The sequence below is a fragment of the Candoia aspera genome, chromosome 4, assembly GCF_035149785.1.
Source record: "Candoia aspera isolate rCanAsp1 chromosome 4, rCanAsp1.hap2, whole genome shotgun sequence".
In the NCBI taxonomy this organism is placed as follows: domain Eukaryota; kingdom Metazoa; phylum Chordata; class Lepidosauria; order Squamata; family Boidae; genus Candoia; species Candoia aspera.
Window position 1 is genome coordinate 90,597,920 of NC_086156.1, and position 71,813 is coordinate 90,669,732.

The 71,813-nt window shown below is 39.4% G+C and overlaps 9 protein-coding genes across 9 annotated transcripts; 6 read left to right on the forward strand and 3 right to left on the reverse strand.

Annotated features, from left to right (window-relative positions):
• Nucleotides 1–44: 44 nt before the first annotated feature.
• Nucleotides 45–1,659, forward strand: LOC134496553 (olfactory receptor 6M1-like). The gene is made up of 2 exons (XM_063302275.1): nucleotides 45–967; nucleotides 1,587–1,659. Exons 1-2 carry the CDS (start codon nucleotides 45–47, stop codon nucleotides 1,657–1,659), a joined length of 996 nt encoding a protein of 331 aa, XP_063158345.1.
• Nucleotides 1,660–6,278: 4,619 nt separating this feature from the next.
• LOC134496554 (olfactory receptor 2G3-like) lies at nucleotides 6,279–7,217 on the forward strand. The gene has a single exon (XM_063302276.1). The coding sequence runs from the start codon at nucleotides 6,279–6,281 to the stop codon at nucleotides 7,215–7,217; it is 939 nt and encodes a 312-aa protein (XP_063158346.1).
• A 5,294-nt stretch (nucleotides 7,218–12,511) lies between these two features.
• LOC134496555 (olfactory receptor 6M1-like) lies at nucleotides 12,512–13,456 on the forward strand. Its single transcript, XM_063302277.1, has one exon. The coding sequence runs from the start codon at nucleotides 12,512–12,514 to the stop codon at nucleotides 13,454–13,456; it is 945 nt and encodes a 314-aa protein (XP_063158347.1).
• Nucleotides 13,457–22,369: 8,913 nt separating this feature from the next.
• LOC134496556 (olfactory receptor 4D9-like) lies at nucleotides 22,370–23,317 on the forward strand. The gene has a single exon (XM_063302278.1). It carries the CDS (start codon nucleotides 22,370–22,372, stop codon nucleotides 23,315–23,317), a length of 948 nt encoding a protein of 315 aa, XP_063158348.1.
• Nucleotides 23,318–30,739: 7,422 nt separating this feature from the next.
• Nucleotides 30,740–31,690, forward strand: LOC134496557 (olfactory receptor 4D9-like). The gene has a single exon (XM_063302279.1). The coding sequence runs from the start codon at nucleotides 30,740–30,742 to the stop codon at nucleotides 31,688–31,690; it is 951 nt and encodes a 316-aa protein (XP_063158349.1).
• Nucleotides 31,691–36,843: 5,153 nt separating this feature from the next.
• LOC134496558 (olfactory receptor 14I1-like) lies at nucleotides 36,844–37,776 on the reverse strand. The gene has a single exon (XM_063302281.1). It carries the CDS (start codon nucleotides 37,774–37,776, stop codon nucleotides 36,844–36,846), a length of 933 nt encoding a protein of 310 aa, XP_063158351.1.
• A 6,526-nt stretch (nucleotides 37,777–44,302) lies between these two features.
• LOC134496559 (olfactory receptor 14A16-like) lies at nucleotides 44,303–45,289 on the reverse strand. Its single transcript, XM_063302282.1, has one exon. The coding sequence runs from the start codon at nucleotides 45,287–45,289 to the stop codon at nucleotides 44,303–44,305; it is 987 nt and encodes a 328-aa protein (XP_063158352.1).
• Nucleotides 45,290–55,322: 10,033 nt separating this feature from the next.
• Nucleotides 55,323–56,243, reverse strand: LOC134496560 (olfactory receptor 4D9-like). The gene has a single exon (XM_063302283.1). It carries the CDS (start codon nucleotides 56,241–56,243, stop codon nucleotides 55,323–55,325), a length of 921 nt encoding a protein of 306 aa, XP_063158353.1.
• Nucleotides 56,244–64,679: 8,436 nt separating this feature from the next.
• Nucleotides 64,680–65,660, forward strand: LOC134496561 (olfactory receptor 6M1-like). Its single transcript, XM_063302284.1, has one exon. The coding sequence runs from the start codon at nucleotides 64,680–64,682 to the stop codon at nucleotides 65,658–65,660; it is 981 nt and encodes a 326-aa protein (XP_063158354.1).
• The last annotated feature ends 6,153 nt before the right edge of the window (nucleotides 65,661–71,813 follow it).

Sequence of the window (71,813 nt, forward strand, 5' to 3'; positions counted from 1 at the left end):
CTGTTTCAAAATTTTCAATCTTTGTTTTCTTCAGATATTGCACCATGGAAACACAAAATGAGACCACTGCCACAGAAATTATTTTGCTTGGATTTGTCTTTGAACCAATTTTGGGAATCATTGTCTTTCTGGTTTTCCTCATTATTTATCTAGTGACAGTGCTTGGAAATGCACTCATAATTGTACTGATTTGCATTGATCGCCATCTCCAAACCCCAATGTATTTCTTCCTGAGCAATCTGTCTGCCATTGAGATATTCATGACGACATCTGTGGTGCCTAAAATGTTGGCCAATCTTCTGTCTGAAAGGAAAACTATTTCCTTTGCTGGCTGCTTCACTCAATTATATTTCTATTTTTTCATGGGTTCTACAGAGTTCATCCTCTTTGCTGCCATGTCCTTTGACCGCTACGTGGCCATCTGCTATCCCCTTAGGTACCCCATCCTGATGACTGGGAAAGTTTGTGTTCAGATGATGATTGGATCTTGGATCGCTGGGTTCTTCTCAGTGTTCTTGTCTACTGTGTTAAAAGCCAGGCTAACTTACTGTAGACATAATGTCATTAATCACTTTTTCTGCGACAGTGCCCCCTTATTGCATCTTGCCTGCCAGGATATAACCCTTATTGAGCTGGTGGACTTCCTTGTATCTTTGATCGTACTGCTTGGCTCTTTCTCATTCACTGCTACATCTTACATCTACATAATTAGCACCATTGTCAAGATTCCATCTGCAGAGGGCAGGAAGAAGGCCTTTGGTACCTGTGCCTCACATTTCACCGCGGTCTCCATGGGCTATGGAATCTCCATTTTTGTTTATGTCAGACCATCTCAGAGTGACAGTATGAGCATAAACAAAGTATTGGCCATTTTCTCTGGCATTCTGACCCCCTTCTTGAACCCTTTCATCTTTAGTCTAAGGAATGAGCAGATGAAAGAGGTGTTGAGAGATGTTCTAAAGAAAATGTCTTTCAAAATAAAATAAAGCCAAGTCATTACTGGGAGATTCATGGTATAAATGACATGGTTTAATATTATGACAGACACTGAGTTTATTGCACATGTGGCAGAGGCGTGAGTGTTATCAGTTATAGCCCTAGGCAGTAGAATATACCACTTGGAAGCCCTGTTCTCTCACATTGAATATTTTCAGTAGCAAGAAAAGTCCTTTTCTTTTCCTGAACCTTCTAATTCATGACTAAGCAGCCCTGTCTGGAAAACTAAATGCTCCATCTCAACACTTCTCATAAAAGCATGAGTTTGGGATCACTTGATTTAGCTTTCTACTTCAAAGCGTAACTGAACTGAAGTACCATTTTTGAGCTCTGCACAGCTCTTTCACATACTTAGTCCACACCTAAGCCTTTTAATTCATGACTTACCAGCCCTGACTGGAAAATCAAATGCTCAATTTTGGCACCTCAAATCAAAGTATCAGCATGGGCTGACTCAATTTGGCTTGCAGCTTTGTGTGAAAAGGAAATCCTATACATCTGCAGAAGTTTGTTTTGACAGCTGGATTCACGCACAGTTGCTGCTTAGAATTTCAGTGGGAAAGTGTTTCTATATGCACATTGTTTCGAAGGATTACTTTGATCAAAGCTTCATTGTCTCAAAGCACCTATTTGAAACTCCACATAGCCCTTTTACAAATGTAGTTCACTTTTTCAATAAAAATTGTACCTTGATTAAATCCCATGGAAGTTGATAGAGATGATATTTATTCATGTTAAGTGGCTTTCTGAAATGAACTTGAGTCTAAGTTATACAGCAAAGCTTGTGTAGTACAGTTTCTACAGTACCGTTTTGCAGAAAAATCCAAAATATACATGGTATTCTAAACACCTTCTCTAAATGTAATAATTAGAGAAGAAAGAAAAACTGATTAACATGAAAATTACATAGAAGTTAATGTTGTGGAAAAAAAACTGACATATTTACCTTGCCTTGGTTTATACTATACAGATGTAATATACTGTACCAAATATATATTATTTGTATATATTCTCTGTGATGTTGTTATATTTGAATAAAATATATCTCCTTTAAATAAATTAATGCCAGATATGTCATCTAAAATAATCCTTTTTTTTTTCAGAAATAACTACTTGATATGATTTTATGCTGCACCTTTCAAATACTTGATCCTGATAGAAAGACATTTAATTTCTGAAGAACAACATACAGACTTCTTTTATCAAATATCATTTTCATTCCTTCTCTTTCTAATTTGTCAATATTCACATTAAAAAATTCTGCTTATTTTTGTACTAACATACTGTCCAAAATAAACTTGCTTTTATCTGGTACGTTTAGGATTGGAGGATTGTTTGAGAAGCTGCAAAATATTGAGTGTGATTAAGGACCCATATTTTCTACTTCAGGGACCATGACATATTCTCTACATCTGATAGCCCTCAATATTCACAGGAGCATCATGGAATTTCATGAGCAATGTTACTATTGAAAAATATAGTCATAAAGCAATTTATGTCAAAATGCACCACTACATTTTCACACACGTGTTTTCTGCTCTGTCCTGCTACCAGTCCTATTCAGAAAGGATCTCTGGTAGATGCTTGAAACAGGGTAGAATTTATTTTGGGCAGTGAAGCCTTGAAATCTTTTTAAAAAGAGAACCAATCTAGAATTAATTGTTATTCTTAATCCATATTTTCTTAATCCCACACTGAAAAAATATGATTGTGAATAGCTGAATATTTTGAACTTTTGAATATTTGTTTTTATTATTTATAGATTAATAGTGGAAAGGAAAGAAGGAAAGGAAAGGAAAATGAATTTGGTGCTTGGCTAGAAGCCTAGAGATCCTAGGTAGAGAAGCTGACTGGATGATTTTGGGTGGGCAACTTTCTCTTAACATGGGTCCCAGTTTGTTACTGTAAGGAAAATATGAGGAGGGAGCACCTATTTGAGTCGTATAAAAGTAAAGATCATAATAAAAATATATAGATATAGATATATAGACAAAAGTAAGATTCCATCTTTCTGTACTTTTCCCCACTTGGTAAGTTTTTGTATTTCTTGGCTGGATCATTTAGGTTTTAAATATTATCCATGAACTATTAATGGTTAGAAAAATATCCAGCTTAATTATTCAAAATCAGAAACTTTACAGGACTTTCAGGTGGTTTTTAGGGGAAAGATATAGGACTTGTATATTTGCTTTGCCCCCAAAGAAGACACAGTTTGCTTTTAATCTCCTAAACATAACCGCGCTTTGCAAATCCCATTTCTGTGACAGAATTACAGGAGCATATAATCTCTAGATGACCTTGATTTTTGTGTATACTTAATATATATACTTTATTTGCATTGTAATAATGTGTGGTTTGTTCTTTCATGTTGATCATTCCATTACCTAGAATTTGGGTAAAACTGCTGCTAATGAATTTAGTTTGGAGGTTCCTGATCAAGATTACGGACCACAATAGATTTACAGCTTAATCCATTTTGAAGGTCGGCGGTTCGAAACCGCGCAGCGGGGTGAGCTCCCGTTGTTAATCCCAGCTCCTGCTCACCTAGCAGTTCGAAAACATGCAAATGTGAGTAGATCAATAGGTACCGCTTCGGCGGGAAGGTAACGGCATTCCGAGTCGTCATGCTGGCCACATGACCCGGAAGTGTCTATGACAACGCCGGCTCCAAGGCTTAGAAACGGAGATGAGCACCGCCCCCTAGAGTCGGATTCGACTGGACTTTACGTCAAGGGAAACCTTTACCTTTACCTTTACCTAGATTACATAGTCCTTTAGCATGACATGTTCTTCACTATAATCTGGGTTTTAAGATTGTTTTCACAGTTTCCCCTGGACTCTACTTCTTCTGTTTCAGTCTTTTACAATACTATACATTGCTGGGGTGGGATGGGGAGAGAGAATGACACTGAAAGAAAAAGTTTTGCTGGGTCTAATTTGAGTCTGAGATAAAGTTAATTGGACACCTGAGGGTTTCTTACTATAATAATAAAGCTATCACATGCAAGAGTTTTTACTGACATCTTTTGAATTCATGTATTACTGATGTATTACTGATATGGGTGATATGTGGGTAGGTAGTATAATTTGATCCAGTTCCATTTATTTCCTTAGAAACAAGTACAAGCACTTAAATAATTTATGGCCTAGAAGAAGTCAGTCACATCCAAATGTATTGAATTTAATAGTCGATTTAAGGTTCATTGATTTTAGAAGATCTTAAGTATGATCAATAATCTGTGCTTTTCCTTTCTCTTCCTTCTCTCCATCATTTGCTTTTAAAATATACAAGTAACTGATCAGCTTAAAAGTATGAAATTAATTTATTAGTGAGAATGTCCCATAGTATATGACATTCATCAGTATAATATGTGAGAAGTTCTTTACTATAAGTTATACATAACTAATATATTAATGTATAGATTTACATATACTATACCTTGAATGAATACACATATTGGCAAAAGGGAGGAAAAGAGTGAGAGGAAGAAAAAAAAATCCTGATATATTTTACTTTTGACAGCTCACATATAGCTGATTTTTTGCAACTTCTCTCATTCTTTAATCTTAATTTTGAAACTGCATGGCAATACATCTGACTGATAAAATGGAATCTCTAAATACATGTGGCTGAACGGCAACTATAAGTATCCACAACCATCATAGTTACTTGTTCATTTCCTGTCTGTCTGCTTTTCCTCCAAAAATGGATAAACTGAGCAGCTAAGGGCAATAACAAAGGTAAATTAAAATCATGAAAAAATCCTGGAACTGTAGTTCAGCGACATCTGGAACAGTATTGGTTCCTCACCCCTGCTCTGTAAAATATCTGAAGCAGCTCTTTTTTTTCCCTTAAAAATAATATATAAGCTTAGGGTTTTTTTATTTTTATTTTATTAATCATAAATTGTGTCATGCTTTCATGAAAATGCATTAGAATCTATGCAATGGCATAGATTTTCAGTAGCTTTCTTTAACATTCAGAGACAAATAGAGATGAACAATCTGGTTCAACAGTCTATAAAAGGAGTAAATTAAGAAAGAATAAGGAATATTAAACTCTTGCTATGAGAGCCAGTTTGGTCTAGTGATTAAGGCACTGAGCTAGAAACTGGGAGACCGGGAGTTCTCATTCCACCTTGGGCACAAAGCCATCTGGGTGACCTGGGGCCAGTCATACCCGCTCAGCCCTAGGAAGGAGGCATTGGCAAACCACTTCTGAAAAACCTTGCCAAGAAAACTGCAGGGACTTCTTCAGGCAGTCTCCGAGAATTGAACACGATTGAACAGATTAAAACAACAACAACAACAACTTTTGCTATAGTTTTGCTATGGTGTGGTCTGGGAGTAGGAAAAGAAGCAGAGAATTAATAATATTAAGCAATAAGAGGACCAAAAGAAATTGCCAGGTATAATCTGTACAGACAAATGGGAAAAATATAGAAATTATTGAATATGATGCTGTTTTAACTAGATATTCTGCAATGATATTTTTGTAATTTTATTGTTAATGCTGTTTCTTGTTTGTAGAGGATTTTTGTTAAAATTGCTCTTCATGATCATGTTTGGAAAATTAGTTTTTTTATTACAAGGAAAGAAGGCTGCAATCCTACGTGCAGTTTCTAAGAAGAGAAGCCTCCAAATATAGTTAGGCTTATTTCCAAGTAATCATGCCAAGTAAAAATCAAAATATAATGCAGGATCAGACTGTAGGTAGGTAAATATGTTAAGGTAATAAGGTTCAGTCTCTGCTTTTATCTTTCTAAATTAACAAAGTTGCTGTTTTGGAACTCTGGAATTTCTTTGGAAATCAGTAGATCCCACTGAAATTCATGGGACGTGTTAGTTATGAATTAACAATGTAGTGGGAGCCATACCCAAATGAAATGAATACCCTGGCTACCTTCCTTCCTCTCTCCATTTTTACCTTTCTCTCCCTTTGCTGTTTCTCTTCATTATTTCAGCATTCTATGCTATGCTTCTATGCTATTACTTGCAGCATAGAAATCAAATCATGCCATTCCTGTAAATTAGAGTGCATACACTCAGCGTATCAAATCACTCTGTATGGCTCAAATGCAAATTCAACTGGTATAGCTGTGCACTGAAGGAAATATTTCCTTTAATCAATGCCTAGGATTTAGGTTTAGGATCCATAATGGTAGTGCCCACCCCACATCATACCAAATACTTTGTTTTTAGTGCTGACTTTTTTCTTTCTTTCTTTCTTTCTTTCTTGTTGTTTTCCAAGTTTCCTCAGTAACTGCATTCAGTGGGATACAATGAACCAAATGAATCAAACTGAAGTCTGGGAATTCGTTCTTTTAGGTTTTTCGGATCACCCCACATTGGAGCCTGTGCTTTTTGCCATCTTCCTCTTCATCTATCTCCTTGTCCTGCTTGGTAATATTGGCATCATTATCCTGGTTGCTTCAGATCCACATTTACAGACTCCCATGTACTTTTTCCTTCAAAATCTAGCATTTATTAACCTTTGCTATACCACTGCTGTGGTCCCCAAAATGTTGTCCAACATGATATTGACAAAGAAAACCATATCCTATCATATGTGCATGACACAAACATATCTCTCTGCCTTTCTTGGAGCAGCAGAATGTATTCTGCTGGCTGTGATGGCTTTTGATCGCTATACAGCAGTGTGTCACCCCCTGCGTTACACCATAATAATGAATCTCCAAACCTGTACTAGAATTGCAGCTGCTTCTTGGACCATTGGCTTTCTAGTTTCTGTTGTCCCACTCTACTTAAGCTTACCCCCACTTTGTGCACCTTATGTCACCAATCATGTCTTCTGTGAGTCTCCTGTCTTGCTACACATGATTTGCACTGATACGTCTTTAAATGAATTATTGATGTTAGTTGGGGGCTTGGGCACACTGATGCTGCCCTTTATCTTGATTCTGATTTCCTATGGCTATATTATTGGTGCAATAATGAAGATTCACACTACTAGTGGCAGATGCAAAGCTTTTTCAACATGCTCTTCTCACTTGACAGTGGTGATAATCTATTATGGGACAGGGATGTTCATGTATATGAGGCCAAAATCCTGTTATTCACCAGAGAATGATAAGCTAATTTCTATATTCTATTCTGTTATCAATCCAATGCTGAACCCTATAATATATAGTTTTAGGAATAAGGAAGTCAAAGAATCATTAAAGAGAGTGCATTGGACAAGTCTAACTTCTAACTTCTGAAGTTTTGGGGGCTGGATTTGTGTGTCCTTCCAAACCAGGGTTTCCCAAACTGTGAGGTGCAGACAGAGTCCAGGGGAAGTGTGAAGAACCTTTTAGTTGTACATTGGTACAATAAGTTCACCTTTCCCAAAGTTTTATTGTACTGCTTTCATTGTTCATTTCTGTTCAATTTGGTGTTTGGATTTTTAGGGGGATGTAATGGAAAAAAGTTTAGGAACCCCTGTTCTAAACTAATCAGAAAGTCAAATGGCAAATCAATTTTTATTCAGTCTTAGACCAGCAAATAAAACAGAAGATTCACATCTGATTAGAATAAAAGAAAAAAAAAAAACACTTAAATTCTAAAAACTCTAAGAAAAAGTACAAGAGATATTGATTTGAATCAGAAAGTCTATACTGAATATTATATTATAATTTTGCGATAGTCAGCAAAGAACTGTTTATTTGTAAAATACTTTGTAATTGTCTTCTCTGGACCCATAACATATTTTATAAGTGTTTCAACAGCTAAAGATGCATTTCTTCCATTACCTTGACTTTCCTTTTCAGACTGTATTATTAATCTATCCTGTAATAAACTATTGTTTTCATTTTAGATTAAAATTTTTATCAATCAACTTTTGGAAATATATGGTAGAAATCACTTCATTCTCCTTCTGAGTAGCCTTAGTCAGATTTTTTTTTTTCTGTTAAATCTTAATGATGTGGATTGCCATCAAAAGTTCTGACTCAGTTTGGCTGATGATTATCACAGTTCACAAGAGAGTGAGTGTGAATGAGAGGAAGCTCTTAAATTAAGGAAGCTCCTGAATGTTCATCTTGGTTGGCTTAATGTGGACCTATCTGTGAGCATGATGACGATCCTGGAACTGTTCAGGGATTACTGGGACAGGAGTGGATGTATCAAGCTGTTTCTGACCCATGTCAGTTTAATGTCTGTCCAGTCATACCTCTGTTCCTTAGCACTTCCAGGTTAATCTGCATATTATTTAAATACGATTTTTAAAATATTTTCCTCTAAAATGTGGGTTTTGTTCCAAATCTTATAAATTAATATAACCCTTTAATTGTTATCTCTGAATATGTTTCTGGTGTGATGGCAAAAACAGTTGCTATGTTGCTGGGTTTCTTGGCAAAAACAAACTAAGCCAGAATGATGACCCCCCCCCCCCAAAAAAAAAGCCAAACAAAAGCCAGATGACGTTCTTTCCTTATTTGCACTTCATGGCTGCTGATCCCTCACTTCTCAGATGTTATCAGTTAAAGACTAAGTAGATAGCAATACAATAAAGGTCAATCAACATTCTTCTGGTGTCCTGAGTTATGTGAAATTCCTGGACCTTTTCAGCTTCACTGTTTTGTTTCCCAGCTGGACATGTTCTTGATGTGTCATCATGTTGTTGTTTTGGCAGATAAAACATAAATTTTGAGATTTGCACACACATCCCTAGTTGGCATTTTTCTTCCCAAATATTTCATTATTACTCCAAGAACTAATTTCTACTCCAGAAAGCTAAAGGGGAAAATAAAAGGAATCATGAGAGAGATCTGGAAGCAGATTTGGTCAAGCTTAGAGTCAGCCAACTGAAATAAATGAGACTGCATGATATGTCACAGTAATGTTACTGTGCACATTATGCATGATATGTCACATTAATGTTACTGTGTCAATTAAAAGGATGGCTACATCTTGAAACAATTTCCTCCGTGTAAAATTAACTGGATATCTGTGATTTTCTGGTTAGTTTCTATCTGAATGAAAATGGGGCCACTCCTCTTACAGAGTACATGTAGTGCTGACACTATGGAATTTTGAGTTACTTAGAGGGATAAAGATAGTAATCAAATGGACAAAATGATTTCCCTTATTACCATTATTTTGTGGTGGTTGTAGCTTCAATTTTATCTTTACCTTCTCAAAATACCTCTTAATCTGGAAAATGTAACACGCGCCTACTTGAAATTTCATTCTAATCCTGATATGAAACATATGAATTAAGCTTTCAAAACCTTATTTGCCTCCAGTCTCACCTTCTTTGGCTTCTCAATCTTCACTCCCATAGATTATGGAAAAAGCTCAAAAACTAGTTTTCTTTTTGCTCGTTATTTAATCATTTAATTTATTTAATCATTTATTCATTTTCATACTATGCTTAAGTGTAAAGTTTTCAGTCTGATATGTAAATGTTAATCTATGATGTCTCTTAGGGTTGTGAAATGTCATTAGGTTTAATACAATGTTTCCTCTCCTTCTCTAAAATTTGGTAAGTATTCTTTATTCAGAAATATGAATCTATGTTAATATGTATTTTGTAAATTATGATAGACAAGTCATTCAACCATCAGACCATTTCTGCAAAGCTTCCTAGAAGTGAAATTATATTGTGTTCATACAATTCAGGGCTAAAGCAACCAGCACCTATACATAAACCAATGGATTAAGTTGTTTGAATGTTCATTGTGATCAATCACAGAACACATATTGTACTGGACTGCTAAAAGGCATTGGCACCTATGGGGATAAAATGTCTTCTTATGAAATCTAGGAAACCTATAGTATTGATGCAATGCCTACAGTATTTCCATATTTTTAGTTTCTTAAATTCCTGGCAGCAGTGTCCTAATTAATACTCAAAGGGTAATTTGTTATTTTTGGCAAATGCCCATGAGGCATATGAGAAACAATAATTACTGGTAGGCTACATCAGCAGTACTTTAAGGAAGTGTAGAACCTTCTTCTTATGGAACCTTAGATATAGTAAGAATATCACATGTAAATCTTCCTAGGCAGGCATTACTATAGAACCAGCATTAAAATGCTCCTTAATTACATGCAGCACTTGGCAAGAGTCCTTAAATAGTAACTATCTTCCTAACAGATTCAATATATTTCATATCAATAATAAGCATTTATCAGCTCTTTCTAAAAGAAGCCTCAAAATAAAGATCATGATGAGAATTGATAGACCTTTCATTTGTTTAATATCTTTAAGACTGAGATTAATTGATATGAGATTTCACTGAGATCTGCCAAAGATTTCAAAGATACATTTAAAAAAAAGAAGAAGAAGAAGATTTTCAGTGCTGGCTCCATTATTTTTCATTGCTGGATTATTGAAGGTAAGCATGAATAATTCCCACCATGCTGAAACATTCTGTCAGTCTATGTTCTTTATTAATTTTGTAATTTCAGTTCACCTTCTTATACATTGATGTTTCCTTTACAGGAAGTTAGCCAGTCACTCTTTCTCAGCCCAACTCACCACACAGGGTTGTTGTTGTGGGGAAAATAGGAGGAAGGAATATTAGGTACGTTCACCTCCTTGACTTATTTATAAAAATAATAAAGGTGGAATAGAAAATAAATAAATTAAAGAAAAAATAAAATAAAAATTCAGATATGTTCAGTTTAAATTGTTGTGTAAAAACATTTAGGATTCCATGTACCAGCCACTGTTCTGGGCAGCTTCATAAGTTGTTGCTCTATATAGGCACAATTAAAGAAGGGGGAAAAGTGATGTGTGTTCAGGTTTAGTATGTATTAAACTATAGTGTACATGCAGCGTTAAGCTGAAAAGTGTCTTGCAGTATCATCACTTCATTCAGCTTATTAACTTACTTGCCATTTGATAATTTCATATACCTAGTTAATAGCTATATAATATGCATACCACATCATATGCCAAACTAATTACACTGTGTATCTGGGGTACAGTACATATGGGTACATATGGGTCAGCCATGTAAACTTTCTCATTTCCTAGAATTTCATTTAATAGACAGGAATTTAATTGTACACAAAAAAGCAAATAAAGATGCATGCACATTGGGCTCCCTCTATTCTCATTACAAATAAAGTGAGTTTTTACAGTAGCAGAAGCTCCACTAAATTGTGGAGCTATGAGTCTCTGAGCCAATATTTATTTATTTGTTTGTTTTTTTATTTAATAAATTTATTCACTGCCCATCTCTCCCCAATGGGGGGACTCTGGGCAGCTTACAATAAAACAAGATTAAAATATAAAACCATTCAATTACAAAATACAATATAAATATAAATATAATAAAATCTACATGGCGAAGAGGTCTTAATCAGACTTGCAGTGTGGTAGTCCCTCCGGATCACATCATGGTGCGAGCCATCCCCAGTTGTAATTATTTGACTGCCCATTCCTAGCCTGCCTACAAAACCAAGTCTTTAATCTTTTTATTGATTTTGTTGATTTGCAGTCAGAGGCCAACATTTATGGATTCCTGTCTCAAAAGCAAAATTTCTAAATTATTATATCCTCTCTATTTCATTTTCCACTATGCCGTTTATGAATCTATAACCTGAAATGTCTATTTAAAATAAGCACAATCCATCTGGAATGTAAAGTTTATATGAATTATCCTTATTAAGGTATCAAATAAAACAGATCCAAAGAACTAGATATAAAGTAAACACAGAGCCAGAATCTAAAGACCTATGCAACTAGTTCTTTGGATCTGTGTTTTTTTACAACAAATACTCACTTTTCTATTATTTTTCATAGAAGAAACTGAGGGAGCTACATTGTATGAGATTTAGCCTTGAAGACTGATTTTCAGAAAAAAACGAGGGGGCAGGACAAGAAAAACAAAATGACTATCCACAATGTCTTCCAAAGTGTTTAATCTTGTATTTCAATCATTATTATGAGCTCTAATATATATATATATATATATATAATTTTCTCAATTTTTAAGCAATATTGGCTTCCTAGAAATTTTCATGTACAGTAGTTAGGTAGTAAGGCAAATGCCATCTAACAAGCTGGACCTCTGAAGAATATATAGGAAACACTTGTCATCCCACTGTGTCCACAACAAAAGCAATGCAGTAATTATTAGTTCCATCTATTTTCTCTCATTTCTTTTAGTTCCTTCAATTTGCCAAGTTTAGCAATTTGCTTCATCACCCATTGTATCACATACTCAAAAACCACAACACAAATAATACAATATGGGTTCAAGCTAGGGCTGCATTAGCATTCTTTTTCCTACAGCAGCTAGCCAGATATCCTCAAAAAGTATTCAAATAGGAGAAATGTCTCAAGTAATACACTGGTGTAATTAATCTGAATATGAAACCTTGTGAATAACTTTGGTTGATGCATCAATTGTCTATTAATCTACCCAATTCTTCATCTATATAGGTTTGCCAATTGTGGATCTGACTAATAGTGCCATTTCTCTCTCTCTCTCTCACTCCTTTTCCTCTCTCCCATTTTAATGCATTATTTGTTAAGGAATAGCATAAAATGCATCAAAATATGAACCTAGTGAATAAAACTATTGTATCTGAATTCATTCTCCTGGGATTTCACACCAGCCGTTCAGTTGAGATTGTCATCTTCATTGTTTTCTTCTTTGTATATGCATTAACTGTCACAGGAAATTTCACACTAATTATATTAGTAGTGGCTAATTACCATCTTCAAATGCCCATGTATTTTTTCTTGAGTAACCTCTCATTCCTCGAACTCATGATCACATCAACTGTAGTGCCTAAAATGCTAATAAATATGATCACAGGGAAGAAGACAATCTCCTTTGTGGGCTGTCTTGCCCAGTCATTCTTCTATTTTCTGATGGGATCAACTGAATTTTTCATATTGGCAGTCATGTCCTTTGACCGTTACCTTGCAGTTTGTTACCCACTGCGCTATGCATTGGTTATGAACAATAAGACTTGTTTCCAGTTTTTATTAGGGTCATGGGTTGGTGGTTTCTTGATTATTCTAATTCCAAGCATTGTGACAGCTGGATTACCATTCTGTGGCCCAAATATTGTTAATCATTTCTTCTGTGACAGTGCACCATTACTCAAGCTGGTCTGTAGTGACACATCACTAGCTGAAAAGATTGATTTTGGGACTTCTTGTATATTACTCTTGGGATCACTTTTCATAACAATTGTATCTTATATTTATATTACTATTGTTGTACTGAGAATACCTTCAGCACAAGGTCGTCAGAAAGCCTTCTCAACCTGTGTATCTCACATCACTGTGGTAACTCTATATTATGGGAGTTCTATATTTGTTTATGTCCGGCCCACCAAAGGAAATGTGCTTGATTTTAACAAAATGGGCACTGTGTTGAACACAATAGTGACTCCTATGTTAAATCCTTTCATATATAGTCTTAGGAATGAGAAAGTGAAGGTTGGTCTAAGAAGTGTCCTAAAGAAGAGTATAGTGATTTGTAAATATTGAAATGAAGAATTTAGGAACAATTTAGACAAGGTCAAGAAACAAAAAAGAAAAATTCAGTACATTACAGTAGCATATTAGAAGACTGAGAATGTGTCATGTTCACATTCTAATGTCTGGTTAACATTGTAACATTTCACATGTCATTCTCTGTTCCGTATCTCTTCACCCGGGGTTTTTCCATTCTGTTGCCCTCCCTTGTTTTGAGGGCTTGGAATGCATGTTTGGGTTTGCGCTCCTGTTCAAGGTTACTTTCCCAGGCGCATCTAACGGCATTCAGCACCTGGGAGGGGGAGCGTCCTGACGGGCGACTGGGCGGGACCTGCCCACAAGCAAGGCTTTTAAGTTTGTATTTGGCGCGCTTTTGCTCATTCTCAGCTTTCTCTGTATTTGCATACTATTCCTTTAATAAATCAGTTATCTTTAAGCCCGAGCTTGTGAGACTGAGTATTTGGGTTTAGGCAATCATTACATAAAGCTGAGAATCATTTTTTCCATTTTCCGCTGGCCCCATCCAATCCTTGGATAAGAGGGAACGCTAGCGATGACAGAACCTCAACTTCGCGTAAGTGAGGGAGGCGAAGAAGAGCGGGAGGTGGTCAAAAGCCGGCCAGCGCTAACCTCGAGAGCGCAAAGAGCAGCACGTCGGGAGTTGCGAGATACCCAATTGGACGAGCTGTTGACATCCATACAGGAGAGTCTCAGGAGTGAACAGAGATCTGTTATGGAAAGAACCACGGGGAGGGGGTCTCCCCAATTGGCCTGGGAGCACGAAGTCCCTCTGTCACCGAAGGTGGTGATAACCAACCAACCCCCGGAGGAGCCGGTCACTCCGGCCCGTATGAGGGCATTGGAAGATAAAATGGATTTAATAGTGACGATCCTCAAGGATCTACCCAGAGAGGATCAGCCCAGAGAGGCAGAGCCCACCCCGGAGGATTGGGAGGAAGAGCCGTCACAGTACCCCAGGCACAGCACCCTGTCCACCCGGGGGAGAAGTAAGACTCGATCAGCCCCTCAAAGGGGAGAGCGAGAGGCAAGACCTCCTAGGGATCGACCACTTGTGGGGGCTCGGCGCACGCTGTCATTCGCGGCACCGCCACAGCCAGCTGAGCCGGCAAGAACCTTCCCACCATTTGGAGTGAAGTTTGATGGGGATCCCGCAACGCTCTCCTTCTTTATTACGAATGCCAAGCATTATATGGAAGATTGGGGTCGGAACTTTCGGTCTGAACACGGCAAGGTCAATTTCATTGCCAACAAGCTGAGAGGAAGGGCAGCGGATTGGTATGTGCAACTATGCCAAGCTGAGGCAACCGAGTTAGAGGACTTCGATGAATTTTTGTGGGCACTTAAAGAGCATTTCGAAGACCCCCTAGCTCAAGAAACGGCTAAAAATGACCTGCGGAAACTTTACCAAGGGTCCCTCTCAGTTGCCAAATATGCGTTGGAGTTTAAAGCTTTGGCAGGAAAAGTGGAAGACTGGTCTGAGCCAACAATCATCGAATTGTTCAAGCAGGGGCTTGAACCCGAAATCCTTCGATGGGCTCTGGGCAGAGATGATCCCAAAACGCTATATGGGTGGATCCAGTTGGCGGGAAGCGCAGAAAATGCCCTACGAACCTATGCCCATACCAAAGAGCTTAGACAAACACGTCTCGCTAGAGGAGCGCGCGCATCTGGACTTGCCAGCCGCCCCAAACCGAAAACCTGGGAAGAAGAGAGGGAGCAACGGTTCTCCAAGGGTCAGTGCCTCCGATGTGGGAAAGAAGGGCATCGAGCCACGTCGTGCCCGAGACGCCGTCCAGAGGAACGACAGACGAAACCCGCGATAAAGACGCCTGCGCCTGCTCCACCGCGAAAACTGAAGGCAGCCCTCGCGGAACTGGACCCCCCCGACCTACCCTTCGGAGAAGAGGAGGAAGAGTTGCAATTCGAGCAGCCGGCGGGAAAAGCCTACCACCTGCCCTGAAGGGCGCCCTAGGGCAGGTGGAAGAAACCGGGCGTAACCATGATTCGGTGAGTGGAAACTTTCCCACACTGACTGTTAAACTTAAGCTGGGCTCACAAACCAAAACCGTGGAAGTGTGGGCCATGCTAGACTCGGGTTGCTCCCGTTCCCTAATGCACCCTGATGTCGTAGCGGCTCTGGAACTGCCCACGTTCCCTTTGCCAAGACCCATGATTTTCACCCAGTTGGATGGAACTATGGCGGGAGGGAAAGCAGTTAATCTTTCCACGGGACTGGTCGCCTTGCAGATGGGCTCCCATCAGGAAAAGCTGCCATTTGTGGTAGCTCCAGTGGGGGGTCCTCTGGTGATTTTGGGGATGCCTTGGTTTGTGCAACAAAACCCTTTCATCAACTGGCTGCATAGAACTGTGACGTTTGCGGATGGATTTTACAAAGTACCCGAAAAGGACCTATTGGAGGACATGGAGGGTGGAGGGGTAGCGTATACCACTGTACAAACGCTTCAACCTCTTGAGGGGCTACCCAATCAGTACCAAGATTTTGCTGAAGTATTTGGGGAAAAGGAAGCAGATCGCTTGCCACCCCACCGAAAAACGGACTGTGCCATTGAGTTTTTACCAAATGTAAAATTGCCTCACCCAAAAATATACCCCATGTCTCCCAAAGAGCTTACCACGCTAAGGGAGTTCATTGACAAAAATCTGGCTAGGGGTTTCATTGAGCCTGCTAATTCCCCGGTAGGAGCGCCTGTCCTATTCAGGCCAAAAAAGGATGGGTCATTAAGGCTTTGTACCGATTTCCGCGGGCTCAATGCGGTCTCAATATTAAATAAATATCCTTTGCCCCTGATCAAAGATATGTTATCACATCTGGCCAGAGGTAAAATCTTCTCAAAACTGGATTTGAGAGAAGCTTACTTTCGCATTCGCATAAGAGAGGGGGATGAGTGGAAAACAGCGTTCAACTGTCCTCTTGGGGCTTTCCAATATAAAGTTTTACCATTCGGTTTATCTGGGGCACCCGGGGTTTTTATGCAGTTAATCAATGAGGTCTTGCATGACCACCTATTTAAGGGGGTACTAGTCTATTTGGATGATGTATTGATTTATACAGAAACCATGTCAGAACATATCCACTTGGTGCGTCAGGTACTGGCTAAATTGGAAAAAGCAGAGTTGTACGCAAAACTGTCAAAATGTGCGTTTCATCAATCACAAATTGATTACCTAGGCTACCGAATTTCAGCTCAGGGCATTGAAATGGACCCTGCAAAAGTAGAAGCTATTGTAGCATGGGAGCCTCCGCGTACCAGGAGACAATTACAAAGTTTCCTTGGATTCTCTAATTTCTATCGGGCGTTCGCCCAAAATTTTGCAGAAATCGCCCTCCCCCTTACTGAACTATTAAAAACCAAAGGACAGGGGGATACGCGACGTTCAAAGAACCCAGGCGCGCTCCTAAAATGGACTCCAGCCTGTCAGCAAGCGTTTCAAACGCTCAAACAACTTTTTACCACAGAACCAATTTTACAGCATCCAAACCCCTCTCAACCCTTCGTGGTACAAGTCGATGCTTCTGATTTTTCCATAGGCGCAATTTTGTTACAATCTGACCAATCTGGCGCTTTAAAACCCTGTGCCTACCTCTCTCGCAAATTCACTGAAACAGAGAGACGTTGGCACGTTTGGGAAAAGGAGGCTTTTGCTGTAAAAACAGCTTTAGAGACGTGGCGACACCTATTGGAAGGTACTTCCAACCCTTTTGAAGTCTGGACTGACCATAAAAACCTGGAAGCTCTAAGCACCAGCCGAAAGCTCAGTCCAAAACAGCTGCGCTGGGCTGAGTTCTTCAGCCGCTTTGACTTCACGCTTAAATTTATACCAGGCAAGAAAAACTTTTTGGCTGATGCACTCTCGCGCAGACCCCAGGATGATGGCCCAGGGCCAACGGTCCAAGGCACCGTCTGGACCGACAAACAATTAAGTCTGGCAGCAGTGACTCGCAGCCAGACTCGAGCACACTCGACTCCGCCTCCGGCCGCTCCGCCTTCCAGCAGCTCACCTCCCTTGTCAATTCCCTCCGAATTGCAACAACAGTTGCTCTCCCACCTAAAAACGGATACTTGGTTGCAAGCCAACAGACACATGTTAACTTTCACCGATGGTCTTGCCTGGCGCAACGATCGTCTCTATGTACCCGCAGCTATGCGAAAAACCATACTCCAGCGCTGCCACGATGACAAGCTAGCTGGGCATTTCGGCTACGTGAAAACTTTGCACCTCGTTCGTCGGCAATTCTGGTGGCCAACTTTACTCAAAGACTTAAAAGAATATGTCACTGCGTGCCCTGTATGTGCAGCGATAAAGCGCAAACCGGGCAAACCCCAGGGTCTCCTTCAACCCGTAGCCACTCCGTCGGTTCCTTGGCAAGATATCTCCATGGATTTTATCGTTGATCTACCCCCTAGTCAACGCAAAACTGTCATTTGGGTCGTCAAAGACTTTTTCTCCAAACAAGCCCACTTTATCCCCTGCGCTTCTATCCCTACCGCGCAACAGCTGGCACGCCTCTTCCTCATCCACGTGTACCGTCTCCACGGTATCCCCGCCCGTTTGGTGAGTGACAGAGGCACACAATTTACGTCACAATTTTGGCGCGCATTTTTGAAACTTCTGGGTACGAAACAATCACTTTCTACTGCTTGGCATCCAGAAACGGACGGATCTACAGAGGCTGTTAATTCTACCTTAGAGCAATACCTCAGAGCTTTTGTTAACTACCAGCAAGACAACTGGGTCGATCTACTCCCATTTGCTGAGGTCGCTTACAACAATTCCATTCATCAAACCACTGGTCAAGTTCCTTTTAAAACAGTTTTTGGACGCGACTTTGTTCCCATTCCTGAACTTCCTCATCCTCAACCGCTCCCCGCCACCCTCGCTGGCTGGGCGGACTCTCTCAAAGACTCATGGTCTAATATTCTACTTGCCCTCCAACATGCCCAAGCTGCCTATAAACGCCATGCTGATGCAAAGCGTTCCCCAGAACCATCCTTTGCAGTCGGGGATAAAGTCTACTTATCAACTAAGTTTATCAAGTCCCCACAACCCTCTAAGAAACTTGGTCCTAAATTTGTCGGTCCTTTTTCAATTATTGCTCAGCTCAACCCTGTTACATTTAAACTCGATTTGCCTCACAACCTTAAACGTTTACATCCTGTTTTCCATTGCAGCTTACTCAAACCCTGCCTGTCATCGGACCGTTGGCACCCGCAACCCACTCCTCCACCTCCCCTTATGATCGACAACCAGCAACACTTCGAGGTGGCATCTATTCTCGATTCCAGACGCCAGCGCTCTACTCTACAATACCTCGTCCGCTGGAAACATTTCCCTCATCCTGAATGGGTTGCTGCTCCAGACGTGCATTCTCCTCGTCTCGTCGCCCAATTTCACTCTGCCTATCCTGACAAACCGGCTCCCTAATTTCTTTTGGAGGGGCAATATGTCATGTTCACATTCTAATGTCTGGTTAACATTGTAACATTTCACATGTCATTCTCTGTTCCGTATCTCTTCACCCGGGGTTTTTCCATTCTGTTGCCCTCCCTTGTTTTGAGGGCTTGGAATGCATGTTTGGGTTTGCGCTCCTGTTCAAGGTTACTTTCCCAGGCGCATCTAACGGCATTCAGCACCTGGGAGGGGGAGCGTCCTGACGGGCGACTGGGCGGGACCTGCCCACAAGCAAGGCTTTTAAGTTTGTATTTGGCGCGCTTTTGCTCATTCTCAGCTTTCTCTGTATTTGCATACTATTCCTTTAATAAATCAGTTATCTTTAAGCCCGAGCTTGTGAGACTGAGTATTTGGGTTTAGGCAATCATTACAGAATGGTCTATTTCACATGTACTTAATGACATGTGTTTGGAGGGCTAGCTTTTATTATTTATTTATTTATTCAGTCTATATTTTTACAAGACATGAGATCACACAGAACTGATATAACTCAGCAGGGATTATTCAATAGCATTTGACTCATTTTTCTGGCAAGCAGTGGCTGCCACTGCCATCTACTTACCACAAGTAGTTCTGATGCCAGCTGTACCCCATTCCTCACTTTGAAAAAAAAAACTCTGTTCTAAAAAGCTCTTCTGCCATTTTCTCAATAATGCAAAATGCCATAGATAGAAAATGATTGGTAGATAGTCCAGGATGGGTCTAAAGTCTCACATTGGAGAATCCTTCTGCAGAATAAAATATTGGGCAGCTGTTTTAGATAAACTCTGTCCTGTGTCATATGCCTTACTCTATAGATATATCTTTTTTAATGAAGTGACCTTGCTCTGTAGATAGATCTTTTTTAAATGAAGAACTGAACTTAAAACATGAGACAGCACAAGAATACCCAATAGTAGAGAGTCTTTGGAGCACAATGTCTGACTTGCGGAGTCCTTCTTCAGAGTTATTGTCAATCACTCTACCCTGCTGCTGCTGCCATGTTAACCAGGGAGTTGGAGGTAGGGTGGCTTTCTTATGCCAATACTTGATTTTATAAAGGCATATAAAAAACCTTTGTTGGATGATGCTAAAGGTCCATCTAGTCCAGCATTCAGTGCACATAGTGGCCAGTTGGAAAGCCCACAAGCCTTGACTAAAGGTCATCAGGCCCTTTCACCATCATTTAAGACCTGCTTCTATAATTCAGGAGATAGTAAACATCCATCAGTATCCATGAGATTGATAGCTTGATCTTCCATGGACCTGTCCAGTCCCCTTATAAACCATTCAGGTTGCCTGCCATTACCACAACAACTGGCATTGAATTCATTTAATTTTAACTAGGCACTCAGGTAGTTGTATATATTCAATGTATTCAGGTGGTTCTGAATATTAATTGTAGTCCACTGAATTTGTGATCTTCCTCTTTGACCTTCTTGAAAAAAATCTGAAAACTCATTAAAAATTGGTGCATTCAATATCTGAGAGTGTCACAAAAGAAGAAAATGTGTGATTCACATCTAAAAGTGCCTCTATAGAGATACTGTAGATATTTGTGTATCTATAATCTTTCCAGGAAAAACATCACGGTAAGATGAAGACTAAATTGGCTCCAACTTTTGACCATCAAGATGGAGATGCTTCGAGTAAAATGTTTCCTCTGCTCTATGAAAAGGATGCTTGAACACACATAGCTCATTAGAGCTGAAAAGAAAAGTTATCTAACCCTATCTATCAAATTTTATGGTGTATCTTTGTTGGCAATTGCTTGTAATCTGCCTTTGACTAAAACAAAGGCAAACAATAATAATAAACTGAATGATTCCCATCTTTCAAAACTCTTAAGACTCATGTCATATCTTAACACAGATTTATGATAGTATAATTTTGTAATGAGGTATTTTAGATTTCTAAAATGTTCTTCGTTTTGTGAGAGGAAAGAATGGAAAGAAATGCCACAAGAAAAGTGGGCTTGACTGACTGGAACACAGTGAACTCAGTAGTCCAGTGTCCTCTTTCGGGCAACTAAAACAACTTTAATGGATAGGAAACTTTCCTTCATGGGTACAAAACCTCCCTCATAAGCTTTAATTCTCTAATATTTAGCAAGGAGATTCCCCCCACCCATCCACACACACACGCTACTATTCAAATGAATTGCAGAAGCAGTCCTGGCAACCTTAATGCATCCCTGAGTTATGGAGGGGGGGGGAATAATTAATCAATCTCTACAAAATCTCCAGGCAGAATAACTCTGAAGATTCACTGACAATCAGTTGTTTTCTCTGACACTTGAGAATACTTGTGCATTATATTAAGGAAAGACAACCTTAATTATATGCATGTTTCTTAATAAGTTCCTTTGTGGCCTAACCTCCAGCTCTTCACATTTATGGCATCAAGCACTTGATTGTGTATTGTGGAGACCTATACTGTACATTCTAAGTGGAAGGGAAGGGAAGGGAAGGGAAGGGAAGGGAAGGGAAGGGAAGGGAAGGGAAGGGAAGGGAGGAAGGAAGGAAGGAAGGAAGGAAGGAAGGAAGGAAGGAAGGAAGGAAGGAAGGAAGGAAGGAAGGAAGGAAGGAAGGAAGGAAGGAAGGAAGGAAGGAAGGAAGGACCAGTGAAAAGGAATACAAGGATCCAGACTCTCAATATTTGGTTTCACAATGCTATTGGAAAACAGGTGTTCCTTTACTATTTGTATATACATTGAAGAGGACTATTGCTAACCTTGCCTTAAGAGGCAGCATAAGGAACTATGTGGTCAGCATAAAAGCATTAGCAGTATACTGGAATAAACAACAATTTGGGAAGAAGGCATTTAATTCAGCCAGAAAATGGGGATCTAGTAGGACCCAGAAACTGTGTCCCTGTTCTAATTTTCAAAGCATCATCTCAAAGAATCCTAGATCAATTAAAAATCAGATTATTTGTCCAACTTTCTTTGCTTGCATTGCAATCCTTTTAGTTTGTTATTATTAATGAAGTGATATTTTACAATGCAGTTGTAAAAAAAAAAGTCCTTAGAATTTTTACTGTCAGTATTGTTTCTACCCAATTTATTGCTGTCTGCAAATGGAATAGTCATTCACTACAATAAAGCAACTATACAGGATTTGAGAAGCATATTTATAAATCGATGACTTCAGTTCTTACTTTTTGTTTCATTATATGATATATCTTTATTGATGAGTTTATTTCATCATTATCAACATATAGATTTGAATGTAACATGTGATGTGCATTTCCAACTGGCTAATAAAAATGTGACTCTGCAGGGGATAGAACATTGAACTGAAAATGTTTAATGTGAGTATTAGCAAGCAAGCAAGCATAGAGATAGTGATATCATAGCAATCCCCCCCCCCCCAAATCTCCTTGGTGTCTTTAATAACATAGTAAATGCTCTTACAATTATTATTTTTCTTACAGCAGTATTGGAAAGACCAAATGGCTATGAAGAAGGTTAACACTACTGTGACTGAATTTGTTCTTTTGGGTTTTTCTCAGAGTACAAAGACACAGTCCATCCTCTTTTCCATCTTTCTGACTCTGTATGGCATAACCTGGCTTGGAAATCTTGCTATTATCTTGACTGTGATATCCACACACAGCCTTCACACACCCATGTACTTCTTCTTGGCGAATCTGGCTGTGATAGACATCAGTGACTGCACAGTTACAGCACTAAAAATGCTATGGGACCTCATCACTCATACAAATTCCATCTCTTACAACTGGTGTATTACCCAGGTATTCTTTTTTCATTGCACTGGAGGTGCTGTGGTTTTCTTCCTAGTTGTAATGGCTGTTGACAGATATGTAGCCATCTACAAACCATTGCAATATTTACTCATTATGAATCCAGGGGTTTGCACTGGTTTGGTGGCAGGAGCTTGGCTGGGTGGTTTTGCTCATTCCATTGTCCAGGTAGCCTTAATCATTCAGCTACCCTTTTGTGGCCCCAACATATTAGACAACTTTTACTGTGATGTTCCACAGGTCATCAAACTGGCTTGTACTGATACCTACATTATAGAGTTGTTGATGGCTTGTAATAGTGGGCTGCTACTCACACTGATTTTCTGCATCTTACTTGGGTCATATACCATCCTTCTGGTGAAGATTAGAATGCATGTCACTGAAGGAAAGCACAAAGCTCTCTCTACGTGTTTGGCACAAATCATAGTCATGAGCTTACATTTTATTCCAGCCATGCTCATTTATGACCGCCCTTTCCAAATATCTCCGGGAGACAAAATCATTTCTCTTTTGTATACTGCTATCACTCCGGTGCTAAACCCAATAATTTTTACCCTGAGAAATACAGAAATGAAAAAGAGTATCAGAAAATTGATTGGAAGAATGTCATCATCCAAAGCAATTCAATCAAAATAGAAACAGTACATCTATTACTATACATAGAGCTCTATTTAATAAACATAAAATATGGAGTCCAATAAAACAATAGACTATTCACTTTTCATGAATTCTTCCACATCAGAAACATGGAAATGACTAACTTATTAGGCAAGTTCAACAACTCAGATCACACATTTGCTTTGCTTCAAGAGGATGTAGCCCTGAGCAAGCCAAATGTACTGGCTGGTGTTTTTTTTTTTTTTTGGTAAGATATTGTTGCTCTTTATTTTTCGTCTATTTTCAAATTTTATTCATAAAATGTATTGCTCTTCAGAGATATTTTGTCACCATTATGACATAAATTGTGCAACTGTTTGATAAGCTTTACACAGTACCCATTGGATACCAACTAGCATAAAGTGGTACAAGCAAGGTACTGTATTTACTTGTGCTTGTTTTAGCCATGGGATTACCTATAGGATATCTTTGTTCAACTATCTCTCTAGCTGTCTCTGTCTCTATCTCTCTATCTCTCTATGTCTTCTTATATCTCATATCTCCTTTGGAGAATGAATGAATGAATGAATGAATGAATGAATGAATGAATGAGTATGTATGCATGTATGCATGCATGCATGTATGTATGTATGTAAGTTTGACAGAGATGTATGATTCTCATGCAGGTCAAGGACCATGTTTAGCCTTTGACTGAGATATTCAGACTCCACTTTCTAAATGTAAGACATTAGGTGTAGAGATAGCATGTATAAATCGGGACCAAATATTGTACACCTTACTTCATAAACAAGTATTTTAAAGACATTTATTCCTGAAAGAGGACATTATCAAATAATAACATGATCTTCATTAGTCATATTAACTACTATATTGACTGTTTGCACAACGGTTAAATTCAATAGAGCCCCTCCCTATTTCATGACTGCAATGAATTCCAGCAAAATGGTTGCTAAGTGAACACATGACTGAGAGAGATACTGTGAAGACCAGTGGTTGCTGCCATCTCACTTAGATAAAGTTCTCTCATGCAGATTTTTTAAATTTATTTATAGATTTATTAACCACCCATCTCCACCTCATGGGGGACTCTGGGCGGTTTACAATAAAATGCAGTTAAAATTTATTACCATTTCAATACAGCAACACAATAAAATAAGAATATTTATTTTTTGTCTATTTTCAAATTTTATTCATAAAATGTATTGTATTAGAATATAATAAAATCTAAGTGACAAGAGATTTTAATCAGTCAGTGAAAGCAACAGGTCCCTCACAATCACTTAGGGCACTAGCCATCCCCAGCTATAACTATTCCCCCTCCCATTCCAAGCCTGCTGACAAAACCAGGTCTTTAGTCTTTTTCGGAAGTCCTGGAGTGAGGCGGCCTGTCTGACCTCTGGGGTAAGGATGTTCCAAAGGGCAGGAGCTACAGCAGAGAAGGCACACTTCCAAGACCCTGCTAGATGGAATTCTTTATGGATGGGGTCCATAACATGCCCTCCCTGCATGACCAGGTGGGGCAGGTCGATGTAATAGGGATGAGATGGTCCCTCAGATATCCTGGTCCCATGCAATGTAGGGGTTTAAAGGTAAAAACCAACACTTTGAATTGGACCCAGAAGCAAACTGGGACCCAGTGCAGCTCACGCAACAACGGTGTTACGTGTGCAAATCTTGGAACACCCAAGTTTGTCCGCGTGGCTGCATTCTGAACCAGCTGAAGCTACTGGATACTCTTCAAGGGTAGCCCCATGTAGAGCACATTACAGTAGTCTATATGGGAGATGACCAGGGCATGAGTGACTGTTTGAAGGGTCTCTCGGTCCAGGAAAGGGCATAATTGGCACACAACATGGAGTTGAGTCAAGGCCCTCCTGGCCACGACTGCCACCTGCTCTTTGAGCAGGAGTTGTGAGTCCAAGAGGACCCCCAAGTTATGCACCGCATCTGTCTGGGGCAGTGCAACCCCATCCAGCACTAAAGATCCAGGATCCTCTGGACTGCAGTGCTACCACTTTCTCTACCACTTTCCCAAAAAAGGGGAGGCGGGAGACTGGGCGAAAGTTGTCCAATATGCTAGGGTCCAGTGATGGTTTCTTGAGGAGGGGGGACACCAGTGCCTCCTTGAAGGCTCCCTGAACTCCCTCTCTCAAGGACATTTTTACCATCGCTTGGACCCAACCACATTCCCCCCCCCCCCCGAGCTGTCTTCAATAGCCAGGAGGGGCATGGGTCTAATTGACAAGTGGTGGCACTTACAGTCGAGAGGATCCCTTCCACTTCCTTGGGCCCAACAGGCTCAAACTGTTCCCAGATAACAGAGTAGGAACATCCCCTGGCATCTCCCCAGACACTGCCTCATGCTCAGAGTCCAACTTGGAATGGATCTGAGCAATTTTATCCTGCAGATGCCCAGAAGATAGATCTCAGCCCTTTAGATAGATCTCTGTATGCTCTTTCCCCAAAAGGGAACAGGTAATCTTAAACAGGGCCGCTGGGTGGCATTCTGTGGATGCAATAAGAGCAGAGATATACTGATGTTTTGCCACTCTGACCACCACAAGGTAGGCCTTAATAGCGGCTCTAGCTTGTGTTGGGTCTGATTCAGTCTTTGTCTTCCTCCAGTGGCACTCTAGGCATCTCTTAATCCCCTTCAGAATCCTGAGCAACTCCGTCAACCATGGGGAGTATCAGGTCTGATGGGATGAGAGAGGCCACACAGGGGTGATCTGGTCCAAGGCTGTAGCCTCTTCCATATTCCAGGTTGCCACCAGGTCCTCCACTGGACCATGCAGCAGATCCTCAGGTATAACCCCCAGCTCTTTCTGAAACCCTGCTGGGTCCATTAGTCTCCAGGGACGGACCAATCGAATAGGAGGTGTGGAGGGGGGTGGCATAGGAGAATCTCAGGCTCACCAGAGCATGATCTGACCATGACAAAGGGGGGAGATGTACTTCTCCCATCAGATCACACTGCCATTGCTCCGAGAAGAAAACTAAGTCTGGGGTGAGGCCACTGTCCTGAGTTGTGTCTCGGATAATCTGAATCAGGTCCATGGCTGCCATAGTGGTCATGAACTCCCAAGCTGCCTCTGAGGCCTGCTCCATGGATGGCAGGTTGAAGTCCCCCAGAACTATAAGCCTGGGGAACTGCACTGCCAACCCCGAGATGGCATTCAGCAGCTCAGGCAGGGAGGTTGCTACGCAGCAAGGAGGCTGGTACACTAGCAACACCCCCAACTGTTCCCGAGAACCCAACTTGAAAAACAGGGTCTCACACCCAGCCACTTGTGGAGCATAGCCCCTGAACGCCACAAGGGATTTCTGGATGACAGCAGCCACCCCTCCTCCCCTGCCCTGAGGTCTCGGCTGGTGCCATACTTGAAACCCAGCAGGACACATCTCTGAAAGAGGAACACCTCCTTTCAGGCCCAGCCATGTTTCAGTAATGCATGCCAGGTCAGCCCCCTCCTCCATGATCAAGTCACTGATGAGGGGGGCCTTGTTGTTAATGGACCTGGCATTGCAGAGCAGTAGCCAAAGCCCAGGGCCTCCATGGGACTTCTGACCAGGGTCTGGGTTTGAACACGGAGGGCCAGAACATGCCACCAGTAATAAACACCGGGGCATCTTCCCTGACCCATCACCACATCAATCCTCAACCTCTCCCTACAGTCCCCAGAGTCTCATTGTCCATTAGCCCCCAGTCCTGGACTCTGAAGACTCCTGGTTAAAAATAAAGATTCCTCCATCCAAGCCTACACTCACTCCTACCCTCACATTCACTCAATCACAATGCGATGGTGGGCCCTTTGAACACACCAGCTCCCACTCTTGGCATTGTCAGGGTCTCACCATCGCCTACCCACTCATTCACTGTGCCCCCCCTTGGCTTCTCTCACTGGTCAGGAGGGGGCACACCAGCCACTACTCCTCACCCCCCTGTCTGTCACTCAGGGGGTGAGTGTGTCCATACAGTCTTTCTCGCCCAATAACCCGTACTCTCTCCCCACCTCTCACGCCTGGAGCGTGTACCCCATACTCCTGAAGGAATCTTCACAAGGCAAAAGATAACTGCTGGTAACTAAAAAAGGTTGGGGAAGGGGAGATGGCCAGAGATAAAACCCAGGGAATTCAGCTGTTAAAATTAGCATTCGTGCCCGCGGACCAGTTCTACAGAGCACTAGATACTCGCTAAGTCCAATTATCCTGCACTGTCGATGTAATTGCGCCCAATCTGTTGTCTGCATCCATGCCGCCGGCTTCCATTGTGCAGCTGATATCCTCCAGGTCCTCTTGCTGCCAGGTCTCATCACCGCTGGGTCCCGTCGCTGCCAGCCCTGTCTCCCCTGGGTCCCATCACTGCCGGGCCTCATCACTGCCGGGCCCCGTCACTGCCGACACAGTCTCCACCTGTTGAGTAGGAGTAGGTGCGTGACTTGGAGGCAGAAGGCAGAACCATACATCTAGGAGAATCCACAAGTCACATACCTATTCCTCCAGGGAGAGTACTATCCAACCAGAATCACCACCAGAACTAATAGGGAAGCAGATGGTTCCTGGATAAGTAGCAGCTCAAACCTCCAAGCATTGTTTCTTCCCATTCAATGCCTCATAATATCAAATCAAGGTTTCCACAGCATCTTTGGTCCAGTACAGGATGGAAGTATGCAGCTGAGTCTCACAAACATATTGAAGAGAGCTCAGATGTTCAGACACACCAGGCTGCAACAAATAAAGCTGAGCAGGAGAAAAAGAAGGCAAGTCACATGACCGGTTCTTCTCTACCATGCCACTTACCTGAGCATCATGGGAGCTCAAGATAAGAAGAAGAAAGTGGCCAGCAATGAACTCTGGGCAAGCTACACAGCCTGCAAGAGCTCTGCTTCTACCATATAGTCTGACCCCATTCTATTCTGTCTGAAGTCGATCAAACCTATTAGAAAAGGAAGAGAAAGGGAGCAGAAAGGGCAGTACTGTACTAGCTGCTGCTGCTGCTGTTGCTGCTTAAGAAACAACTGACTGGAAGTGGCAATAGAGGAAAAAGAGGAGGTAATGTAGTAGCAGCAGAAATGTCAGCTCCTGCCTTACTAGATCCTTCTGTTTTGTTTGTTTGTTTGTTTCCCCATGCTGCTCCTTCACTATCACCCAAAAGTGGCCCAGTGCCATCAGATTTGCAAAGAACGGGTTGAAGGAAAGTGTTGGAGTTCCTGTATGAGCCTCTCCTGTCTGTATAGACCTGAAGCAAGCTGTGCTTTCTCTTACCCCCTGTGTACAGTATATTCTTGTCCCTCTAGAGAGACATGTGGCTGTAATGGAGAAACCAATGTGCTATGAGGTTTATGCATAATTTTCTCACATGTTTCTGCAATTACAATAACCTGTAGAAAAACTACGTTGTGCAGATGCTTCTAGACTAGGCAGCAAGTTCCTGTAAAAGAAATGATGATGATGATGATGACGATGATGGAGATGATGAGGATGATGGGGATCTGGATATGAATAGAAGAATTTCAAGCGATGTGAGGGATGACAATCTGATCAAATCAAAATAATTCATGAAAAATGAGTTTCAGTTCATTTCTAACCTTTATACAATACTGAAATCAGATGATGCAAATACCTTTACTAGATGCCAACCATTGTCCTAATCAACATTTTAACCACATTGTGCCAGAGGAATCTCCTCTCGTGTGGTGAACTCATCTGGACATTAAGTTTTCAGGAGCAGCCCTGCTAAAGACCTCCCTGCTGTCAGGAGCCTGGTCATCAGCTCTGCATGACACCAAAATTGTGGAACACAGACTCTTGAATTCAGCAACTAACTAGGTTGGTGTCTCTCTTATGAACAGATGCCTATCCATCTGCCTATCTACCCAGGAGACAAAAATATGCTTGATATGCCTATATCAGTTCCAGTAGAGAAATGTCCTATTCACAAGATTCATAGTTGTTTTATGCAAGTCGTCGTACAGTCATGTATCGCATCTGTTCATAAGAGAGACACCAGCCTAGTTAGTGGTGGATTCAAGAGTCTGTGTGTGTCTGCCTATCTACCCAGCATACAATGAATTGGTACAATTACAGGAACAATGGATTCAAACATTGGAAGGGTCAGGCATATGGCGCAAGACCGAACAGCATTTCGTTCCGTTATACAGAGGGTCGCCATGAGTTATAAACAACTTGACAGCAACTATCAACAACAACAAGATCAACTCAGCATTTTAATGACCTCTGTTGTGTTTTGAGTCCCTAATTACTGAGTTAACGTGTTCATGTTTCCTTATAACCTCCTGATGATTGGCAGATGTAGGAATACAAATTACTCTGAGCGCAATTCCACAGCTCCCTTTGGATGTGAGTCCTTTGCCACTTTTTTAATGCTAGGATACACATAATTCTGATGTCAAACATTGTACATTTTGTCTGTTAACATTTCTAAGGTTTGAGAGGAAGTATGACTAAACGTGTGTTTATTCAAAGAAAATAAAGAAGGTATTGGTAAATCTCTGAGTAGTATAACCCTAACCTTAGCAATACATTTGCTTACTAAAATTGGAACAATGAGATTTTGTTTTCTTTTGCTAATTTTCAGTGTTCATTTCTACCTATTTATGAAGGTAAGACATGCTCAGTGAAATTTGATGCACAGGTTTTGAGTTGTCTGACACTGTTGTACTTAATATCAACAATTGTGTGCACAGTTGAAATGATATCTGTTCCTTTTAGATGAATAGAATACTTTCTAGATGAAGTGGTGTATTCATAATAAAAACTAATATACTGTGGAAGACATACCATGTTGAAAATAGAGCTGCTTCAATCATTCTCCTGTAGGTATGAAAAGGCTTCTCTTGAACTATTCCTTTCAGGGTCTTATTAAGTTCAAGACTGAATTCAGTTTAGGTAGTATCAGACATATATGATTTTTATCTTTATTATATTATTGAATAGGGTACATCATATCTAAGCTGTCTATTTCTCTTGTCTGTTTTTCACCCAAGTTACAGATTTGGAAAGTGGTATGCTACCCACAGACATTTTGATTGGAGTAGCCTGTAAGACCTGTAAATAAATATTTTTTAAAAAAATTAAAAAAAATGCATTAATATATACATGTAAATTATATTAAAGGTAGATGATTAGCTTCTAGAAGCTAATATTATACACCTTTTATGAGGCTTCTCTGGCAAAAAAAACCGATTTATTTTATTCTACAATTTAAAAGTATGATTTCTATACCCATGAAAAGTGCAAAGTAAGGAAAGTTGATAGCATTTGACTTGATTTCAAGGGGAAAAAAAGCTTTTAATGTATAATGTGTATTATAATGGACATTGTTGCGAATTGTTATAGGAAGAAGTCAGTGACATGACTTAAAATGTTTTTTTAATTATTCTAGGGGGAAAATTCTTAAACCTATTAACCAGATTTTAAATGGAGAACAACAAGACAGCAGTAGCAGAGTTTATTCTCCTAGGCTTCTCTCCTAATCCTAGAGTGCAGTCGCTTCTCTTTCTCCTTTTCTTTGCCATCTATAGCACAACTTGGCTTGGGAATCTCACCATTATAATCACGGTGTTCCTCACACCTGTGCTGCATACACCAATGTATTTCCTGCTTGCTAACTTGGCTGTTGTAGACATCAGTGAATCATCGGTCACATCACTCAAAATGTTGTGGGATCTCTTCTCCCACACTCATACGATCTCCTACAACTGGTGCATTACACAGATTTTCTTCATTCATTTAACAGGGGGCACAGTGGTCTTCTTACTTGTTGCAATGGCCGTTGACAGGTATATTGCAATTTGCAAGCCACTGCAATATTTAATTATCATGAAGAAAGGAATTTGCATAGGATTGGTCGGGGGAGCATGGCTGGGTGGCTTTGCTCACTCCATTATCCAGGTTGGAATCCTCCTTCAGCTCCCCTTCTGCAAATCCAACATTTTGGACAATTTCTACTGTGACATTCCTCAGCTCATCAAACTGGCATGTGCTGATACATACACAACTGAGCTTCTAATGGTTTGTAATAGTGGGCTTCTCCTGACCTTAATCTACTTCATTTTGCTTGTGTCATATACCAGCATCTTGGTAAAGATTCGGAGGCACATCACTGAAGGGAAACACAATGCCCTTTCCACCTGTGCTGCCCAGATCATAGTGATGAGTTTAAATTTTGTTCCAGGGATGTTCATTTATGACCGCCCCTTCAAGGTATTTCCAGCCGATAAGATTGCTTCCGTCCTCTATAGTCTTTTGACACCAATGCTGAATTCTGTGATCTTCACTCTTCGGAACAAGGAGATGAAACTCACCATTAAGAAGCTCATGAGAAAATGCTGTCTTTCTAAAAAGACAGAAGCATCACATTCTGTTTGAGAGACACATGCTGGATAATTCAAACATCAGTCCCCTACCCAGTGGCAGAGCTTTTTATATTGATAACATACAAGTAGAAGAATGTGAAATCTTGCTCACCATATTTTGCTATGCTTTTGGACAAATGTCTCACTTACTGTATTAGGCAAGTTCAACAACTCAGAACACACATTTGCTTTGCTTCTATAGGATGTAGCCCCGAGCAAGCCAAATGTATTGGCTCTATTTCTTCCTGTAAGACACTGTTTCTCTTTGTTTTCTTTCTTTTTTCAAATTCTATTGATAAAATGTATTGCTCTTCAGATTTTTTTTAATGTGTTTATCACCACTCTGACATAAATTGTGCAACTGATATGTAATATGATTACCCATTAGATACTGGCTAGCATAAACTGATAGAAGAAAGGCATTTCTTGTGCTTTTTTTAACCATGGGATTATCTACAGGCTACAGGTTTTGTTCTTTGGTTCTAGAAATTAGAATCACTTGCTCTTAACACTTCTATGTGCTTTTCAAACCCCCTAGTAATTTCTTTTTACAAGTAGGATTTGACTACCTGCCCAATCTGTTTTCAGTTCCTGCACAATACAATCAATCCTTAAGTACTGATATCAGTGATATCAATCAAGACTGCAGTTGGGTTGACTAATGACACCATGACATCATTCAATTGTGTAGAATCAAGGAGAACATGTTAGTCCATTTTATACAGTAAGGACAGGCTGACATTCTTAAGCTTCTAAGTGCCAACAGTGTTGAAGTCACAGTTACAGTTTTGGTTGAGCATGTTCAAATTCAATAATCCTTAAAAAAAATCTCTATGAAAGTATTCTACCTAATCAAGCAACAAGAGGTTTTTTCCATCATCCTTCGTTCAGTTTCTATTTTGCCTCTGTTTATAGCATGGCATAGGTACAGAAAGTCAAATCACAACTGGTGATTAGTGAAGTGTCTCTCTGTGTGTGTGTGTGTGTGTTTTAATCAGAACAGAAAGAGTGATGTCTGTCCATATTGTCTCAGGTCAACACATCTATACAGAATTATCCAAAAATACCATTGCTTTGCCCAGGTTGCAGTACATTCCATCTATATATAATATTCTAGGAGACTCCCCATTTATTCTATGAGGAAAATATCTATTAACAGCAGCTATAGGTAGAACTTTAGCTATTTCCAGGAACTCTTAGCTTTCTGTTTGCTCACAATTTTCCTTAGCCTTGAACCCTAAACTCACAAATAAGATGTGATTCTCAGAAGTATCAGGAAAGGGCAAATAAAACCACAGCACATACTGAATGAAAAATTGGATTCAGAAAATGCCTTAACCAGGATATACAGCATTTTCTCAGATAAGGCAGATGGGTAACTATTGGATAACTGAATCAGGAAGATAGATAAAAGAAAGAAAAGTAGGGACCTACCAAAAAGGAACAAGAGAGACAGAATGTGTGTGTGTGTGTGTGTGTGTGAGAGAGAGAGAGAGAGAGAGAGAAGGGGGGGTTGATTTATAGGGAAACAAGTGAACTAATGAATGAAGATTCAATAATTCATGTGCCAAAACAGAGTCACAGAGGGCAGAGGAGCAAGGAAATAAAGTCAGGTAAAGATGTTTGCACAAAGACCATAAAACACTCCAAGGTTCTGGACTGCACTGAGGATATGTCACATGAGCAAATAAATACAATAAAATAAAATAAAACAAAGCAAAACAAAACTTGGGGTTTCATATATATGAGTGTAACTATTTACTGCAAAAGAGAGAGAGAGAGAGAGAGAGAGAGAAACAGAAACAAACTAAAGAAAAGGAAATTACTGTAGGCAATATTGGTACCAAGTATTACTACTACCCTTGAACAGTTCTGGGAACAGTTGTATCAAACCTAGAACATATTCCCAGTACAAATTTATCCTCAAACCCTTTCTGAGCCCCCTGTAATTTTGACATGGGAAACTGTAGTGCAAGAATGAAATAAAGTTAGAGGAAAGAAGGAAGGAAGGAAGGAAGGAAGGAAGGAAGGAAGGAAGGAAGGAAGGAAGGAAGGAAGGAAGGAAGGAAGGAAGGAAGGAAGGAGGGGGCGAGGGAGGGAGGGAGGGAGGGAGGAGGGAGGGATTCCAATCTCTCCCTTTCCTGGCACTGCCAATATGTATGATCTTGCCCTACTCTCTGTATCTTCATTTCCCATGTAACCTTCAGTCCTTCTCCAACTCATTACATGTAATATCCAGTTTGTTATCCTATTTTACTCTCTGGGAGAAGTCTTACAATTTCAATGGTTTTAAAAAAATCAGATTTCTGGTAATAGCAAAAATACGAAATAATATATATAGGGAAATATATATTTCCCTAAAGGTAGCCTGAAGTGGAAAGGAGGGACTCCATTCCAACTTGACAAGAGCATATGAGAACCCCTTCTACTATCGAAACTCAGGCAAGAAAGGTCCTAAGCAGATACAAGATACCACTTGTATACTTGTCTTGTTTTGTTTTGTTTTCCTGAAAATACAGTAGCTTAAATCTTGAGACACTGGAATAATCAGTAATGACAGTATTCCAATTCATCATATCCTGCTGCAATGATATCTTGAGATAAAAGAACTGCTGTTAATAAGGAACAAGCTAGATTCTGGGATGAGGTGAAGCATGTCCTGGATGCAGCTATACTCCTCCAGAAAGAGCAGACTGTGGGTGGTGTTGACCCGAATCTGCAACTGGATTTAAATATGGTGGCTGTGGTGAGAAGTATATTTGTGCAGTTTCGACAAGTATGCCAACTGTGACCCTTTCCAAGCTGGTCACACCCAATGAGAGATATTTATGCCTCGGTTACAACTCAAGGAGCTACCTTTGGATAGTGCTTGGAGATTATTACTAGAATAAAAAGCAGTGGCTAGGCTACTGGCTGGTTCAAAGTACACAGATCATAGGATGCCTTTACTTAAAGAGTTACATGGCTACCAGCTGGCAGAATACCATTTGGCAGAGTATCAGTTGGTAAAATGTCAGGTGCTAGTGCTGATCCTTAAAGCTTAGGGTCTCGTCATCTATGGAACTTCCTCTCCAGCTATGAACCAGTAGGGGAAGCCCCTCTGAAGATACCTCTTGTCCTAACAGCCAGGAAACATGCTGAGACAAGGAACTGGTCTCTAATGTTTTATTGCTAGTACATAACAGGAATCCTAACAAACTGAAGAAGCGTGGGAAAAACCCAGACATATAACCCCCCAGGGTTAAGGCGGTCCCGATCTGTGTCTCTTTGAATGGCTGAACAATTCCTCAGTGCTACACATGCACTTGACAGTCTGGATGGGAGCCCCCTGCTCGCCATCCTTACTCATGACATTAGTGCTCTCAAGAGTCAAACACAGTTGATCAGAAGAACTGGAAATGTAGCTTCAAACCAAACTTTTATTGATGGTAAGTAAGCTGTGCTTAGATAAAAGACAACATAGATTTACGCAGGCTGGCAAAAAATATGTCACTCATTGTCTCATCTCTGATGATTTTTTGGATGATCAGAGTGGTATATCTGCATGTTTCTGTTTTCATGCAGCATGTAGAGAGTAGTGGACTATGGTTGTTTTTCTGCCTATTTAGTCCAGAGTAATGATATTTTGATTTTAAAGGATTTTAAAAGAGAAGGAACAAATGTTCAACTTTGCTTAACTCTTTTTTTTAAATGAATATTGACAAAAATATTGAATGTGGTCTATCTGCATGTTTCTGTTTTCATGCAGCATTACGACCATGTAGAGAATAGTGACCTCTGGTTGTTTTTCTGCCTATTTAATCCATAGTCTCTCCCACAATATTGACCTGAATACAATATAAAGGGTTTCTTGTACCTGAATTGAATGTTTTTCAGCCAAATGGACCAGTATAACACATGACCAAAAGTTAACTGGTTGGGTCTAAAACCAGTTTTCTCCTTGGCCAGAAGAAAAGTCCTGTGAAGATTATTCCAGGAAGCTAATAGATCAAATCTCTTTGATTCATTCAGATTTTAACTCCAGCTGGGCAGATCCTTTGCTTATCATATGGGAAGAGTTTGAGCCTGTCAATATATAAGACGTGGATCTCAAAGCATTTAGTTCTACCACCAGTATATTAGATCCTTGCTCCTGAAGGCTTCCTTGGAAGTGATAAATACTGTAGCTTGAGACAAGCAGTAACTAATTCATCCTTGGGTGAGGAGACTGTCTCTACATATTCAACACATTATTACTAATAACTCACATATTGAGGAATAATTATTGGTTTAATTAATATCTTAACCATAATGTGGAAACTGCTTAGACATCAAAGCAGTCTACAGATATTAATAAATAATACTAAAATGTCAAATATTAAAGCACTAATAAAAAGTAATGGTGAGCAGATAATTTTTAATAAGTTTCTTATTTGTCCAGCCAAGCATTTCCGATTAATTCGTAAGTCCACAAAAGTAATCATACAATTTTGTAAATATTTCTCATATGGAAACTGTAAATATAAATTGCAGCATTCAGCTTTTTTTTTTAAAAAAAAAAACTAAATTAGATTACTTTCAAATTCATTTCACCAATCCTTTCTCTTAATATATACAGTTTCATATTTCTTCATACATTTGGGTTTGAAATATGTAAAGTTTCATTCAGTCCAACATTTAGCATTGCTCAGTTCTACTTTCATATCTTTTAGTTAACTGTTACTATCAGAGTTGTTGTTCTGAAGATTATCTCTGAAGCTGAAACATCCAGCAAAAGACAGACCTTTCAGTCAAATTACGTTAACAGAGAGAACAGATTGGTTGAGTGGTTGTAGGATCTAGATTAGTGGCTGGGAGTCCATCAGTCATAGACCGGTGTCATCTTGGGAAGCCAGCTGTTTGACTGTGGGCCAGATGCTCTCATATAGCCCTAAAAAAAAGGTACTTGCGAACCACTTTTAAAAATGTTGCCACGAAAATTGTGCAGATTTGTTCTTGGTGTCACCTGGAGTCTGGGTCAGAACAAAAATCTTAATACAGATGGTCTCAATCACATAAATGAACAAACAACCTTTCTAAAGTAAGGTAATATGCATGAAAATGGGAAGTGGTTGCACAAGTTTTGTACCCTATGTCTGCTTTTTCTCTTTCCAGTTGATTTTTTTTTTTTTAAGGTAAATGAACAGTTCATACTTCTTTAAAATGAAATAATCTCAGACCAACAAATCTCGAAAGAACAGCTTTGATCTTCTTGTTTCTGATGCTATAGATTAATGGATTCATCATGGATGGATAAATGGAATACATAATTGTAGTTATGAAGTCAGGATGTGATGGAATGTCAGATATGGGCCTTAGGTAAGCAAAGCAAGCAGTAAACAAAAATAGGGAGAAGACAATAAGGTGTGGTAGACAAGTGGAAAAGGCTTTCTTCCTTCCTTGAACAGAAGGAATTCTCAGTACAGCAGAGAAGATCTGCACATAAGTAACAATAACAAGGACAAAACAACCAAATGCTAATGTAGAACTGGACATTACCATTCCAATTTCAGCTCCATATAAACCAGAGCAGGTAATCTTGAGTAAATATGGGACTTCACAGTAGAACTGATTGATAATATTAGAGCAGAAAGGAATAGTGAATGTTGCAGTAGTGTGTAATATAGCATTGAGAAAGCTTGCAGTCCAGCAACTGCCAACCACCTTGGTCCAGGCCTTCCTGTTCATTATCATTTCATATCGTAATGGATAACAAATGGCAATATATCGATCATACGCCATGACAATAAGGAGGGAAACATCACAGGCCAGAAAGAAGACAAAGAATAGAACCTGAGCAATACATCCAGAATAGGAAATATGCCTAATATTAGTAAGGAAACTTAAAACAGCTTTAGGGATAATGACTGAAACTGAACCAATGTCCTGCATGGCTAAATTCATCATGAAGAAGTACATGGGAGTGTGAAGGTGGTGGTCAAAGACAACAGCAGTGATGATGAGGAGGTTCCCAGTTACTGTCATTAAATAAAGTATCAGGAAAAAAGATAAGTAAATGATTTGTACCTCCCCAAGTTTTGAGAAATCCAAGAGAACAAAGACAGTTGTGTCATTATCCATTCTTAATTGTGCTGACCTTAAAGGAAAAAGCAACAGTTAATCTATTTCCTATTAAGGACAGTTTGGGGTGTTTTGAACAATAACCGATCAACCTTCACTGACCATTACATTAAATCTTGATCATCCAACATTCAGAGTAACCAAACTGCATCTTGAGCTGTCAATTATCTTACTTATTTTAATTTCAGTGTGGTAAGTTTTAGGCCTTACGGCATTATTCTCTATCTTGGACTTGGAGATATTTGAGAATGCATTTTAGAATTTAAGGTATTTCTTTGGTACTCATCCATAAAGCCTGAACAGATTCAAATATTTTGGTTTAATTGTTGATTTGATGAGAGTCAAATTGATTCAGATGAAAGCATCCAAATTCAATCAAGTCCCTTCAGTTTGAAGTCATGGAGATAATAGAGCCACTTGGAAAAGTCAAAGCTTATTAATCATTTAAATTGAATAAATGACTCAAGTCAATCTAGATAGTGACTTTGGCTTAGAAAGGGAATGAAGATGCCTTTGAAGAAAAAGTTCATACTGAATATTTACAATAAGGTTTTAAGGACATATTAAAAATGAAAATGAGGACATAAAAAGAAATAACTGGACATAGATTACGTGAAGATAAGGTAACCCTCGAAAACTTAGCTGATCCTTAGACTTTGACTTCAGTGGATTTCTCTCAGTCAAGACAGGGAAAGCTTCGGCTGAGCAAGTAAAGACTATTTGTACAGAAATGGGGTGGGGGCCTGTGTAGGGAAAATGATAGCGAAAGGTATTGTTGGTTGCTTGATCAATATAGGACATATTAATTCTAGTGCTGTTTACATTCACCTCTCCTCTTAAATAAAACTGCTTGAAGAATAATTCTTCTATAAGCTCCTGCCACTTATATTATAGTGTCCATAATCTTATAGGATAATCTGTGTTGTGTTGGGTTTGTAATTGCAAGGGAAAGAGAATAAAAGATTGTTGCGAACATTTAAAGGGAAAAAGGGAGCAGTAATGGGAAAATTCAAAATAAGGTGAGTGAATAACTCACCATCTTTATCCATCTTCTTCCATTTTTCTGCAGACATCAGCGAGCTTTTAAGTTGTGCAGCCAGCACTGATATTTCATCCAAGTACACAAGCTATTTCCCCAGATATTTTTTAAAAAAAATGTCTCCATTGGAAGAATAAAAAAGTCACTGTGAAGTTGTTTGTTTGTTTTAAACTCCTTAAATTATTAGTTTCTAAAGTCCTAGATTATTCTAATTGGGCTGGGGGTGGGGGGAAGTAATTTGCAGGCTGCATAATTGGAAAGGTTATATCAAAACTGATGAACACTAAAGATGACACTCAATTTTCATGTTATGGAAATCTAAAATGCCTCAACTCAGAGGAATCCGTCGCTATTCGTGCAGGATATTGTACAGTTGTCTTTAGAAATAAGGTGCCATGAATTCTTCCTCAACTAATGACAGAGGATGAGGACAGAAGGATTGTTCTGAGTTCATTGCTGTAAATGTAATCCCTAAGAATATTTCTCAGTCCTCTTCAAACAAATTTCTTGTATTATCCTTCAAATCCGGGGTTAGCAAACTTTTTTTTTTACTGAATAGAAGCTGTTTTTGAAAGGTGGGAGTCAGAATGGAAAAATTAATCATGCAAATTCAATTGGATTATGCTTTGTTTATAAGTGATTTGACAGATACACACACACACATATATACATATACATATACATTTTCCATCTTTTGCAAGAGGTTTGCAGTGTTGGTGCTCCCTGCTAGAAAATATCAGGAAATTGTGTTGCTGTTCCACCATTCTTGTGTAAAAATTGATTTTAGAGTGTGGTTTATAGATTCAAAGGAAGAAGAAACATATACCTAGTTCTCCAATCATGTTTGGAGATTGTGTGATTGATTATGTTTCATCAAGTCCGTTCGTATTTGCTCTTAGTAAAAATGCAGATAGATGTTTTCTAGGGTGATCGATCCATAACCTGCTCCTTCAGGTGTCAGATGTAATTGAGTCCATCCTTCCTCTTGCTGGTCATCCTCTTCTTCTGTTTCCTTCCACTTTCTCCAGCACTATAGAATTCTCCAGAAAGCCACGTCTTTGCATAATGTGTCCAAAATATGATAATCTGAGCCCAGTCATTTGTGCCTAAACTACAAACTCTCAGCTGATTTTTTTCAGTGATGCAATGTTTGTTTTTCTCCAGACTATGAGGTGGCCAGGCAGGGCTATAATCAAAAACCACTCTTTATTAATGCAACTATTTACAATTATAAGTCCATGTGATTAATGAAGTGGGCTGATTCTGATTAAGCCCATCTGGGCAACAGCGGGAGAACCAGCAAGGTTGCAGGCGAAGGCTGTGGCAGGACTGCTAGGCAGGATTCACTGACTGGAAATGTAGTGCCAGATGAATCTCGGACACGTGGCAAGGCTGGAACTGGGGATGAGTGTCTGAGGTCTGAAACACCGCTCGAACTGAGCTGACACATGGAGGCTAGGCAAGACCAAGCTGTGCTAGGCTTGGCACTGGAGGCAAGGATGAACTGAACTGGATATTCCAGGCTAGACTGGTCACTGGAAGCAACAATGTACTGGGCTGGAGACTCCTGACAAGGCTGAGAACTCAAAACAACACTGGGCTGGACTGGAGACCTCGGACTAGGCTTGGAACCTGGTGAATGACTGGGCTGTAGATTCTGGACTAGATTGAGAGCTGGTAACACAACTGGACTGGACTGCTGATCATGGGCAAGGCTGATGACCCGGAGCACAATAAGATGGGCCTGAAGTTCCTGGACAAGACTGGGCACTTAAAGCATGACTAGACTGGACCGGAGATCCTGGGCAAGGCTGGAGGCTGGAAGCATGATGAAACTGGACTGGAGATTCTGGATAGGTGTGAGAGCTAGTAGTACAATGAAACTTGACTGGAAATCCTGAACTAGGCTGAGAGTTTGGAGCAAGGCTGGGAACACACATAGAATGTGTGGAATGGTGGCAGCAAGGTCTGGGACTGGACATGAGGCTGAGGTTACCTTAATTGGCTGGGAAAGGATCCTCTGTGACAGCGTGTGCAGGATTCAGGTCCTCCATGATTGGAAAAGCAGGCACTGATTTCCCTCCAGCTACAGATGAGGTTTCCAAAATGGGTAAGGACTCTTCTGGTGAGGCCCGAGCTGAAAGGATTGGTTGTCTCTGGGAGCTTGCTCTTTGCACATCTGCCTTTTATGCCCATCCCTTCCATGCCTTTTCTCTCCAGCAGCCAATTGGCCTGCTTTCTGATTCATGTGTTTTTCTGCACACTTTTATTGTGTGCTGAATGGAGGATTCCAATCCTCCTCCAAAGCCTGGCCAATCAGCATCTGTAACTGCTTCCATGCTGCTGAGTCACTTCTGGGTTTTGCTTTCCCAGTTTCTGCCTGTTAAGTTTCTATTCCCCCTTCTGATTTCAGAAATAGTTTCATTTTCTGAGTCAGAAGCCAGCTGAAACCTAACTGTTTTCGTGGCTATCCATGGTATTCTCACATTTCTTCTCCAACACTAAAGTGGGAAAAAAAAATGTCAGTACTCCTTCTATCCTGCTCTTCCAAGTCCATACTTGTTACATGAAGTTCACAGGGAAAACCATTGCCTGCGCATTTCTGGTCTTTGCAGGCGTAGACACATCCCAGCATCTGAATTACTTTTTCAAGCCCTTCATTGCTACTTTACCAAGTACTAGTTTATGGTATATTTCTTGATTGCTGCTTCCTGCACTGTTGATAGCTTCTCCTTTTTAGGATCAACTATTTACCACTTCAGCATTTTCACGGTCAGTTCTAAACCTGGTTGCTGTGCATGTTGCCATTGATTTGGTACTATTTATATTTAAACATCATCTTTTCTTTTCTTTTCTGTTTTACTATACTCATTGACCTGCATTATTAGAGGTTGCAGATCATCTGCAGTTTTGGCTACCAGGGTAGTGACCTCAGCATAGTGCAGGTTATTGAAGATTCTTCCTACAGTTTTAAAGCCATACTTCTTTTCCATCTTCCCTCAACATATATTACAAAAAGAATTCTGTTACCTGTCAATTTTGAAAAAGGATTTTTTTTAATTAATAAAAAATGACAGAATATATTTCACTTTTTCATAGATTTTATAATAGTGTTAACAAAAGTGTGTTAAAATATGTGTAATTTGTTATATCATTAAATGAATATGTGGTATATTTAAGTGATTTACATCAATTTGGTATGTTAATTCTTGGGGGTTGTTTGCTTCTTTGTTATTTCTGTTCATTTTTATTCTGCATCTAAATAAGTAATTAATTTGTTGGATGTATGTATATAATTGCCTTTTTGAAATTCTCTTTTTGTATATGGATTTCTCTATATTTCTTTCTTTCTTTTTTAAATGAATAAAATGAGAGAGACAGAGAGGGTGAGAGTGGGAGAGAGAAGCAGGCAAGTTGAAGGCAATAAGTTCCTCTAACCAACCTGATCTTATTGTTATGCTTTTAATAAAGCCATATGGATTAGATTCTCACCTTGGCTTCATCTCCCTAGAATGACGTTTGGAAGACAAAGGTAAGGAACTTGTTAGATATTATTGTACCAGGTTTTCTCTATTTCCCTTTAAAAGTCTTTCAAAAATGACCCATTTGGTGATGTTTGAATGAGGCCTGAGATCATATTTACTTAGAAATGTGATGCACTAATATTATTGGGAAGACAAACTACCATTCATGCATCTCAAGTGCAGGGAAAGATGGCCTGATACTGCATTCACACATCACAAAATAAGTTGAATGATAGATTAAACTACCCCAGCAAGTTGTATACAAAGGTCTGTATGATCTCTTTACCCTTGTCTTTACCTCCCTTGGTGTTTCTCTGAATTAAAATGTCATCCTTCCGTTATTGCTAACACTAAGATTTGAAATCTTAGTTACAAGTTGTTTCCAAATTCTCATTTTAGTACCTGTACAAAATTTACTCAGAATATAAAATGGATGAGCAATCACCAAACATGATTACAAATCTAATGGAGAATAGCAGAAGATCATCTGGAGGGATTTAATGTGTCATTTCTATTAAAGACTTCAAACAAGTTGAGATGTCATTGAAAAACTCCATATATATATTAACTGTATTTTTTTGAACAAGCCAGAAATATGCCAAGCAAAATACTGCAGATAAGTAAACTAATTAAATCCTCTTCAAGCCAAATTTGATTTTTTTTCTTCTTTTTTTTAAAGAGACTGTTTTCATGGAAGAAGATAAACTTTTCTCATAAAGGGTGGGTTGGACAGGTGTATTTGATTCTTCAAAAAGTTGTAATTATGTTGATTCATAAACATACAAATTAACACCTCAATAACGAGGGATGGTGAACAGTTCATGTTTAATTAGTTTCTCATTTGTCCAGCCATAGGTTTAAGATTTATTAGGAACTCCGCATCAATATTCAGATCCTTTTTTAAACATCTCTCATATGGAATTCTCATATAAAAATTATAATATTTTTCCCCTAAGGCAAACAAAGGATTATTTACTGTCAAATACATTTAATCAACACTTTCTCATAATAAATACATTGTTTACAGATTTTCGATACTACATCTGTACTGTGTCAGGGTCAGTCTTGCTTTGCAATAAGGCACGGACTCACTTAATAGGTATTAAGGATTTCCGGTTTATTGGAATGGTAGCTGACAGAACGAAAAACGGGAACGAGGATGCGGTGGTGAAGTGTCTTTTTTATACCCCTCTTGCGGGGTTCCGTGCTCCCCCACCCTCCATTGTCCCCAATCTCCTTGATGGGTTCCTTGATGGCTGTGTGGGTGTTTTCCCGGTTGCTGTCCTTGCCTTCTTGGTTCAGGTGTGTCCTCCGGGGCTCCAGGAGTGGGTTATCGATGCTTATCTGGAGTCTTTCTATTCAGCTGCATATGAGTCCATGGGTGTGGGCGCTTTGGGTGATTAGTTTGAAGGTTGATTTAATCATCTCCTTCCTCTCTTTACAGATGATCATGATCCACGTTGTGAGGCTCTTTGTGCCTTGCAACGGGGTCATGGCATACTGTAAATGCAAAAGTTCCATTCAATTCAGTAGTCCATCTCCATTAATTCTAATGACATATCTGTTAGCTAGCTCCTTTTCACAGAGCTTCTCTTGTGATAATTATCTCTGAAGCTGAAACATCAGGCAAAATATATAAATTTATCCAAGGTATTGTAACGGAGAGAATCAGTGTGGTCTAGTGGTTAAGTCAAAGGAATTTGAGAAAAAGAGTCTTGGTCTTGCCCTACCCAGCTGGGTGTCTTTGCAGCAAACTTTTTCTTTCAGCCATTTCTAAAATGTTGGTAAGAAAATTGCACAGACATGTCCCTATAGTCTTCAAGAATCAAGAATCAGAGCTGGCTGAATACACCATAACAACCTCCATCTTAACACAGATGAGCCCAATCTCATAAAGGAATAAAATGAAATTTCCAAATTAATGTAATGGAAAGTTCGATATGATTACATAAGTATTGATACCCTATGTCTGCTTTTTTACTTTCCTGTTGAAATACAAAAATAGGAGGACACAGAGCTTATTCTCCTTCAAAAGCAATAACTTCTGACCAAAAAGTCGTGAAAGAGAAGTTTTGATGTCTTTGTTTCTCATGCCGTAGATTAATGGATTCAACACAGGCGGAATAATGGAATACAATATTGTTATAATGAAGTCAAAGTATGATGGACTGTCAGCTACAGGCTTTAGGTAACCAAAGCAACCAGTAAACGTGAATATGGAGAAGACAATGAGGTGTGGCAGGCAAGTAGAGAAGGCCTTTTCCCTTCCTTGGGCCGAAGGGATTCTCAGTATAGCAGAGAAGATGTGCACGTAAGTGAGAATGACAAAGGCAAAACAACCAAATGCTAATATAGCACTGAAGATTAGAACTCCAATTTCAGTTACATATAAATCAGAACAGGCCATCTTAAGTAGATATGGGATTTCACAGAAGAATTGGTTGATAACATTAGAGCAGAAAGGAGTAATAAAAGTGACAATAGTGTGTAATGAAGCATTGAGAAGGCTGGCAGTCCATACGCTACCCATCATTTTTATGCAAGCCTTCCTGTTCATTATCATTTCATACTGTAAAGGACTACAAATGGCAATATACCGATCATAGGCCATTACAGTAAGGAGGGGAATATCAGAACCCAGGAAAAAGACAAACAACAGGACTTGAGTAATACATTCAGAATGAGAAATAGTCCTTATATTCATAAGTGAATTAAAAATAGTTTTGGGAAGAAAGACTGAAACTGAACCAATGTCTTGCATGGCTAAATTCATCAGGAAGAAGTACATGGGGGTGTGAAGGTGGTGGTCAGAAACAACAGCAGAGATGATGACAAGGTTCCCTGTTACCGTCATTAAAAACAGGGTCAGTAGTAAAGCTATGTGCATGACCTGTATCTCCCTAATCTTTGAGAATTCCCAGAGAAGAAACTCAGATGTGTCATTATCCATTCTTAATAATGACACCCCTAGAAGAAAAAGGAAAAAGAAGTGTTATTTTTTTTTTTCTATTCAATACTGTTTGGAGTGATTTGGAGAGTACTGGATAAGCATTTAGTGAGCATTATATGAAAGTTGGTTCTTCACATTTATTAAAACATTCTGAACTCTTAGATGAGTCACCCCAATTTCTGCAAACCGAGCTCTGGAACCTCTTCTCTCTCTATTAGGCAGTCAAAGTCCAGTATGGGTTATCAGAAATAACAACATAAATGTTACAAATTATATCTGTTGCACACAATCTGAATCCCTCCTGTCCATTTAAATGAATCCCCCTATTTCCTTTCTTCAAATAATCAAAGTTCATCCCCACTTTAAAAACAATTAAATATTACCAGAAATAAACATCAACATCCAGTCCAAATCAAGAAGTTGTTAAATATCCCCCCAAAAAACAACCTTATTTTAACATTATTTTGACCCTGATCAAATAAACCAATGCTGCATTCTTTCTTTTTTCTACAAACTGTCTTTAAATTCATCAAAGAAAATTGTAGCATCTGCTTTCTTACACTCTTTTTGTCTCTTCTCTCAAAGTTCTTGTCATCATTTTTGTCAGGCCCGCTTTGTACTTCCATCATGGCAACTCCAGCAAATCACTCTTGTAAATCCAGTTTAAGGATGTAATCCAGATCACTCATCTGATCTGTTGTTTTAATATCTTTTTTTTTTCAATTTTTAAGTCATCATGTTTCATTTGGAAGCCCACCATTTACATCTCTTTCTTGTAAACTGCTATTTTTAATTCCACTTATAAGTCAGTTTCAGTTTTATTCAGTGGGGCTTGTTCAATAACACCTTCTGATTCTACTATTAAATAGATAGTATACATCTAGTTAAATAGATCACATCTTTCTTTTAAGGCAGCCATCTGGTGCCCTCTAGTGTCCAATCTTCAAAGTCATGTAACTGGTTTCAGAGTGTAACAAAAAGAATTTTCCCATGGGAAGGGATCCTTTCAATCAAATTCAAAGTCTTAAATCAAGTCGAACTGAGCCCTTAATCCATTTAAAACTTTCTAAAACCAACAATAATTGTCCTTTCGCTGTATATTCCAAAAAATACAAAATTTTGCATTTAGTTAAACTTTTGTTTTTTAAGGGATTGAAGGAATCTTGCCTGGTGATTTCACCAAAATTTGCCAGACTAAAGGTTCTCGATCCTTAAAGAAAGAGAAAAGGGGGGGGGGAAGGGTGATGAGCCGAGTTGAACTGAGACTCCATATAGGCAACATTAGTGGCTGTAAGCACAATGGAATTCCGCAGCAACCAGCTGAGTACAAGCGAAATGTAAAAACACAGTTCCTGCCATCTGCTCAAAAAAAGAACAGCAGTTTCAGAGTACATGTCAGTAATCTGACAATCTCTCTTGAGCTCCAGAGAGATTTCAGTAGCCCAAATCCTGCTTTCAGGCACCATTTGGGCCACAATGATTACTGCTTTTAGAACATCAGTTTGCCATTATGCCTCACCCACCCTCCCTTCCTTCTTCCATCTCTCTTTTGTTTTTTTTTCAAACTGTTTCTTCATCTTTAACTGGCAAAATTCAGGAAGGTATAATATGCTATTGTTATTTGTTGAAATGAATTCAATGTACCGTAATGCACAAATTGTTATATTCATAGAACAGGCTTTGGATTTTCACAGGAATAGCTCTATAGTGTTTGGTTAGCCCAACTCAGAATTACCAACTCTGCTCAATTCCTTTATTTGTTACAGAAACATTGTATTTGTGTCAGGATTAGTAACATATCATTATTTTGGATAACGTAGATGGAGATAACTTTTTTTTTCATTATTTTTTTAAGCCATTATTTTAAAGTTTTTTGATAAATCACCCACAATGAACTGCAAAATTTGAATTATAGCTTTTTTTTAATCCTTTGAATGATTTTCTCATTTCTAGCTTGCTCTACCTGAAATGAGGATTGTGAAGAATGTTTTCAAAGAAGATCATTAAACTGTATTTGACAACTTAATTTGAATTAAGAACTCTATCAATAAGGTCCCCTTGTTTAGAAAGTGTACAAAAATATATTCAAAGAGTCCATTTTAAATACTGACATAGCCCTAAGTTTCAAAGATATAGTAGAAGTGAAACTGAGGGCATATTTATGGTGATTAAAGGAAAATAACATGAAATTAAATTACATAAAGCCATAGTAAACCTTCATAGTGAGTCAAATCTGTCTTTAACCTGAAGAAGTCAAGTTTCTCTATAGGCAGCTAAGGCTTACAATCTATATTTTGTTAGACTTGTAGTTGAAAAGGAAAGGGAAGACTTATGACTCTTTATAGGAAGCAAGGGAGAGTTAATGGAGGGATAATTCAAACTAAAAAATCTGAATGACTCACCACCTTTATCCAAGTTTATTCACGCAGATTTCTCTATATTTTTTCTTACTGTCCTTCTATAACCATCAGTAAGTAATCATGCTGTGCTGCATTTCCAAGATACTTTATCTATTTTTTCTTGCCATTTCCCCAAAGATCTTTTTTATAAAACCTTTTCCCATTGCTAGTATAAAAAAGCTACTGTTGAATGGATTAAAAAAAAAATAGCAACAAAATGTCCTTAAATCATTTCCCAAGTGTCTTTATTATTATAACGAGGGGAAGAGAGGGGGGGAAAGAGGGAGAGAGAATTTGCAGAATCAATAATGAATAAACCATGATGAGCAGTAAATCTGACTTTATTATTTTTAGGTAACGAAAATCTAAGCTGTCTCAATTTTATAAGCTTTTATTTTTAGATTAAGGATACTGTGTTATCAATTCCTTCTATTATTTATTTAGGTTTTACTGGGTAGGAGGCTCAACTTCGAAACTCAGATGTATCATTATCCATTCTTATTAAGAAGAAAAAGGAAAAAGAATTGTTAAAAAATTTCCTATTCCATACTGTTTGGAGTGATTTGGAGAGTACCAGATAAGCATTTAGCGAACATTATATTAAAACTTGGTTCTCCACATTTATTAAAACATTCTGAACAATGCCATTCTGTAATTGTGTTTGCTAAAAGTTCAATATGATGACTCTTAGATTCCTCACCCCAATTTTGCAAACCCACCTCTAGAACTCATCTCTCTCTATTAAACAGCCAACATGCAGTAAGGGTTATCAGAAATAACAACATAAGGCAGCCATCTGGTGCCCTCTACTGTCCAATCTTCAAAGTTGTGTAACTGGTTTCAGAGTGTAACAAAAAGAATTTCCCCATGGGAAGGGATCCTTTCTATCAAATTCAAAGTCTTAAATCAAGTTCATCTCAGCCCTGAATCCATTTAAAACTTTCTAAAACCAACAGTAATCATCCTTCCGCTGTATATTCCAAAAAAATAAAAACTTTTGATTTTTTTGAATTAAAAAAAAAAGAATTGAAGGAATCTTGCCCGATGATTTCACCAAAATTTGCCAGTCTGAAGGTTCTTGATCTTTAAAGAAAAACAAAGGAGAAATTATTAAGTTTAAGTGATTAAGAGTTGAGCCCAGTCCAATTCAGAGTCCATATAGGCAAGATTAGTGCATGTAAGCACAATGGCATCCAGCAACACCAAGCTAATCAGAAGCTAAATTAAAAACACAGTTCCTGCCATCTGCTTGCAAAATGAACAGCAGATTCAGAGTACATGTGGGTAATCTGACAATCTCTCCAGAGAGATTTCAGTAGCCCAAATCCTTTCTTCAGGTGCTATTATGGCCGCAATGTGTTCCTCTCTTTTAGAAAATCAGTTCGCCATTATGGCTCACCCACCCTCCCTCCCTTCTTCCATCTCTCTTTGTCTTTTTTTCAAACTGTTTCTTCATCTTTAACTGGCACAATTCAGTCAGGTATAATATGCTATTGTTATTTGTTGAAATGAATTGATGTACCGTAATGCACATTTTTTTTGTATTCATAGAACAGATGTTGAATTTTTAAAGGAATAACTCTAGATTTATGTATTTGAGTTTTGTTAGCCCAACTCAGAATTGCCAACTCTGATCAACTCCTTCTCTATAGGCAGCTAACACTTATGTTATATTCTGTATTTTGTTGGAATTGTAATTAGAAAGGAAAGGGAAGACTTCTGACTGTTTATAGGAAGCAAGGGAAAGTTAATGGATGGATAATTCAAAATAAAAATCAGTGAATGACTCACCATCTTTATCCATGTTTATTCATGCAGATTCTTTTATTTTTTTCTTACTGTCCTATAGCGATCAGTAAGAGATTATGCTGTGCTGCATTTCCAAGATATTTTATCTATTTTTTCTTTCCATTTCCCCAAGGATTTTTTTTTAAAACCTGTCTCCATTGATAGTATAAAAATGTTACTGTGGAGTGGGTAAAAAAAAACAAAAAACTGTAGCAATAAAAAGTCCTTAAATCATTTCCCAAGTATCTTTGTTATTATAATGAGGAAGAGTAAGAGAGAGGGAGAAGAGAATTTGCAGGCTCAATAATGACAAAAATTGATGAGCAGTAAATCTGACTTTATCAGTGTTTAAATAATCAAAATCTAGGCTGTCACAATTGTATAATCTTTTATTTTTAGATTAAGGATAGTGTGTTATCAACTCCTTCTATCATTTATTTAGGTTTTATAGGCTATGAGGATCAACTTTAGCATAATTACTGTTACTGAATAGTCAGAAAATGTTGTTGCTATTCATGCAGCATATTGTACAGTTGTCCTTAGAAAATAATATGCTTTAGATTCTTCTTTTAATATTGAGATGATGGTGACATGCATGTCTTTATTATTATAATGTGGGGAGGTGGAGGAGACAGAGAGGGAGAGAGGACTAATAATGATATGAAGCTGTATTCTGAGTTCTTTGTCATATAAGTATTCCCTAAAAATACTTCTCAGCCCCTTTCAAACATGTTTGCTGTGTTTTATCTTGAAAATCAAAGATTGCCCAACATTTTATGGGTAGCAGCTGTTACCAGCCATCTTTTGGAGAGATGGCAATCACAATGGGAGGACTGAGCATGAAAATATAATGGGATCCTATTATGCTTGCAGGTGATAGAATATCTTGATCTGACTATCAGTCTGTCTACCTGTCTATCTCTTATGGTTCAAGAAATGCTCTGCGGCGTCTGTCTTCACGTTTCAAAATATCAAGAAATTGTGCTGCAAACCGAACATTTGTATGAAATTGTTATTTTATGTTAGGCCTAATTGACTTCAGTAGAGTAATTAACATAGGTTTAGTTTTCCCACAAATATTGATCTGTCTTCCAAACTGAATAAATGTGAAGGAAGCCTATTAGATCTGTATCAAAAATTTCAACAGATCTTAGACAATTTCTGACTTATTGAATTCCACTGCATTTATATAGTATAAAAATCAGTAAACAATACTTTCTTGGTGATGCTGTGAGAATAATGCTTCAAAAAAATGCTTTGGCTACATAATGAGAAGACAGGACACCCTAGAGAACAGGATGATGCTAGAGAAGGTGGAGGACAGAAGGAAGAGGGGCAGACCAAGGGCAAGATGGATAGATGATATTGTAGAGGTGATGGACTCATCCTTGGGGGAGCTGGGGGTGGTGATGACTGAAAGGATGCTCTGGTGTGGCCTGGTCCATGAAGTCACGAAGAGTCGGAAGTAAATGAATGAATAAATAACAAACAACATACATGGTTTTGCAATGTGCTAAAGTTGTTCTGTTCTGGGAAGAAGTACTTGAATATGTTACTTGATTTGAGATTTTTTCGTTAATCTTTACAGACATCCATATTATTTTGAAGTATGTATTTATTACAGGGAAACTGACAGCTGCCTCGAAGAAATAGATGCTCTGAGCTCTGCTTACCATAAAGAAACTATGACTTCAACATAGGAAATATACATTTATGATCCCAGTTACCTAATGAACTGATGACCTGATGTTACTTGAGAGTTGGCCACAGATGTATTTTACGGATGGACAGTTTCAATGAAATATGGTAATCCTTTATTGAAACTGAAGTTTAAAACATTATATACATATATAAAGTACATGTTCACACACACACACAGAAAAACACAGAAACTTATTTGCCTTTCTAATCGTTTTCTGTTTGATTCTACTTATTTAATTAATTAAAGAAAGGCATTTTAAAAAGTATTCAAGACTTTTTGGGGTAGTCTGCTTTCCTTCTTATTTAGATGCTATTTTCCTGCACTGTCTTCTGACTTCGTAATCTTCTCTACGTGTCTTTGATCATAAGAAGAAGATATAGCCAGGGAAAAGGGTACATATATAAGGAAGTAGTACTGATTGTTGCCTTAATTAACTTATTTTTAAAAGCAAAGTGTTAATAGATGGTTATTAAAATCTATTTTGATGGCTGACAATGAAGAAAGAGGTATATTTAAACCTCTAGACTTGGAGAGTTAAAGCCCCTAAAATGGCAGGTTGAAAATGGGTTGATTATTCCCACTGTAGCCAAAATACAAATCATGATAAATTGATAAATATTAAAATATTTACAGTTGTGTCTGTGGTGTGTGGGGTTTGTTTGTCTGTATGTAGTATATACATACAAACATGGATACATACATGCAAATCCTTTTACCTTTGAAGCAACTTTGAATAGGCAGCATTTTACTGGCTGGATTTTTTCTTTTGGAATATGCAAAGCATTGGGAATCACATATTCAAATAAATCCATATTTTTTGCCCCATTTTTTTTTTTTCCAGAAATGTGTGAAAATGACAATATTCTTTTTTTCCCTTCATCTCTAATAGAGTTTTATATATATTTAAAAATAATTAATTGACTGCTGTCTTTCCATCCTCTCCAAAAACCATCATACGTGTACATGTACATTATGAGTATACAAATAAACACACAAGGAGATGGAACCTTAGTATTGTCTTTAAAAAGTTCTAAAGGCTCCCAGTGTAGAAATCTGTACAGAAATCTGACAGTCTTCATTTGTATAATGAAGGGAAACTGAATCCAGTTCCACTGACATTTATTTTAAACTGTTGCATCTATCAGTTTCCCCATACAAATCAATGAGAAAAACTTTCAGATTTAACCAAAGCCATATTTCCAAGATAAAATACTTCATGCCTAATGTGAATTGAATCAAATGATTCTATTTGTTAAGTCCTAAAATGTTAATAGAACCAAACTTTTCCCTATTCTCTGTATATAGCAATATAATTACAGGCTAATTAGCAACCCCTAATGTTTAGTTTTTGAAATTCATTAACTGACACTATCTGTCTATATTTTCCATTCCTGTTCAGCATCTTTTCACATATCCTGAAAAAAAAGAAAAGAAATATACTGTATATTTTCTGAAGATAAGCTTTCCAAAGTTTAAGCCGGGAAAAAAACTGGTCTACCTGGGAAGCAGCATCTAGCCAATCTGGGGTTATACAAAAAACTACCATGACCATTTGACCATTTATACTTAGATGGTAGACCAAATATTAGCTTCTACAGAGCCTGTAACATCTTTTAAGTTAATTAAAAATATCAAAAATAACAGTAAAATCAAAATTTGAATATCTTGACATCAATTATATTTGTATAAATATCACTTTTGGTTCATTATGCTTCATTTTACTGCATTTGGAAACTACAAAGTTGGCAAAAAAAAATCAAGATAAATCTCTTATTTATTATGGGGCCCTATGGAGAGCCAATAAAGATAGATGTGCCCAGGGAATACAAAGGTCTTAAAACAGACCTGCATGAATTTACCTAGAATTACATGACTTACATGATACTTCCCATGTCAGAAGGGGAAATGAAAGAAGGTATCGACAAGCCACCTCTGAACATGTTGCCAAGAAAACTGTGGGGACTTGTCCCATACTCACCAGGAGACAGTGTTGGCTCAATGAACCATAGCACCCTCAGTCTTAGCAGAGATGAAATCAATATTATCAATGAATAAAATAAACCTTTTAACCTAAGGTGTCATGCGCTGCCTACCGCTGAGTGAAACACAGACACTGTTTAAGGAAAAGCAGGTTCAGGTTTATTTCAGCGTAGTGCTAGACGAGAAAAAAGCTGAGAGTGAAGGGAGCGCGCCGGTGCGGGGTTTAAATACCCCGCGCCGGTCAGCGCCCCCTCACTTTGGGTTGCGTCATCCCCCCTTAGTCCTGCATGCTTTCGTGCCGGTAGGTGAAGGGTTGCAGGGCCCCTGCTGGTGCCCCGGGCCTCGCCCATAATCTGTTTCTTCCTTCGGCCGGTGATTGCTGTCAGCTGGGCGATCTCCGTTGCGCTTTGCTGACAGCTTCAGGTGTGCCTCGTGATCCGCCCTGTCTTTGTCTTTCCTTCATCCTCTTTTGTGTCCTGATGGCTGGATCATCCGGCCGGGGTCATTCCCTTCTCCTCGGGGTCTGTGTCTGTTGTTGTGCATGCTTTGCTTATCTTAAGTCCCTTCCTCTGCTTCCTAGATATTGTCATGTGTGCCGTTGTGCTGATGTCTTCAGCTCAACGGCACTCATGACATAAGGTATGGTTCCTGCAAATGGGGGATGGTTAAATAAAATCTGCATCATATGTCTGTTTTCCTGTTCGCTGTTCAAATGCAAAAATAGGTTGCTACACAATTCATAAATCTTTAAAATGAAATGAACTCTGACCAAAAATTCTTGAAAGAGAAGTTTTGATGTCTTTTTTTCTCATGCCGTAGATTAATGGATTCGACATAGGTGGAAGAATGGAATACAATATTGTTATTATGAAGTCAATATTATGTGATGGACTGTCAGATATGGGCTTTAGGTAACCAAAGCAACCAGTAAACGTGAATATGGAGAAGACAGTGAGGTGTGGCAGGCAAGTAGAGAAGGCCTTTTTCCTTCCCTGGACCGAAGGGATTCTCAGTACAGCAGAGAAGACGTGCACATAAGTGACAATGACAAAGGCAAAGCATCCAAACCCTGCTCGCCATCCTTACCCATGACATCTTTTTATGAAGATGGTAGAAACACATCTCTTTTGTCCAGCATTTAAGTGTTAATTGTTTTATTTACTGGTTTTAATATGATTTGATTTCATTTTAATTAATTTGTTTTATTTTATTTTTGTAAGTAGCCTTGGGTATTAAATTAGGAAGTTGGAGTATAAGTTCCAGAGTATATAATGATATAAAATAGGAGGAATAACATTAACAATAGCTCATCTAATTTTCCATTTTTCCTGAAACAAACTGCTATAATGTGTTCTATATTGTGATGAGGTTTCAAACAATGCAAAAGCTTCTTCACAAACTAATGGAAAAGAGAGATGTTGCTTTTCAAGTGTGATCAGATTTGATTTGTCTGTGAGGCAACAGACTTCTTAGAATCTATAGCCTCTGCAAAAGACAATACAGGTCAACCGAAAGAGACAAGAGATCAAAAGAAGGAGACAAGATATAATGAAGCAAGTCGATTTGCCACTACAATGCCAAATGCTTTACCAAGGTCAATCTAAGCTGCCTGTCCTGACTCCCAGGAAACACTCTGAGACAAGGAACTGTTATCTAATGTTTATTGCTAATACATAACAGTAATCCTAACAAACTGAACAAGCATGGGAAAAACCCAGCCATATAAACCCCGCAGGTTAAGGCGGTCCCAATCTGTGCCTCTTGGAATGGCTCACCAATTCCTCAGTGCTACGCATGCGCTTAACAGTCTGGAAGGGAGCCCCCTGCTCGCCATCCTTACTCATGACACTGCCTTGTCCAAGCATAGATGATACAATACAGTGTAGTACAGTACAGTACAATACAATACGATACTTTAGTGGCCAAGTATGATCAAACATACAAGGAATTTGACTTTGGCGGAAGAGTTATCAACATAACTACACAACATAAAAATAAACAATAATAAAGCAACAATGTTATTTGCTAAAACCATACAATCAAGAAAGAAAAAAAATGAAGGATTTTACATGCATCCAATGTGTTATTATGATAGGCAATCAAAACCAACAATAAAATCTCATCCTATATTTAGATTATATGTTTGATCCTTTCTGAAGAAACTTCAGCATTTTCTCATTAACCTCCTAATAGCATTTTTCATCTCAGTATTTCTTAAGGTATAAATGATGGGATTCAGCATTGGGGAGACAACTGTGTAGAACAAGGAGACTGTCTTATCTATTTCACACTTCTTAAAAGGGCGAGCATAAATGAAAATACATGGGATGAAATGTAGGCTTACTACTGTGACCTGAGCTGCACACGTTGAAAGAGCTTTGTGCTGCCCTTCTGAGACATGAACTTGTATCTTGAACAAGATGACACTATATGAAATGAGTAAAGCAATGAATGCTACTGTAGTTAATAATCCATTGTTGAAGACCATAAGTAGCTCAACCCGGTAAATATCTGCACAGGCCAATTTGACCACCTGTGGAACATCACAGTAGAAATTGTCCAATAAATTGGGGCCACAGAATGGTAATTGAAGTATCAATATTACTTGGATTATAGAGTGAACAAGACCAAAGAGCCAAGCACCTACAATTAGTTCTAAGAGTTTTTTCCTGTTCATGATGACTATATATTGCAAAGGCTTGCTTATAGCTAGGAATCGATCAACTGCCATCGCTATCAGGAAAAAAACTACCATCCCACCAATGAAGTGGAAAAAGAATATCTGTGTCAAGCATCCATAGAAGGAGATGGTGCTTTGGTTGGAGAAAAGCACTTGAAGCAATTTAGGAGCAGTTACGGAAGATTCACTGATGTCCAGAAAAGCTAGAGTGGCTAACAAGAAATACATGGGGACATGAAGATGATGGTCTGATATTACTGTAATTATAATTAGCATATTCCCAAAACAAGCAGTCATGTAAACTAGTAGCAATACAATAAAGAGAAGGTATTTAAAGTTTGGATTTGGAGAGAATCCTACAAACACAAATTCTGTAACTCGAGCTGTGTTGTTTTCCACCTCCATTCAATAGTCTTGCAATAAATACCTGGGGAAGAGAAACATTAAAAATTAAAAGTTTGGCTCATTGCCATCATCTGCATATGAATTTTAATGTAAGTGTTATTTTAATTAGTAGATTTTTGTTCGCTGATTTTTTGAAGAAGAAATATCTAATCAGGAAGGTCCCTTTTTAATTCTTACTGGAAGATTGTGTGATCATCATCTAACACTCCTCAATTTATAGAGTAAATAGAGATTCCCCACAATAAATATATTATTGTTTGCAATACCAGCACTATATACTATGCCACTGTATCATATAATAATTCGAATTGATTTTAATCAAATTTTGAATGCAGTATGAAATCATAGTGCTCTACCACCCACATTACATTCTTGGATTCATAACAGTTTGCATGATTATTATTTGTAGTTAACTAGATATTTAGTGTTTTATTGCCCCTTCACAATTACAGTGTTCTTTGCTTTCTTCTAGGCATAAAACTTCTGTTTGACTAGATTATTTTCTGATATCTCATTCTATGGGATCTCAATTGAAAACATATTACGGATATTATTCCAATTTTACAGTATTGCTTTGTGATGAAGATTTAAATACATTCTTTAATTTGTCTTTTTGAAAGAGAATTTTAAAATTAGTAAATACAAATGGAAATGGAAGAGTTTTCATGTTAACAGAAACTCAGTCATATCACTCTAAGGAAGATCATCAAAGCATTAATCAAGGACAAATTATTTTTATTAAAAAATGTCATACAAATATTTTAAAAATATATAAGATCCTGACCAATAGAATCTGGTCTGTGCTAACTATGGCTAAACAAACATTATGATTCCAAATCAGAATGTTTATTACATTGTAGGAATGATATTGAAAATGAGGCATTTGAACATACTCTGACTGGGTTATGTCCACCAATAATAATAATAATAATAATAATAATAATAATAATAATAATAATAATAATAAATCCTCAGACACTGAAAATACACAGCACGAGCAATTAATTCAGCAACCAAACTTGTCAGAAAAAGAGTCTCTGCAAAGACTAAAGACTTACTCTTTACAAAGAATAAATTTAGTCTGTACAAAAGTCTGTGTTGTTCATCCCGAGAATATATTATTCTCTAGTAGTAAATTGCCTTTGTATGTAAATGCTTCATATGTCTACAGATGTATCTTCTTTGTCTGATCATCGGATCAAATAAAAGGATTTAAGGCTGATTTAACTAGGGTCTCTTGCTGCATCATACTGCAGTTTTAGGGGCATTTACCCTTTTCCTCAGATCTACGATGCATCTAAAAACAGAGTTTAGTTTAAAAAACTCTGAATCCCTTTGATTTCAATTGGTAAGCTTATAATTAATGCTGCTATCCAAACCAATGGAAATGCAGGATGCTTCACTCAGCTGGATTCTGCCTGCTATGTCTGAAGTAACCAGGAGGCCATTAAGTCCATGCATAAAAAACACTTTCAAAAAGTGCGTCGCGGGTACCTGATGAAACTCTGAGATTGAATCTCATGCAGTAGTTCAACAACTGAAAGCAGTCACATCCTTCTTGTGATCACACAAAATAATGACTTTTCTATGAGGAAACCCTGCCAATCCAGAGCTTCTTATTTAGTCTCTGGATCTGAGAGACTTTCAACAGATCATCATAATCTCTTGGGTCTCAGAGCAAGCAATAGTGCTTCTTCTTTGGCACTTCAGGAAAAAGAATCATGATACAGAAAAGCGATATAATGCCAGTTAGATGTTTTTGCTCTCTCTTGCGTAACCCAGTTGCCTATTCTATGAAGAACTCCCAAAATGTGTAACTCTGAAAAATGTGCTAATGGTTGCTCGTTGACAAGCTTGTTGCTAAAAAAAAAGCCTTAGAAGACCTTCATGCTTATTATGATTTTTGATAGACTGAGGTTGGTAGTCAACAGAGTGGATTCTAGTCCTCCGCTTTTTAACATCTATCTGATGCCTTTGCCGGAGATCATTTGGAGCTTCAGAGGGGGATGTCATCTCTAAGCTGTCGTGCTCAGCTCTCTTGTTCCCCATGATGTAACTCCAAGGTAGTAATCAATACCTTGCATCATCCCCATGATAATGGACTGGATGAGGGAGACAAAGCTGAAATTAAATTGCTATTAGATGGAAACACTTTTAGTAAGGAACAAGTTGGACTAAGACTTGGGGTGGAGTCTGGTTTTTAAGTGGATTGCACACCGGAAATAAGATGCTATGTTTAGGAGTACTTCTTGACCCCCAGTTGTCACTGAAATAAAAGGTAGTGGCAATAAAGAGGAATATGTTTGCACAACTTTGGAAAGTGCACCTGAGTTGATCAGATTTAGCAGTAATGATCTACCTCTTGGTTTTAATCCATGTTGACTGCTGCAACATGCTTTACATGGGACTAAGCTCAGGAAGTATACAGAAATGGCAATTGTAAGTATACAGACACTGAAAATGCAAAAGACATGGGTTAGTTGCTGACCAGTCCCAAGGTAGAGGGGTCATGTGACACTTGTTTTCAAAGATCCACACTAGCTGAACATTTCATACAAGCACAATTTAAAGTGTTGATGTTAATCTTCACAATATCTGGACTGCAAAAATCTAGAGAACCAGTAGATGGGATAAAGGAATTCTAGCTTTCTATATCTGCTTGTTGCCATCTAGTGATCATCTGGATTTTTGCAATGTAATCTGGTTGCCCTGCAGAAACAGCTAAAGATCTGACTACCTGAGGAACTGCCTCTCCTCACATCCTGCCCAGTTACTTAGATCAGTGGGAAGAGGCCTTTTGAAGATGTTCCAAATGTCAAAAACTCATTTTTCTCCTGGGTAGGTTGAAAACAATGCAATACTTTTAGCTCCTCTCTCCCACTCTTTGGAAAATGATATAATTTATTTTACCAAGCTTTTAATGTAATTTGATTCAGGTTGATTTTAATATCATGATTTTATTTGGTGTTCTTGTTTTTATTTTTATTGTTGTTGTTGTAAGCCACCATTGTGATTATTTCCTATATTCAGAAAGATAGTGAATACATAATAAAACATAAGTAAATACATACATTCAGTCTGCTAGAATACTGAGATTCCCCCTCCTCCCTTTTCTAGCAGTAGAATGGTTCTTTCAATTATTTGGGCATTAATATCACAACATTCAAAATCTAGGATATCCTGAGACACAGAACTCTTCAATAATTTATGGAATGGAATTTTATTCATTATTAATTAAGTTTCTAGGACACGCAACTCCAGTGATTCTGGCTGGTTTAACATATAAATCCAGTAAAACATCAATTGTGGGAATAACCACTAATTCTCCCTCACCCATGGAGGTAAAAACAGACAAAAGGACCCCCGATCACCTTAACCCAAAGCATGGGGGGGACGGGACACATGTTTTTCATTCTCTTTTAAAAACTGGTGAGGTAGGGGCCAAGTGGATCTCTGTAGGAATGCTCTTCCAGAGTGCAGGTGCCATGACAGGGAAGGACTACCTCCTTGATCCTACTAGTTAACTGTTTAATTGATGGGATCAGGAATAAGCCAACTCTGCCAGATCTTACAGGGCAGGCAAAAGCCAGGAGAGACAGAGAGTCTTTCCAATAAATAGGCCATATGTCATGTAGGGCTTTAAACATGACAACTAGCACCTTGAATTACATCTGGAAGCCAACTTGTAAGCAGTGCAGTTCATGGAGCATGAGTGTAACATAGGCATAGCAAAGCCCACCTGTCACTGCTTGTGGTGCTGTATTCTACAACATTTGTAGCTTCTGAATGGGTTTTAAGGCAGCCCCAAGTAGACTGCATTGCAATAGGCCATCATAAGGTGACCAAGGCATGAGTGACCATAAGAAGGGTCTTCTAGTCCAGAAAAAAAATTCTACTACACACAGGTTGAGTCTTTGTGAAGGCATTCCCTGCCACGGCTGCCATCTGCTCTTTAGGCAGAAGCTTTGAGTCCAGGAGGAAACCTGGATTTCACACTGGACCCAAACTGTGTAGTGTAATATTGCTTGAGGTCAGAGATGGATGATCTCTAGTTCCAGGAGACTCAAACACCCACTGCCACTCAGTCTTGGTAGGATTGAAACTGATTTCATTCTTCCCCATCCAGACTCTTACAGCTCCCATGCACTGGACTTGACTTTAACAGAATTGCTTGTCTGGCCAATAGATGAGATGTATAACTGCATATTATCAGCCTACTGATGATACCTGAGCCTGAACTGATAGATGACCTGAGATAATAACCTCATGTAGATGCTACATAGTTGGGATGAAAATGTTTGAGCCCTGAGGCACTTCAAAAATCAGGGACATCAGGCTTGATCTCTCAGCTCCTACCAACACCAACTACAACTGGGCATAGAGAAAGGAGAATTATGTAACACTGTGGCTCCCACTACTGCTCTTTGCATTTGGTGCAGTAGGATACCATGACTGATGGTATCAAAAGCTGCTCAGAATTTTTTTTTTCCCTTTTAAAAACTAGAATGGTTATTCTTCCCTGTCATACCCCATTCTAAGGCATGCATGCCTCACAATGTGAGCATGCCTTCCTGATGGAAGGGAGGGATAGGAAGTATGCATAGGCTTATCCCCTCAAGAACAATTGCACAGATGGCTCGCCCAAGCCGGGGCAGCCATCAACATAATCACAGGGCTCCAGGGCACACACCTGCACCGGACATGGAAAGAGGAAAATGGCGTTCGGCCGGTATCCGCCCTAATCGCCCATCAAGGCCATTGTCTCACCGGGATCGCCCATCAAAAGGGATGGGAACGGACGTACGGACAATGGAGGGCGGATAGGAGCAAGGCTGACACGCGTGTATATTAAGGGAATGAGCGCAACACGTGCTCATTCCTGTCTTTCTCTCGTGTTTGTATTCTTTCCCAATAAACCGGATTTCCTTAGCCTGCCTAAGTTTGAGTCCGCGTCTCGTTGGGGAAAAGCTACAGATCATATTCCCCTACCCCAGCTCTATGGTCATATACAAGTGTGATGTGTTATTCCAATGATGATGATGATGATGATGATTCCCATTATCTATTATTATTGTTGCTTTTATTATAATGTAAATACATCCTGTGTCCCAGGGACATCGAGTGGTTTAAAAAATATTTAAAAGATTAAAACAAGACTTTAAAAATGACAAGAGTCATAGGAAGGTGTCCCCCCCCCCCCCTGTGAAATATGTGGTAAGTAATGTCAGGATTGGTGCCAAAACATAGTTACAGAAAATCATGAGTGAGGTATCTCAGGAAACTCAGGTGGCTAGGAAAGAACTATGACATTTATAATACTAAACCACATGTTCAACTATGGAGTTATGGTCCTCCAAAAGGAATAGCATTGGACAAAATGAATGTACTTTTGTTCCCTCAAACATCTTAAATGAATGACCCAAAGAAGGACCCACAAATTTGATGCAGGATTCTCTTTAAGTTATTTTTGAGGCAGCTTTAAAATGTTAAATAATTGATATGATCATAGGAGAAATTCAGTAAAGGTTCACATGCACTAACAGCCAAAAGTGCTATAGCCTTATAGTGGTGAATGTAGCATTTGCACAATCCTAAATAATCTAGTATGAAATAAAATAAACATTAGGAGCATCAGAAACTCATCAGAAGATTGGGATTTTATGGGAGATGTAGTACAGTTTTATTATTATTATTATTATTATTATTATTATTATTATTATTATTATTATTATTATTATTATTATTATTATGTCTTTAAAAAGTATTTGTATTGGGCAGCAACTTCATCCCCAACTCTTAAAGCCAATGAATCCATGTTCTATTTCTATGCTATTGCATGTACTTCAAGATCTTGATTTGACTTGGGATGAATATTGGCAGAAGTGACCTAATCTATTCTTGGGGGAATCATTCAGTTAAAGACTTTTCCAGTATATTTTTAGCTAATAGATGTGAGCTCAATGTCACATTAGGTTAGCAGTTTTGTAACCATTCTAATAAGTATTTCAAAACTTTCCAAAGGCATTCCAAAATTCTCTCTCTTAGACACACAGATACAGATGGATGCATAAACATTTATCTTTCTCTCTGTTCTGTTCAGAGGGGACACATGAAGGCAAGTACAATGAAAGAAGTTTGAAAAACAGGAATTTATGACATACTATGATAATCTTATTTGAGGCTGATAAATGAATGTTTGCATCTCTCCTTCCAATTTCTGCAACTGACATAAAGGGGACAACATGGAAGAATGTGAGATCATCATATTAACATCATTGATAATGTGAGTTTATTGTTACTTTAACTTCTTTTAGTTAAAAAAAAAGATGAGGGAGGGAAGAGGAAAATATTTTCTTTTTCTTTTTTGTTCTTAATTCCCTCTCCCCCCTTTCCTTTCCTTTACCTGTTTGATCTGTTGATGCTTAATTGATCTTCTGTTAAGTTTTTAGTCAGTACTGTTTTAGCTTTTAGATATTGTTCATGAATTTCACTAGTAGTTATGGAAATAAAGTAGGACTGAGGATTTGTATTACTTTCATGAACACACAGGTAAATATTGATCTTCAAATTTTACACATAACAAATCCAAAACAGCACAATTCGAAGAACTATTAATTCCTCTATAAATTTTCATTAAAACATTATGAAACAGTATATCTTCCTTGAGAAACATTGAAATATGCTGTTTCTGGACATCCAGGGAATAGTTAAATATATATTAAAGCTGTATTTAAGCTTTATTTCATCATAGAAAAACAGAATAATGTTAGCTGATATATGTTGACATTGTTAAGATTTATATTTGCACTATTCAAAAAATGTCAACTTAGCAAAGCACATTAAATATATGCCTATGTGTGTGCATGTTGTATGAGAAAAATAGAGAGAGAGAGAGAGATTTTGTGTGATACTGTCAATTTAAAAAAAAAATGTGTCTCAGTCTCTTTTAACTTAAACTTTCCCACACAATGCCACTGTATCACAGATCAGCAAACCACTTTTTTAGTATTAATATTTAATATTAAGTTAATCCAGCCAATGATTGGTTACTTTATAGTTCAGTGAATTATGTAAACCAGAAAACTGGGTTTATTGACAATACTATTATTATTTTAACAATAGATAAATCTATTTAGTAGGAAGAACCATTACACTTTTCTCACAAAATACTCAGTACTTTGCAATGTATAACCAATATATAATCCAAACCACTTTGAATCTGAATATAAGATAATGTGGAATGCAAATGCATATATTCAAATGCTAAAGATATATGTATGTGAAAATGCATACAATTATTTATATTAAGTTTTTCTGCTAATTTGTATACAATACTATTGTATTTAATTTATACACAGAAAAATGAAATATGGGGGGAAATGAAGTTAACACAATTGCTTTCATTTCTCTCCACTCCCAACCCCATCTTAACTTTGTTCTCTCTGATCTCTGCATCAGGTTGAGATTTCAACAAAATAAATAAAGGACCCAAAATTTGTATACATTTTTGTATACATTTTTCATGCACAATTCTGTATACAATTTTGGATCATAGAATTTTTTTCCCCCCTACAAGCAGGTTGTTTTCTTAATTTTGATTTTTTGTCACGAGTGTTCATGCTTTTCTGCACATTTTCCCCTTATATACAGAATTTCATCCACCAATTTTATAAGCAGTTTTGAGAACTGAAATATAGTAAGAGAAGGATTGATTGATTGATTGATTGATTGATTGATGGTGCCTTCAAGTCAGTGTTGACTCCTGGTGACTTCCTGGACTAGTCCCTGCAATTTTCTTGGCAAGATTTCAGAAGTGGCTTGCCATTGCCTTCTTCCTAAGGCTGAGAGAGAGAGAGTGACTGGCCCAAGGTCACCTAGTTGGCTTTTTGCCTAAGGCATGACTAGAACTCAGTCTCATGAGTTCTAGCCTGGTGCCTTAACCACTACACCAAACTGGCTTTATTTATATTTGCCAAATAATTTATTTTTGCCAAATAAATATGGGATATTTATTAAATATATCCCATATTTATTTGGCAAATATAAAACAATTGACTTCTTATCAAAATGTTTATCAAACAAAGATTTTCTATTTTTTTTTAAAAAAATCATTAAAAAGAGAATGTCAGCCGATGCAACTTTCCTCTTTTCTATCAGGCACCCCTAATCAATGGAGACACAGTGCTCATCAGATGGAGAAAGAAAAGAGGGTGTGACCTATGTTCAGACGGATGCCTAAGGAAGTCTAATGTAGATGTTCATAAAGGTAAGTATTAGTTTATTTAAATAAATTTAGTCTGTGATGCATGTATTTTATTACCTAGCAATATACATCTGTGGTTCCTTGATTCATAGTGAATATGTCTGCTTGATGTTATCTAGAAGTTTCACAGTTGAAGAATCCATTCATGGTTGAGTTGAACAGCTGACAGTATAATGAAGAACCAGACAACTGTGACAGAATTCATCCTTCTTGGATTCTCTGCAACTAAGAGACTGGAACCCCTGATCTTCTCTTCTTTTTGCATTACCTATACTATTGCTCTGCTGGGCAACCTTGTTATTATTACATTGGTGTGGTGTGATCACAGCCTTCATAGCCCAATGTACATCTTTATTGCCAATTTATCTTTTTTAGAGACTCTTTACACCACCACAGTTATTCCCAAAATGCTAGTCAACCTCATGAATCATAGAAAATCAATTTCTTCTCAAAATTGCATTTTGCAAGCTTACTTCTACTTCTCTGCAGGTTCCACAGAGTTCTTCCTTTTGGCTGTCATGTCATTTGATCGTTTTATTGCTATTTGCAATCCACTGAGGTATACAGCTATTATGAACCCAACATTTTGCATCAAACTCTTAGCTGCCTCTTGGATGTGGGGATACTTTGTTGTGATCCCACCAGCTGTCTTGGTAGGCCAGCTACCATTCTGTGGCCCTAATATCATCAACCATTTCTTCTGTGATGTTGATCCCCTACTCAAGTTGGCCTGCTCTGATACAAGAAATATTGAGATGATTAGTTTTGTTGACTCAGCCTTGCTCCTTTTAGGATCATTACTGATAACAGGGATCTCCTACATTTTTATCATTGCAACAGTAGTTCAGATCCCCTCAGCCAAAGGGCGACAGAAAGCATTTTCAACGTGTGCTTCACATCTAATTGTGGTGACTCTCTTCTATGGAAGTTCTATTTTCATCTATGTTCAGCCACGAAAAAGCCACTCATTGGACCTCAACAAAGCGGCCAGCATTCTGAATACAGTGATAACCCCACTACTGAACCCTTTCATTTATAGCCTGAGAAACAAGAAAGTTAAAGAAGCCTTGGCACAGTTTATCAGGAAGAAAATGTCCCTGCTAATTAGTCTAAGAGTTCTAAAAAAGGAGAATGGGTCTTTGCACTGCATGTAATGACAATTGAAAATAAATGAAAGCCATTGAGAGTGTTCACACAGTAGAGAGTTGGTTTCAAAGATTACCTATGATGTCCTATTGCATTTAAGGTTGCAATTCTATAAAATTTATCTAGAAGCAGATTCCATTTAATTCAGAAGTGCCTATTTCTGCATAAGTCTTCAGTGTCCCAGAATACAGTTAACTTTCATATTTTTATCTCTAAGAATGGAGATCAGAGGAAAAGTGACACTGAAAATCCTTCCCACCCTCCCATGGGATCCTAGAAGTTCTGATCACTACATGAGAGTTCTGATATCAGAGGAGCCCAAAGGGATCCTGCCCAATCTTCCTGTCTCAGCTATGCCTTGACTACAGGAAGAAACTAACATCATTCCTGGAGTTTGTATAAAATATTCCTTCTTCAGTGTGTATATGAAGAAAAAAAAATGCTTTTATTTGTTAATACTGAATTGAACGGTAGCATTACTCTGTATGTAGTAGTCTTGGTTAAGCCCATTGTTTTCAGTGACTGTACTGCATGATTACGTGTATATCCATTTTTATGTGATTGAAAAATTATGTTTCAAATAAAATTCTAGAAATTTAGGCCATTCACACATATACACATATGTAATAAAGGTTTATTTGTCATATAGACATAATATTTGATTTGTAGACCTAGACCTAGACCTAGACCTAGACCTAGACCTAGACCTAGACCTAGACCTAGACCTAGACCTAGACCTAGACAGGCTTCTGGTGAGAACACGGCAAACAGCTGTGCCCACAAACTCTGCAGTCAGAACTTGCATCATGGCAGTTTTTTTCAGGCTCAGGCTGGTTTCTCTTGAAGCCCAGGAGCATTTTTCCAGATCAAGGAAAACACTCAGAATTGACCCATTTGTCCTCCAGATGGTGAGTTGCAGCCAGGAGATTGTAAACTTCATTTGTGATCATCGGGTAAGACTTCACTGAGAAGTTGGGACGTCACCATTTCCAAGCCACGCTGCAGTCTTAAAGGGACATTAGGTCCCGCCACCCCATTTCTAAAGCACCAAATTTATTTATTTTTTTAAAGTATTTGTACCCTAAGAGAGGTTTTCTACATTAAGGAGAAACTATTTCTCTTGGTGCTTATTGTTACTTTTCTGATTTTTTTTTTCATGAAAAATTATTTTTATGCTTTGGATTTTGCTTTCCATCCAATACTAAGGAGGGTTGAGAGTATCTTATCATCTCCATTACTATTTTGTACTAATTTTGAAGATTTTAGAGTTTTTCCTACATGTTGAATCTGCCATTATGAAAGTTACGTTCCTGCCACTACTTTCTCTGGGGAACTGACTGTTATCTTAACTCAGTTGGGAAATTTTCCATTAACTTTTACTTTTGCCAGTGAAGTACCTGGGGGGGGGGGCATAATTTACTGCATGAGACATGGATCCTTAACCATCCTCTTTGACTTGCATCAAGGTATTAAAGCAGATATTAAGCTGATTTTTTTCTAAATACTGCCAAGTTATTATGCAAGACATTCAGAGCATTGTGGAAAATATCTAGCCTAGAATGTGCCATCTGGTTGAGGATACTGTGGATGAAATTGAAGAATTTAACACCACTGGAAATGTCTCTTCTAAGAGGGAGATTGGGGCTTGTGTTGAAATGGCAGATGAAATTGACAATGCTGATTTGAAGAAGTTTAATGGAGAAATTGAGTTGCAAGACATGAATGAATTTGACTTTCTGATGGAATGCTATGGAAAGGAAGGGGTTATTATGTGTGGGAGGTGTTTTTGAAGAGAAGTCTGTGTTTGTGAGGCGAGCAGTTGGGCTGCTTGATTTCTTTAAGAAAAGAGCTCTGTGCTTATTATGGGGATATGTAAATGTTTAGGTCTATTTTGAAGTGTGTTAAGGGGCTAAAGATATTTATCTGGATGGTCTTTTGGCTTTTGATCATTTTACTTATTGTTAATGTTTGGTTTTAATATTATTAAGGTTTTCTAAAAATATTAATTCATGTTTCTTTCTTGTATTAGTAATTATAATGGCAGACAATGTACATGTTTTTTTTTTCTTCTTCTGATCTTTATTATAGTAGATAGGAATGTATAGAAAAATAGTAGGAAGGAAATAATTAAATAATATTTATTTTCCAGGGGGGAAGTTGATTAGGTGATTTATACTTTTCCTTTTCTTTTAATATAAGGGGTGGGAGCAATGGTATTTAATGTTTTTTATAATGTTTTAAGGGGTGAGTTATAGAAATAATGTGATTTTGGTTTAATATAGAGTAAGGGATTGATTATGGGAAATTGCTGTATATCCTTGATGTTTAAAGTCAGAAGTCACTTATTTTCGTAATCTATTTTTTAAAATAATAATTCTAGTGTTTTTACACTCTTCTAGTTCTTTTTTGTAGTTTTTGTTTTGTTTTGTTTTTCTGTATCTTTTATCTTTTTTCTGAAATTTAATAAAAAAGGCATAGCCATAGCCATAGCCATAGCCATAGCCATAGCCATAGCCGAGCCAGTTGGGTGTAGTGGTTAAAGCATCAGACTAGAAACCAGAAGACTGTGAGTTCTAGTCTTGCCTTAGGCACAAAGCCAGTTGGGTGACCTTGTCACTTGCTCTCAGCCCTAGGAAGGAGACAATGGCAAACCACTTCTGAAAAACCTTGCCAAGAAAGCTGCAGGGACTTGTCCAGGCAGTCTCCAAGAACTGGACACAGTTGAATGGTTTTGTCATGACCTCGTTGCAAGGCACAAAGAGCCTCACAACGTGGATCATGATCATTAAGGAAAAGGGGGAAGAAGATAATCCAATCAGGGATTAAAACAAGCACCCAAAGACACCCACACCCATGATCCCATCAACACCTGAAAAGTGAGACGTCAGAGGAGTGAAGATAAGGAGCACATGGTGCCCCGGAGAACTCAACCGTTGCAGGAAGACAAAGAGGACACCGGGGAAAACGCCCACGCAGCCATCAAGGATCCCATCAAGAGGGATCGGGGCAGTGAGGGGTGGGGAAGCCCGGGGCAATACAGGAGGGTATAAAAGGGGCACCCCCACACTACCTACCCCGTTCCCGTTTTTCGATCTGTCAGCTATCATTCCAATAAACCAGAAATCCTTAATAACCATTAAGTGAGTCTGTGTCTTATTACGAAGAGAGGCTGGCCCTGACATAAAAACGGGAACCGCAAAAATTTTTTTTCCACCTGGTACCTATCCAACACGTTTGTGAGGGACCCAGCCAGGCATGGAGAACCAGGAACCGAGGAGGCGCAACCCTTCGGCGCCCGGCGACGAAGCCCCGCTCTCGCAGGGCGGGATGCAGCTGAGGTCCGGGCGATGCAACGCCCCGGTAAGTATGGGACCCAGCTGGGGGGAAGCAGCGGGGGAGGGACCCACCCCGGCGCCCCGGAGCCCGCGAGGCACCGGGGGCGAGACGAGGGGACCTTCTCCAAGCCTACAGGCAACCCCGGAGGAAGCGCGAGACGAACCGCCACCCTGGGCGCTCGAAGGCGAGGGCGCGCCTGGCACCGCGGCGGGATCGAGGGACGATCCGTCCTCTACCACGGCCAACGGCGAGGGCGAGCGGAGCGGCGAAAACCTCGGCGGGAAGCCGGGGATGGCGGAGAGGCTCGACGCGTTGGAGGAAGGGATGCAGGCGGTGCGGCAGATGCTCCAACAGCTGACGGCGGCACAGGGACTCCGCGACGGAGGCGGCGCAGAGGCACCCCCGGTCGAAAGGAGGCAGGGCGAGCGGGGCGGCGGTGACGGCGGAACCCGACCCAAGGAGCCCAACCGACGACCTGAGGCGCACCGGGAGGCGAGACGGGGTGGAGACCCAGCGGACGGCGGCGACCACGGCGGGACCCGACCCCAGGAGGCCACCCAACGAGCGGAGGCGCGCCCGGACGTGAGACGGCGGGACAACCTCGGCGGCGGCGGCGTCCGGCCCCAGGAGCCCACCCCACGACGGGAGATGCGCCAGGCTGAGAGGCGGAGGGACGACCCGGCGGGCGGCGACGGCGACGGCGGAGCCTGGATCCAGGAGCCCGACCGAGGGAGAACACCCCGCCCTCCCCCCCGAGCGACGGGACGACGACCTTGCGAGGAGCCCCAGAGAGAGGCACCAATGCCGCAAGAGAACCGGAGACACCCCGACCCGCAACAGCTCCTGCAGAGCCCGAGGCACGACGCAGAGGGGGCCAGGAGCCAGACCAGGACACCCGCCAAAGACTTTGGCATAAAGTTCGATGGGGACCCCTCGAAACTCTCCTTCTTTTTGACTAACGCGAGGTACTACCTCGAAGAATGGGGTCCCTGCTTCAGAACTGAGCGGGGCAAAATCAATGCCCTGGCCATAAAATTAAAAGGACGGGCCGCCGATTGGTACGTCCAATTGTGCCAATCAGGCGCCCGGGCGCTGCAGGACAGCACTGAATTCCTGCAGGCACTAGAAAGGCACTTCAGGGACCCCCTGGAGCAAGAAAAGGCAAAAAGGGCGCTAGAGACACTTAAACAAAGCCCGCGCTCCGTGGCTGAGTATGCCATGGAGTTCCAAGCCCTAGCCGGAAAAGTGGACACTTGGTCTCAATCGACACTGATTGAGAAGTTCAAACATGGACTCAACTTAAATGTCCTCTGGTGGGCACTTGGCCGCGACAACCCCAGCTCCCTCACGGGGTGGATCCAGCTGGCAGCGGAAGCGGAGAACACCCACGACACGTTCCTCCACGCAAGGAGGGAAACGCAACAGATGGAGACAGTGAGACCCCCACGCACCAACACAAGGCAGGTGAGGGCGAGACCCCAACCTTGGAAGGAGGAACGGGACAGACGCTTCGCTAAAGGGCAATGCTTCACGTGCGGCAGGGAAGATCACAAAGCAGCCGCATGCCCCAAAACGACGCCCAGAGAGAGCCCAAGGAGGGCACAAACAGCACCAACCCCAGCGCCAAGAAAGCGACCAGCAGCAAAGGGGGAGTACCGACGCAGACACGGCCCCTACAGTTCAGAGGAGGAGGAAAGCAACCCCGATGAGGCGGCGGGAAACGACAACCACCTGGCCTAAGGGGCGCCGAAGGACAGGTGGAGGACACTGACAGGCGCTTCGACAAAGGGGTGAGTGAGGAATGCCCCACCCTCTACGTCCGTGTCACCCTCACCCATAGAAATAAAACCGAAAAGGTCTGGGCACTCATTGATTCGGGTTGCTCCAAAAGCCTCATGCACCCTGACCTGGCAGCCGCACTCGACCTCCGCTGCTATCCACTTCAGCACCACCTGGTGTTCTCGCAGCTCGATGGATCTGCAGCGGGAGGGGGCCCGGTCACCCAATACACCGGAGAAACCGCGCTACGGCTCGGCAGCCACGAGGAAAAATTGGCTTTCATCGTGGCACCGGTGGGGCAACCCCGACTCATACTGGGGATCCCATGGCTCGTGCAGCAAAACCCAGTCATCAACTGGAGAACCAGAGAGATTAAGTTTGCTGACGGGCGTTACCAAGCACCTTCAGGGAACAGGGTTCCCCGAGCAGCCATGGGGGGGGCGACGACGACTGTGGAACACAGAGAGACAGCACTGCCAGAGGGACTGCCGACCAAATACGGGGATTTTGCCGACGTTTTCGGTGAGAAAGAGGCGGACAAACTCCCCCCCCCACAGAAAGACGGACTGCACCATTGAACTGGTCCCGGGGGTACCCCTACCCAAACCAAAAATATATGCTATGACCCAGCGAGAGCTAGCTGCATTAAGGGACTTCATAGACAAAAACCTGGCGAGAGGTTTTATCGAGCCAGCAAACTCTCCAGTGGGAGCGCCAGTCCTCTTTCGCGAGAAAAAGGACGGGTCATTGCGGCTCTGTACAGACTACCGCGGATTAAACGCAGCAAGCATTTCAAATAAATACCCCTTACCCTTAATAAAGGACATTTTGTCCCACTTGGTAAAGGGTAAGGTATTCTCCAAACTGGACATAAGGGAAGCCTACTACCGCATACGGATACGGGAGGGGGATGAGTGGAAGACTGCTTTTAATTGCCCATTGGGGGCGTTTCAATATAAAGTACTCCCATTCGGATTGGCAGGAGCACCGGGGGTAGTCATGCAGTTAATTAATGAGGTCCTGCGTGACCACATTTTTAAGGGGGT

Excerpts from the sequence above, each read along its gene's own strand:
- LOC134496553 (XM_063302275.1), top strand. The coding sequence starts at position 45 with ATGGAAACACAAAATGAGACCACTGCCACAGAAATTATTTTGCTTGGA. Across the intron at positions 968-1,586 it reads AGAGATGTTCTAAAGAAAAT|GATTACTTTGATCAAAGCTT; the intron begins GTCTTTCAAAAT and ends ATTGTTTCGAAG.
- LOC134496559 (XM_063302282.1), bottom strand. The coding sequence starts at position 45,289 with ATGGATAATGACACATCTGAGTTTCTTCTCTGGGAATTCTCAAAGATT.
- LOC134496558 (XM_063302281.1), bottom strand. The coding sequence starts at position 37,776 with ATGGATAATGACACAACTGTCTTTGTTCTCTTGGATTTCTCAAAACTT.
- LOC134496555 (XM_063302277.1), top strand. The coding sequence starts at position 12,512 with ATGAACCTAGTGAATAAAACTATTGTATCTGAATTCATTCTCCTGGGA.
- LOC134496561 (XM_063302284.1), top strand. The coding sequence starts at position 64,680 with ATGAAGAACCAGACAACTGTGACAGAATTCATCCTTCTTGGATTCTCT.
- LOC134496560 (XM_063302283.1), bottom strand. The coding sequence starts at position 56,243 with ATGGAGGTGGAAAACAACACAGCTCGAGTTACAGAATTTGTGTTTGTA.
- LOC134496557 (XM_063302279.1), top strand. The coding sequence starts at position 30,740 with ATGGAGAACAACAAGACAGCAGTAGCAGAGTTTATTCTCCTAGGCTTC.
- LOC134496556 (XM_063302278.1), top strand. The coding sequence starts at position 22,370 with ATGGCTATGAAGAAGGTTAACACTACTGTGACTGAATTTGTTCTTTTG.
- LOC134496554 (XM_063302276.1), top strand. The coding sequence starts at position 6,279 with ATGAACCAAATGAATCAAACTGAAGTCTGGGAATTCGTTCTTTTAGGT.